The following is a 72,089-nucleotide window of genomic DNA, read 5'->3' as shown; positions in this document are numbered from 1 at the left end:
GAAGACCTAAATAGACATTTCTCCAAAGAAGACATACAGATGGCCAAGAAGCACATGAAAAGTTGCTCAACATCACTAATTATTAGAGAAATGCAAATCAAAACTACAATGAGGTATCATCTCACACCAGTTAGAATGGGCATCATCAGAAAATCTGCAAACAACAAATGCTGGAGAGGGTGTGGAGAAAAGGGAGCCCTCTTGCACTGTTTGTGGGGATGTAAATTGATACAGTCACTCTGGAGAACAGTATGGAAGTTCCTTAAAAAACTAAAAATAGAATCACCATATGACCCAGCAATCCCACTACTTGACATATACCCAGAGAAATCCATAATTCAAAAAGAGAGATGCATCCCAATGTTCATTGCAGCACTATTTACAGTAGACCTTAAAAAACTAAAAATAGAATCACCATATGACCCAGCAATCCCACTACTTGACATATACCCAGAGAAATCCATAATTCAAAAAGAGAGATGCATCCCAATGTTCATTGCAGCACTATTTACAGTAGACAGGACCTGGAAGCAACCTAAATGCCCATCGACAGATGAATGGATAAAGAAGATGTGGTACATACATACAATGGAATATTACTCAGCCATAAAAAGGAATGAAATTGGGTCATTTGTAGAGACGTGGATGGATCTAGAGACTGTCATACAGAGTGAAGTAAATCAGAAAGAGAAAAACAAATATGTCTTATTAACGCATATATGTGGAACCTAGAAAAATGGTACAGATGATCTGTTTTGCAGGGCAGAAACTGAGACACAGATGCAGAGAACAAATGTATGGACACCAAGGGGGGAAGTGGTGGCAGTGGTGGTGTGATGAATTTGGAGATTGGGATTGACATGTATACACTAATATGTATAAAATGGATAACTAATAAGAACCTGCTGTATAAAAAATAAATTAATTAAAATTAAAAAAAAACAAACAAAAAAACATAACAGTCAACAAATTTAGAAAATGATGACATACCTTTTCTGATTCAGATTTTAATAAATGTTTTTATGCATACCTACACAGTTTTATGATGTCAATAAATGTAACCAACTCAGGAAAAAAAAAAACATTCAGGATAAAACCTCCTCAACAAACAAAGAAACAGGAAGGAACTTCTTCAACCTCACACAGGGCATCAATAAAAACCTACAGCTATCAAAAAAGAAAAAAACATGTATCCAGACATTGCCAAATGTCATCTGAGGGGCAAAATCGCCCCAAGTTGAGAACCACTGCCATCGGGTCAGTAGTCAGAGGAAAAGAGTCACTCTTAAAAATCTTGCACCCACAATTTCTTTACATGAGTTTGAAAATGTCTTTCTTCTTCCCTTTTATGTAATGCTGATGCACTGAGAACTCTAAAAGACCATCTATCATGATCACACTCATATCTAAAAAATCCTAGCCAAATTAAGATCATTTGGAAACTGAACCTTGCTGGAGAAAGAAGGCAGTTTGAAGACTGAGTTGCTACAAGCAAATAATTCATCTCTAGATGGATGAATGTATGTATGTATGTATGGATAGATATAGATGTAGATAGAGAGATCTATCTATATAGAGATACAGAGAGATTATGTAGAGATATATCTATATAAATATGTAGCTAGTGAAATAAATGTCAAGCACATAAATCCTACATAATTGCCTCATGTTTATTTATTCAGTATCCTCAAAATGCATAAACAGATACTGTTTGAAAGAGTATTACATAATCAACTGAGGCAGAATGGCTCAGTCCATCATTCACTAACATTTCAGAGTGGAGAATAGAAAATCATGTAGCATTACTGTATACTAAAATCTGTACTGTCCAATATGGTAGCCACTAGCTAGATGGCGCTATTTAGATATAAATTAATTTAAATTAAATACAATTAAAAATTTATTTTTCAGTCATACAAATCACATTTTAAACGCAAAATAACTACATGTGGCTAGTGGCTACCATATTGGGTAGCACAGATATACATCATTTTCATCATCGCAGAAAGTCTTATCGGACATCACTGACCCAGAGGATTCTACACAACTACTTTCATAATCAGCTATTCATCTAACAAACATTTCTTAAACCTCTATGTGTCATACATTGGGTATTCTCGACAATGGGTATACAGTTTTGTATAAAACTGAGTCCTTTCTCAAGACTACATAAAGAGCCAGAAGTGTTTTTGATAACTGCTGTTAAAAGTAGCAGACCCTTTGGAGAGTGTGGTTAGCCAGGCATAGCATGACCACTTTTCAACTCTCCTTCCTCTGGGGGTGCTGGTCCACTAGTAGAGACGGGATCTGTATGAGCTACAGAAGGCCCACCAGGGACCCACAGGTAGAAATTGTTTTTTTCTATCTCCCTCAGACAAAGATCCCAGAACTTCCCCAAGTAATGGTATATTAAAGAATCAACGAGTGTTTCTGGTTGCTTTTTAAATCAACAGGGAATTTCCTGTAACCCCAAAAGCTATGTTAATGACAACCAAACACAAGAGTAGCAAATAGTGGAGGAGTATCAGAGTGACTTAGTCACAAAGGTAAAAAATATCAAATGATAATTTAAGCAAGAAGCCAACCCAAAGAAAACAAGGATTGGATTGTACAATCAGTTAATATTGATTTATTATAGATGAATCTAAGAAATACAGAAACAACAGATCACTGTGACCCACACCTATGTTCATTTAAATGCTGCAAGGCACTAAGAAACTTAGGCCAAAGGTGTTAATATGCTGCCACCTCCTGGTCCATGTTATTTTTATTTTTATTTATTTTTATTTTTTGTGTGTTACGCGAGCCTCTCACTGCTGTGGCCTCTCCCGTTGCGGAGCACAGGCTCCGGACGCACAGGTTCAGCGGCCATGGCTCAAGGGCCCAGCCGCTCCACGGCATGTGGGATCCTCCCAGACCGGGGCACGAACCCGTGTCCCCCACATTGGCAGGGGGACTCTCAACCACTGCGCCACCAGGGAAGCCCCATGTTATTTTTAAAATATATTTTATTGTAATTTCATTTCAGGAGATGAAGTTACATGAGCTGTTTTCTAAACATAGAGTAGTATAAAGAAAACTCTGGCGACCTCTCTCCAATTTCCTCTTAAAATAACCCAAGTTTAAAATGTCATATATCCCTTCATATCGTTCCTTCTGTATAAAAACATAAACAGATATATCTGTTTGCTTATAAAGGGCTTACCCACTTTTTATTTTTCAAAAATGGCATTATTTTTTACACTCACATAGTGTGCATACACACACACACACACACACACACAATCACATGAGTACATCTGGGCTTTTGTTTCTGCCAAAATGGTAAACTAGCATAGGATACTTACTCCCTTCTCCAAATCAATCAAATCAGATAAACTAAGAATAAAGAAGTAAACATGGATTCTAGATCAGGAAATCATAACAAAAGTGAGATACTGGGAGATGGGGCCATCTTGAATGGGAGTATGTAGGAAGGGTGGGTGGCTGAAGCCTAGAATTTAATGAGAGTAAAGTTGAAGGAAAAGCTTTTTAAGTTTTACTCTGTGCCCCAGCACCCTTACTTGCCCTGTATTACCTTGAAGGCTCAGCACATTCCTAGCTGAGTTACTGGCCTGATTGTCAATTGAGGAGGAGAGAATATCTCTTGAGGAGGCATCTGTTGCCTTGTGGGGGAGAGGGCTCTGCAGCATCTTTCACCATGGGAGAAGGGCTAGCTCTTACTAAGGAACAAGGGACTACTTCTACAAACTCTGAGGTTCAAGGAATCTGCAGGACCAATACCAATATCTATCCACCTGTCTCCATTTTACATTTCAAGGTCCCAGATTTTTCTCTACCAGGTCCCAACCTAAGCAGAGCAGATCTGCTTTGACTAAGTATTCAAACTCTGGGAAACTAACTATTAAATCTTTAGTCTACTCTTCCTCTGCAGGAGGTAAGCGTCTCTCTGTAACTGGCTCTCATGCTTAGCCTTTAACTGATTTTAAACAACCCTCATTTCTCCTTATCTCTCTGTGGGGCAACAATACAATTTAGCATTAACCAGCCAATTCCACTATTTTTGTAGGCATTCTTCCTTCTCATCTCTTTTAATTGCCTGAACCATCATCCTGCAACAGGGTCCCCTCCACCAGGAAGTTTTCCCAGATCACCATTGGTGAAGTCTTTAGCAATTCAGTTGTCACCTTATGCTAGGGATTATCTGTGCCCTGCATACCACTCAGAATGTCCTCTTTACCCAATAGGCAGGGAAATGAGTTTGTTGGTCCTCAATTTTCTGAGCTCACTCAATCAGACCCAAAAGTTGGATTTGAGGTACAAGAGATTTATTGGGGAAAATTTCTGTGAAGAAAATGAGATACATGTTGGAGGAGGCAAAGAGACCCCTCAGGATGCAGTTCAAGTCCAACACTTGTACAGGAGAGGAGAAAGGGAGAAGAGTTAGAAACAGTCTCACATGGCAGTGCAGGTCCAAGAAAATTTGGCCAAGCCTATGGGGACTCCTCAAGTTAAAGTCACCCATCAGAGAAGACCCACATTTCCTAGGAATATTCCTGCCTTAACAAGCCTGCTGTGTTGGTCCAAGGCCAGGAGAAGCCTGTGGGAAGCATGGTCTCAGTATGAGTGCTGTGGAGGGCTCAGAGCACAGAAGCTGGGGCCATCTGTCAGTTACATTCTCCTAGATGGAAGATCTCAGAAGAAGCACACTTCCACCATCACCACAACCATGGATCCCTGCCTAAAACTACACACAAAGGTAGACTCCAGAAATGGAGTAGAAACATAAGTGAGAGGGAAAAAAATGACGAATACAAAAAAAAAGGGAGAATGTCTTTATGACCTAGGATAAGGAATAGATTGTTAAAGTTAAACACAGGGAATATTAACTATAAGGCAAAAAAATAAATAAAAAATACATGTGACTGTTCACTGCTTCTGTTAGGTAAATAACAGTATGGATAGAATGTAAGTAGATATTTAAAATATTTAAAACTGAAAAGGTAGTGATAACCTTATCAAAATATACAAAATACTCTTGCAAATCAACAAGGAAAGGAACAACCACATTAGAAATTTGGGAAAATAATACAAAAGGGTAATTTTTAAAAAAGAAGTAAGCATATAAAACAAATGCTCAAAGAATTAGTGTTCAGAGAAATACAATGAAAACAAAAGTAAGGCATCATTTTATACCTAATAAGCAAGTAGAATAATGGCAAAGTGCAAGCAAGGATGTACACCATTCATGACTACGGATGTTATCAGTCAATTTTAGTTAAATTATGTATACACATGTCCTCTGACACCCAAATTCTATAATCTGTCATATCATACACAAAGTGAATTTCAAATTGTTTCCTTCTACATCTTCTTCAGATCAGATTAGCTGGAAAGGTTTTAATTTCCCATATAATTTCAAGTGCAAGCCAGAAATCAAGAACACAGGAAGTTTTCGTTTCATAATAGTTTAGCTATGAGAATAGGAGACTTACAGCAGAAGGAAAAACACACATTCTCAAGTGATGCTGTCAACCTTCACAGTCTTCAGAATTGATGACCCATCTCTACGTAATTGTTGAAGGATGGATAGTGTTTTCTCAGAATAAACTTCCCTAGGTTGTTAGAGTAGGCAGTAAAGGATGACCCTAGCATTCTGTGCAAAACAAATGACACATATTACATCTCTCAGAGGTGCAGGGAGTAGACGGAGAAAGGTTTTATACATTACTCTTAATTTAAGTAGATTCTAATATTTATAACTAATACCTGTAACTAACTGCACTAACTGGCAATATTGATTGAAATAAATACATTAACACATTTTCTTCTTTTTGTTCTACTTAATGCAAAGTATAGACAGTATGATATCTATGCCTATGATATTGCTAGATTATAATCTAAGCCAGGTCCTTTCCTTTCCACAGAACAGGGTAAACAGTCTCCTGAAACCTCTAGGGCAATAGCTTTCATGGGGACCATCTCTCAGGAGATGGAGATTCTAAGTAAGTGGGATTCCAGTTATGCCCTGCTCACCTCAACCAGAACTGCTTCAGTGTGATTTGTTTCATGTATTTAGCTTCAGCATAAAATTCATTTAGAGCAAATAGTTCCACTGCTTTCTCTCCCCCACCCCCAATAACCATTGTAATTCCTTGTTTTAGGATGACATTTGTTATATTTTGTGACTTAGTAGAGTTGGAGTATAGATTCTTATATAATGAGAAGGTGATTTTGAAGAGAATAAATGCAAGTCATAAAAATTCAATGGATGTGGGAGACCCAGGAATGGATGGAGGGGAATTAGAGAACAATATCTTGTTTGGGCATATTGAATTTGAGATATCAGAAACAGATCCACATAGGACTATTCCAGGAGGCAGAACTTTAAGTCAGAAGAATTATAACAAATATTTAAAAAGACTTGTGGGTCAAATGCACACATATGATATTTAAATCTGTCACAGTGGATTAGAAAGCACAGAAGATAAACTTCATGATATGAATTTGGAAATCACTTCTTGGACATGACACCAAAAGAACAGGTGACAAAAGAAAAAACAGATAAACTGGACTCCATCAAAATTTTAAAATTTGTGTATCAGTGAACACTATTGACAGAGTGAAAAGACAACCCACAGAATGAAAGTAAATATTTGAAAATCATATAACTGTAAGGGGTTAGTAGCCAGAAATATATAAAGAACCTCTACAACTCAACAACTAAATTCAAATTCAAAAATGGGCAAAGTACTTAAACAGCTATTTCTCCAAAGAAGATACACAAATGGCAATAGACACGTGATATGTTGCTCAACATCACTAATCATTAGGGAAATGCAAATCAAAACCACAGTGAGATACCACTTCACATCCATCAGGATACGAAAAACAAAAAACAGAAAATAGCAAGTGTTGGCAAAGATGTGAAGAACTTGGAACACTTCTGCACTGTTGGTGGAATATGAAATGATATAACTGTAATGGAAAATGGTATGAAAGTGTCTTAGTCCATTATGGTTGCTATAACAAAAATATCATAGACTGGGTGGCTTACCAATAAACATTTATTTCTCACAGTATGGAGGCTGGGAAGTTCAAGGTCAAAGTGCAGGCAAATCCGTGACTGGTGAAAGCCTGCTTCCTGATTCTTAGATGGCCATCTTCTTGCTGTGATCTGACATGGCAGAAGAGGCAAGAGAGTTCTCTGGGGTCTCTTTTATTAGGGTACTAATCCCATTCATGATGGCTCTACCCTCATGACCTCATCACCTGCCAAAGGCCCTATCTCTTAATACCATCACATTGGGGGTTAGTATTTCTACCTATGAATTTTGAGAAAACACAAATATTCAGTCCATAACAAGTTGTTCCTCAAAAAAAGTGAAACATAGAATTACCATATGACCAATGATTTTAATTCTGGGTACATATCCAAAAGAACTGAAAGCAGGGACAGATATTTGTTTTGGGTATTTTTTGTTTTTCTTTTTTTAAAAAAATCTATTTTATTGAAGTATAACTGATTTACAATGTTGTGTTAATTTCTGCTGTACAGTAATGTGAATCAGTTATACATATATATTCTTTTTCAGATTATTTTCCATTATGGTTTATATCAGGATATTGAATATAGTTCCCTGTACTATACAGTAGGACCTTGCTGTTTATCCATTCTATATATAATAGTTTGCACCTGCTAACCCCAAACTCCCAACCCACCCCTCCTCCACCCCACCTTGGCAACCACAAGTCTCTTCTCTATGTCTGTGAGTCTGTTTTTGTTTCATAGATAAGTTCATTTGTGTTATATTTTAGATTCCACATATAAGTGGTATCATATGGCATTTGTCTTTCTCTTTCTGACTGACTTCACTTAGTATGATAATCTCTAGGTCCATCCATGTTGCTGCAAATGGTGTTATTTCATTATTTTTTATGGCTGAGTAATAGTCCCTGAAGAAAATCTTTATGATAAAAGATGGAGGAAGTTCATTGTGGTGTCCAGATTATTACATATTCTCTAAAACACTGACCCTTCAAGGGTTGGGAGGTTGTTTAGGACTCTTTTCCTTTATTGAGTTTGAAACTGGTAGCTGTACTTTTTTCCCATTACACCTTCTTTTCTCTCTTCTCTTACTCGTTATTACCATTGCTATTACTACAACCAGCAGCCTTCTCCCTTCCTCTCTTCTCATTTCAGCTTATTGAATCAATAGCTATTTATTAAGCACCTAATATGTGGCTGTGAATCTGCTCTAGGCTTGAAGAGCTGACATCCCAGCTGGTTAGATTAGGGTTTAAAGCATGAGACACACCCATGGAGTAAGGAATCACTGATTAGTAAAACAACAACACTTCAGTGTGTGGATTTTGCAAACTGTGTTTTGGATTCAGAGTGAGCAAGTAGATGCCTGGCTCTCTGCTGTGATCCAGAACAGCTGGTTGAATAACTGTGCAGGGGATGAGTTTGGTACCACTGAACTTATAGCTTCTAGAAGAGAATTGATAACAGGAGCAAGGAAAGGATTTGCTTCATTCTGCAGTGAAATCAAGTTGCAATTTAGTATCCTGTCTTCTTTTCTCTTGATTTTGCCATTAAAGCATGTTGTCTTCTTATAATAAATCATTAATGAGGTCACTAAAATAATGGAGGAAAGCAAGGTAAGAAAACCATAAAACCATACTTTGCTAGGACTAATGATGCAATATTGCCAAGAAATTAACGAAGTCTTTTTTCATTCCTTTATAGCAAGGGAAAACAAAAGGAGTGACCAGTTACATAACCTTTCTCATGAAAATTTTCATACAGAAAATGTGCAGAATAGGCAATGTAATACCTCCAGTAGTGATGGAGTAGAGATTTCTCTTATCTAAAATGTAGTAATAGCTCACATATCGGTGTCTAGGGCAATAAACAACTACATCATTAATTTCTACCTTAGAATCATGAATGATTTCACCTTCTATCTCCAAAATGGGACAGATATTTGTATACTCATGTTCATAGCAGCACTATTCTCAATAACCAAAATGTGGAAAAAATTCACCGTTCACAGATGAATAAACAAAATGTCACATGTATGTACATAAAATGGGATATAATTCCACCTTCAAAAAGAAGAAATCCTGACACATGTTACAACATGGATGAACCTTGAGGACATTATGCTAAGTGAAATAAGTCAGTCACAAAAAGACATACTATATGATTATACTTACATGAAGTACCTATAAAGTACTTAGGGTCATCAAATTAATAGAGACAGAACGTAGAATAGTGGTTGCCAGAGGCTGGGGGAAGGGGGAAATGGGGAGTTAGTGTGTAATGTGTACAGAGTTTCAGTTTGGGAAGATGAAAAAGTTCTAGAGATGGATGGTGGTGATGGTTGCAGAGCAATGTGAATGCTCTTAATGGCAAAGAACTGTACATTTAAAAATGGTTAAGATGGTAAATTTTGTGATCTGTATATTTTATCACATTAAAAAAAGAGAGACAGAAAAGGAGGGAACAAAGAGAGAACAAAGAAGATATTCATGTCAAGACTGAGACAGAAATTGGAGTTTTTAAATACAAGCCAAGGAACTCCTGGAGCCACCAGAACTAGAAGAGGCAAGGAAGGGCTCCCTGGCTCCCTTGAGCCTTTGGAGGGAGTGCAGTCCTGATGACACCTTAATTTCAGACTTCTGGTCTCCTGAACTGTGAAAGATTACATTTCTGTGTTTGTGGTAATTTGTTACAGCAGCCTCTGGAACCTAACACAATGATGTAGGAAGCAAGGTCATCAGCTAAGAGTGAGAAGTGAGGGGGTTTGAGAAAAGAGGAGAGGTGAGAAATTGTTGACCAGGAGTGTGGGAAAGGGAACAGCCTACGAACTATAAAATGACTGTCTGCAGCACTAGGAGCCCACTTTAGGATCACGGACAGGAATTTAAAATTAGATCAATCAGTTTGTGTGTTTTTCTAGAGGCCGGTTTATCTGCACAAGGGTACAGGTGAGGAATCATAAAAAGTTGGCTTTATCCAAGGTTATCCTTTCATCAAGAGAGTACAAAGTAAAAGAGAAGTAAAGGAGTTGATGATGTATGTAAGGAAGTAATTTTAATAAATTTTTTTAACTGCTCTAATCTCCAAGTACCCAAAACGTACCCTGGCACATCACAGGAACTGGGAAAATATCTGTTTAATGAAGTACTGAATGCCATGATGTTACCGTGTTAGGCTTCTCTGAAATAACCATCACACAATGGAGTCTGAGCTACTATGTACAATGACTCCTAAGCTATGTGATGCCTTCCATCTGTTCATTTCCAACATGACAACACTTGTTTGTCACCTGGTATCTAAGTCCTATAATTTCCCCTTAGCAGAGAGAGGACAAAAATATCAGTTGAAAAAAAATATCATTCAGAGAAATATCTTACATCTCACTCAGGAAAGGTATATTGCTATGATCTCATGATATAATCCTTATGCATTATAATAGTTTTTAGTATTCATATTTCAGTATTTCATATTCAACCAGTTAGTCCTCTACCTTCCTGTAAACAAAGACCCAGAAACCTAAGAAGCCAGATGACGTCAGGGCCTATAGAAAAGTTCGAAGCAAACTTCTTGCCATGTTCTGCCATGCTGACATTCAGGGTAATCATCTTTTGATCTCAGTACACTTCTCTGTTCAGTTCTTATATATGCCAGTTAGTGTGGGTGACATTACATGTACTGTTACATTCATTCCTACAATAGCCTGGAAAGCTGTTATGAATTTCATGTACAGACGGGGAAGCTAAGATGCAGAAGAGCTAAGCAGCAGCTATGTGGGGATCCAGGATTTAGTCAGGTGTATCTCCCTCCAAGTCCGGGCTCTGTCTACCAGGGCTTCTTCCACCAACAATGGAAGCTGTGATTTATTACCAGATATCGTGCTAGGCAGTTCCACACACATTATGTTGTTTAATTCTAATAAAAGTATTGCACATAAATGGTATCAGCTCATTTCATATAGAAGGAAACTGATGCTCAAAAGATCTAAGTAGCCTGTCCAGGTTCACATAACTTTCCGAGTGTCAGAATTCCATTTTAAGTCAGGCCCCATTTCATGGAAGTGAAGCACTCTGTCAAGAACAAAGGAGGGAAAAGAAGGAAGGGAAAGAAAGGAAAAGAAAAGAAAGGGATGAATGAAACTATGTGTACTGCTTGTATAGTTCAATAGAATATGCTCCATTAAGTGTTTCTCTCTTAAATAGTAAGAAAACATATGCATATAAACTACAGGCCTAATAATAATAATGCTTAATATTTCTGTGGTGCTGCAATTGCACAAAGCACTATTCTAAGCATTTTACATTTATTAACATATTTACATTTCAAAAAACCCTACAAGGTACTCACTAGCATTATTCCTATTTTACAGACATGGAAACTGCTAAGATTTGAACCCTGGCATTCTGATTCTAGAGTCTATGCACTTAAAGCACTATGTGGTACTAAGATTATTTCAATAGTGTTAGAAGCAACTAGAAGCAATGACTGCTGAAAACCTTTATTTAAAGTAGTGTTTCCCTTTAAATGGGTATCACTGGGTTGTAAGATTATAATCAAGGCTAAACACTATGTATATTCATATTTCACGTAGCTGTTAAAAAGAATAAGGTAGGTAGATCTGTGTCTCCAAACACAGAAAGATCTTCTAAATATTAAGTAAAGAAAGAGCGGGTTGCCCAAGGGTGTTTGCATCATGACATTGTTTAATTAACATTCATATATATTTTTCTCGAATATATGTGTGTATATGTCTGTGCCCATAAATGCTTAGTATGTTCCATGAAAAGATGGACCCTAATAACAATGGTTGCTTCTGAGGAGAAGGAAATAAATCATGATTAGGACATGGTCAAACAGAGTTTCAGCCTCATTTCTAATGTTTTAATATTCACAAAGAGTTGGTATTCATGTTGTCTAATTGAAAATATTATGTTTCCCTTATCTTCTCTTTTTATTTTCTTCATTATAATAAATCTCTCTCTCCCTCTCTCCCCCTCTGTGTGTGTGTGTGTGTATACACACACATACACACATATATGTATATAAATATAGATATATATGTATAAATATATATTATATAAATTAAATTACACTTATTACATTAAGTCATTTAGGGAAAAAGTCTGGTTTGATATGAATTTATTTGTATGTACTCTGAGAAATAGGTATTTTTAAAAAGTAAAATGATTATGTATTAATAAACTCACTATACCCCTGATACATGGAGATAGCTGTTGTTCAACAAAAATTTAAGGAGTATTTCCCGAGTCATATTATGAATCTCGGTTTTAAGAATATCTAATTGTTTTCATTGAGAGCTTTTTATGTGAAGGTTTCTTTAAGATATTTGTATACCTGCCAATAATCTTCTTTAAACTCTTAATCCTAGTGCATTCTTAAAGTATTTCTCATTCAAATCCCTGAAACCAGTTCCTTCTCCTTTAACAAAATTAGTCAATACCAAAAAAAGAAATATTGCTTTCTTGTTGGGACTATGCTGTCTCTGGAGCTATTCTATGGGTTGAGGCTTCTCTGTTCAGACTTGTCAAACTAGTTTTATTTCAAGTACTTGTAATTTGTTTCCTTATGTCTTCCAGCCATAGACCTCTAATATATCTAGAGATGTCATATTGTTGATTAGAAAGTCAAGGTGAGTGGGCACAGACCTTTAAGATCATATTCTTCCTCCCACAGATGATGTATCGGTAAGTTCAGTTTTGTTTAGTAATGGCTTGTTTGTTCTACTGTCTGTCAGTGGCTAGATCCCCGGAATGTCGGAGGACTGCCTACATTGGATGTTATGAAGTTTGTGGAATTATTATAGCAGCTGGATTAATTAATCTCTGTAGTTAAAATCAATATTTTTGTATTAAAAATCATTATTAACATTATTTCATGTTACCAAGTTCAACAGTTGGGATTTTAGAGGAAGTTAATGAAAAACTATATTACATTGTTGTTTTGACTGCTTCTGATTTTGGAGGGGGATGGGGGAGAAAGGTGTTAATTTGCTTTAAGAAAAGCCTCCTTTCAGTAATCTGACTAAACTTAGCTTCTGTAATACTTTCCTTCAGCTCCTTTTCCTCATACCTTATAGTCAGTCATTGGGAACTAATGCAGATTGGGAGGTCAAAATCTGCCGAGACACCTGCCTTCATAGATATTTCAGGACTTCTTGGGGGGAGAAAGGAGACAAGATCCTGATTAGGGAAACTGTTTACTCTCTAAAATTTTTCATGTTAAATATTAAAGAGAAAAGAAAACTATAAATTATTTCAAGTTTTTTTTTCAAAGTAAGGTTTGCCACATGCAAAGGAGAGGAAAAAAATAAGACTTCTTGGTATAACCTTTGATACAATTAAAATAGTGATTTTAAACATCAATGACAATAATATTTCAAGATTGCTTAGATGTATGCCATTTTCAAAACATTTTTACACATTTTATTTCATTTAATAGTCAGGACACCCCTGTAAGATCAGCAGAACAGTTACCAACTACCATTTTAAAGTGATGAATCTAAGAGAAACAGATCTTAAGTGGCTTCTCTGTATCGACAGAGCTGTCAAGATCAGAGCACTGCAACCCACAACTCCTTAAATCCAGTCTTCCTGGATTCTTGCAGCCTCTCTAGGTGGCAAGGATTCCATCTGGGGCCTTTCAGAGATGAGAACTTGACACTAGGTCAGCCCCTAAATTAGTGAACTTCACTGGGCTTCCTTCCCCACTAATAAAATGCACATTTGGATCAGTCCTTTAGTAAGCAAATAGTAATTGCCAGAGGGTCTCTGACATCCTTATGCAGGGTCTACAGTGCTTCACACATAATTGGCACTCCACATATTTGTTGAACAAATTAATGAATAAACAAATGTAAATAGCTAGCATTAGTGTTTTGCTTATTAAAATTCATTGAATTTGAAAATGCATATTCCAGGTCTATGGAAATCATGATATTATAGAGCAGTAGTTCCAACCTTTCGTATTTCACATTCCCCAAATTATTCTTTTAAAAAATCAAGTCTCATGATTACGGACACCAAAAGTCTTCTTTTCTAATGCATATTTATGTGTTTAGAGGACTGTTTCCAGCTTAAGGGAAGTAAATTATAGGAGTAATATTGGGGGTCAGTGCAATTGTTCAGGACATCCATGACAAAGAAAGGGGACAGTGAGAAACACTGAATGTTTATGGTTTCTTTAAGATAAACTAATGGAACATTAATCCAGGATTTGGAGGATTTGCAGGAGATGGCCAGGCAGTCTTAAGGACTGAGGCAAAGCAAATGCTTAATAATTACTATGACACCCTATGTCTCACCTACACTAATTTTACAGTACATTCTATAGTCGTGTTGGCCATCCTTACTTCTCCACTAACAAGAAACTCAGTGTGGAAGCTGTGTCAAAATGTACTTCATTCATCTTTGCTGTTTCTGGTCTGTTGAAACTTGGATCTCTTTTCTATGGGTTTTTGACCCTCCTTTCTACCTTTCAGAGATAGTATTTAGTGTTCCAACTTTGCTGTGAATATCCATTTGCATTTGCCTTTAGCAATATCCATATGTCTACTCTTTCCTATAAATTGATTAGTTGGGTGATATATTCACTGAAAATCTCAATTATTTCTCTTATAAAAGATAAAATATCAAATGACTTCTTCATCTGAGATTGCTGTCCTATTCCCAGATGACAGGCATCTCTCTCTTCCTATTGCCATTATTTTCAGCATTGCTTAATAAATGCAAAAATTAGATTTCTCCTTGTCATTATCCTCATTTAGAGAAAATGCTTCTCAAGCACTCATGTTGTACAGTTTAATTTCATTTTGAATACTCACTTAAATCAACTTGTTAATTTGCCAAGTTCATTCTCTAATATACTCAAAAACTATATCTTCAGAGTTAAAACCAAAATAACAAGGTAAAACCTCCATGTTACTTACTGATCACTAAACTTTGTGTAAATTATCAATTAAATGTTACTGTTTTGTTAGTTTTTCGCAAACTCATAGTGCTTGCTGGGTGCCACATATGCATATTATATTACCTCATTTAATTCTCACAACAATTCTATGATTAGGTACTATTATTATCTCCATTTTATAGATGAAAAAGCAACTAGCCCTACATCACAGGCTAATGAGTAGAAGCTGGGATTTGAGGCAGTCTAGAACTCAAGCCTGAGCTTAACTATTAAGATATCCTGTTTTTTTCAAGAGAAAAAAATCAATTTTTCCATTTTAATTTAAAATTTGAGTAAGAGATTCATAATGTTAGTTATGCAGTAAAGCTTTACCTATGTATGTATTCAAATCATTGAAATTTAAAGGCTAGTTTATAGCATCCTCTTCTTTCTTTTGCTTTTCTTCTTTCCAATTGTCTGTCATACAAAGAATAATGTATTTGTAGATAAAATAGGGAGGCTGGCAAATATGTATACAAAATACTTGGAAACCAAGATAATAGAAATTTATGTTCAGATAAGCATATATGAATCTATAGTAGGTGGTAGTTTATTTGTAATTACTGTAATAGCATCTACCATTTATTACCTATTTACAAAATATTCATCATTTTCCATATATTATCTCATTTATTTACAATCCTCATATAAGTTAGCTATCATTATCCCATTTTACAAAAAAAGAAAGCAGCCCTAGATCATAGAGTTATTGAGCTTTAAACCCAAGCTATACACACCATCTTACCCCCAATACATTCATAACTGTGCCTCTGAAACATCTGGGCAACAACAGGAAATTGACCCACTACGGATACAAAAATAATATAAGCAACAACTGAACAGCGTACTACTAAAGGCTTTCACATTCATGATCAGAGTGGCCTGGTTACGAATGGTACTGATAGATTTGAAGTCAGAAAGATAAGGCCTCCCCTTAGCTTTGGAACCTGTGTTGATTTTCCTCTCTGATCCTCAGTTCCTTATTAGTGAATGGTGATAAGACACACCTCACCAAGCTGTGGCAACAAATACATCAGATAGCTCCTATGAAAACTCCTGACCCAGAGTAGGAATTTGATATGTGCTAGAGTCTTTCATATACTCATTTCACTACCTCACATCCTTGGGTAGTATTTATTATCACCATCTTACAGGTGAGAAAATTGAAATTCAGAGAGTTTCATTAACTTCTCAAGATACATGTTAAAGAGTTATATGCGTGGACTGAAGCCCAAGTCCTTTGACTCTAAAAGGTAGGGCAGATCTGCAATACAAATAGGCCTAGAGAAGGTTTTTCCAGGCAGGTAAAAACTTAAAGGAATTAAAAAAAAATCTTTGTATTGGGAAAACTGTGTTTTTCTTTACTATCACACTATTACCACACACAATACTTCTGACATCAGCTGGGTAGGGTTTTCTCCCAAGCAATTCTCCAACACCAGCTGGGAATCTTACAATTCAATTCAATTATGACACTAACCAGAGTTAGTGCAGGCCCCACAGGTTAAGGGCTGAGTCCCATAAGACTGCCCGTGCTGCCACTTCAGATGTCAATCCCAAGTCCCAGTTGTTACCTGTGTTCCTGACTGGTGGGCTATAAAATGGAGCTTCCTACAATCCCCTCGTCCGATTTGAGTAATTTGCTAGAGTGACCACAGAACTCAGGAAACCAGTTTACCTACTAGATTACCAGTTTATTACAAAGGTTATTAAAGGATATGTATAAACAGCCAGATGAGGCAATATATATGGTGAGGTCTAGAAAGGTCCCCAATGCAGGAGATTCTGTCCTCAAAGAGTTGAGATGCTCCCTCCTCCCAGCACGTAGATGTGTACACCAACCCAGAAGCTCTTTCATCATATACGACTGGGATTTTTGTGGAGGCTTCATCACATAGGTATGAATGATTATTAACTCGATCTCCAGCCCCCTTCTCTTCCCAGAGGATAGAAGCGGGTGGTGGAGCTTAAAGTTCCAAGCTTCTAATCATGGCTTCATCTTTCTGGCCCCCAGAAAGACTAGCCCCCATCTTGAAGCCATCTAGGAGCCCATCAAGAGTATCTAACTGGAATAAAAGACACTGCTATCACCCAGGAAACTCCAAGGGCTTTAAGACCTCTATCTCAGGAACTGGGGCCAAAGACCAAATATTAGAACAAAAGATGTTCCAAGTGCTCTTCATCACTTGGGAAATTACAAAGGTTTTAGAAGGAACTCGGGGCAGAGACCAATACATATATTTTCTATTATTTCATAATCTTTAACTCTCATTTTTGTTACCTTAATGGAAATTCATTATTTGTGATATTTTAAATATTTATAGAAAAGAAGTTTACAATACTTAATTATTATCATCCATATGGCACAGATTGAGACAAAAGCATTATATGTTGTATCATGAGTTACATGAGGGTAGAAACCATATTTTATTCATCCTTGCCTCCCTAAGCCCTGCATGATTCCTTAAAACATAATAAAGACTCAATGAAACATTGTGGAAAAGAAAAATAGTTGGGTAAATGGACAGATGGATGAATAGTTGAATGGATACATAAAAGAACAAATTAAAGGACAAAGGAGGAATAAGAAATATTGCAATATATGATTAATTCTCAGTAGTTTGCTAGGACATATTTATGGTATATAAGGCTCTGATCCAGGCATTTGTATACAAACAACTCATTTTGCACACATGCATAGACTCCTAGCCTAGACCTTAACCTCTAACCTGAGACATATTTTACAAACCTTAATAGGTGAGACTGCACTTTGCGTCAAAAACATGCTAGACTAAACCAAACACACACAACTCCATAACATCTGGTGCTGTCTACCTTTTCTAGTAAATTAGAACATCTGTAATAAATTTCTGTTTTGTTACTGAATCTGTTTTTCCCTTATTAATAGTGTACTTGTAAAACAGGATTTCTATTTCATTGTGTCACTCACGGCCACCCAAGGACACATTTTTTGTTGATTAACATTGCATTTAAAATATTTGGGGGATTTCCTAATATACTACCTATCTAAGCTTTCTCTTGCAGGGCCACTCCAAGATGATCCTAAATTCCAAAATGCTACTGATATAAAAATTACCTACCATGAATATTCTAAGGGTGAAATGCCCACTTTCTCAGCATGGCGAATTTCTAACAAGTGTGTAATATTAAGAAGAACAAAAATACTGATAATAGCTCATAGTTATATAGCATTTACAATATGCTGGTCATTTCACATGAACTAATGCACTTAATTTTCATGGAAATCCTGTGAGGTAGGTATTAATTTCATCTCCATTTTACAATTGCGGGAACTAAAACAAAAAAGGGTCAAATATGTTGCCACCTATTACAGAGCTAGCAAGTGGCAGGGCTAGGATTTGAACTCTGGTAGTTCAGCTCAAGAGATTGGGCTCTTATCCTTAATACTATACCACCCCCTGTAGAAGTGAGTTCAATCATGTTGCATTAATTTAAACTAACATGTGACTATGCTCTACCTCTAATGCAAAATCTAAGTTCAACACCATTTAAGAAAGACTATGTGGGACCTCCATGGTGGTCCAGTGGTAGAGAATCTGCCTTCCAATGCAGGGGACGTGGGTTCCATCCTTGGTCAGGGAACTCAGATCCCACATGCCGCGGGGGCAAATAAGCCCGCGTGCCACAACTACTGAACTCGTGCGCCTTAACAAGAGAGCCCACGTGCCGCAAACTACAGAGCCCATGCACTCTGGAGCCCACAAGCCACAACTATAGAGAGAAAGCCCACACGCCACAACTAGAGAGAAGCCCGTGTGCCACAACAAAGAGCCTGTGCCGCAACGAAAAGATCCCACATGCTGCAAAGAGGAGCCCACATGCTGCAATTAAGACTCAACCCAGCCAAAAAAAAAAATAAATATATATATATATAATAAAATAAAATGAAAGACTTTGTGCTAAAGTAGCACAATAAAACTCCCTATTTTGCTTATTTATGAAGGTGAGAGAATTAAATGCCAGTTATTTCTTAGAATAAGGCTAGAGAATGCCTCCTTACTGAACCAGGACAGGGAAACCTAGAAGGGATAAGAATCTGAAATTAATTTAACCCACTAGGGCTGGGTAGATGCTAGAGGAAAGATAGAGCTGCCAGGATTTGGAGTAAATCCAGCCCAGCAGGTCAGATGTGATAAAGAATGAGTAATTGTGTTCCCGTCAGGAACTGTCAGGGGTGGGAGTATCCCTCCAAGAGGAAGAAGTACATCCATGCGGAATCCAGGAGAGGTATTCTCAATCCCCTTTAGGTCATGTTTTCTTCTTCCAGCTCAAAATTCTCAGTTATGCTCCCTTTTTGCCAGTGTGCCTAATTTCCACCCCTGGGACCAGGATGAAGGCATTTCCCTAGATATGTGAAGAAGTTGAGTCTTGTCTTTTCTGGCATCTTCATTTTCTTTTTCTGAGTCCCTTGAATTCAGCTCAGCCTGAAACTCTTCATTATTTTCTACAGAAGATGTTCTTTGGTCTAGACTCACAGTGGTATTTTATTCAATTTTGCCCTTCTCTCTTTGTCCCAACCCTCACTCCATTCATATCTGGGAGTTAAATATAGAAGGAATATCAGAAGTTTTCTTTGTTTCTTCTTTTTTTTTTTTTTAACCTCCTGACAATAAAGCATTCCATGGAGCAGCACACTGGTGTAAATACATCTAGAGCCATCTTTTCAAAACTGTGTTCTGTGGACTATCAGACCCCCATGAGATACCACTAGATAAGGTGATTTTTAATGAGCACATTTGGAAAACTTTTATTTCAGTCCAATTCATTAAATAGTATTCAAGTATTTACCAAGAGTCAGATAATGTATTTGGTACTGGGGTTGTATCAAAACCCCAAAACCAAAGCAGAAATGTGGATATATGCAAAACCATATGCAAAACCAAAGCAGAAATATCTCACCTTTACTCCCTTTTTTTTTTGCGGTACGCGGGCCTCTCACTGCTGTGGCCTCTCCCGTTGCGGAGCACAGGCTCCGGACGCGCAGGCTTAGCGGCCATGGCTCACGGGCCCAGCCGTTCCGTGGCATATGGGATCTTCCCGCACCGGGGCACGAACTCGTGTCCCCTGCATCGGCAGGTGGACTCTCAACCATTGCGCCACCAGGGAAGCCCCTTTACTCCCTTTTAAAACCATTAAAGGCTCTAAGACTTCTAGAAGTGAGAATCCTATTTAACTTTCTTTAACCCATTTTTTTCCAAACCTATTTAAATATGGGAACCCTCCCTTTACCCCACTACCTGGGAACACTTCTTGAGAATGCCTCAATGCTGTATATGACTTACTCACTGTCTTCAAGATATTCCGCACTTTGGGGCAAGAAGATAGGTGTACACATAATATCTAAAGAAATAAAACTTATAGAGAACATATGGCAGCATGGAAAAAGTGTCAAATTAAATAAAAGCCTCCAAAGTTTACAGACAAGCCCAAATATGGTAATTAATTCTCGTACATGCCTGCTTTCACAGCCCTCTTTCCTTCCTCCTCCCTTCTAGATGACCTCTGCTACTGTCTGGAGAGGGATAAGGGAATACTTACTTCTTGAGAGTTCACAAGAATTTAAAGCCAGTAGAAAGGAAGAAGTGAAAGCAAAAACAAATTCAAGACTTGACCACAATGGACGTGGGTGGTCCCTCTGGTCAGTAAACCAACCCTTGCTTTCACTTCATAAAACTCTTCACCTGCCTTTTATGCTTCTTGATATTCCACACATTATTCTTTTGGATTAATAGGAAGTCTGTTCTGTAAAAGGGAAAAAAATCACTCTCAAAAGAAAATATCATACTACAGAAAAAAAGGGCTTCTGAGTCACAGTGGCCAGAGCTAGGTTCTGCCTCTGCTTCTGGCTGCATGAATTGAGCAAGTTTTTCACCTGTAAAATGAAGATAAATCATTCTACTGACAAGAGCATTTAAAGGAAAAAATCAACACATCCTACGAAGTTAGCACTTACTAAATAGTAGCTCTTGTTCTTATCACTTTTAGTACTAAATGGTCATTCTAAAATAGTCACAAGAATATCAGAGCATATTAGGTCACCACAAAAGGTTACTTTTCTGTAACAAATGACTGAGTTCAGCCACTCAAAGGGAATGACAATTTTCACTGGTGGAAGGAGAGTTTGGCACTTTAGTTCTTTAAGAACTTTCCTCCAGGGGTGGGAGCCAGGCTAGGAAAAGAAGAGCAAATTTTCTGCACCGTCTCCCAGGAATTCAGTGCATTTAGCACCTTTGACAGTTTATATTAGGAGTTCAGTAGACTTGTAGGTTGGCCTGGGAAACTAACCAATAATTTCTTTTTAAATCAGATAGTATATCTTAAACACCAGAAAACTCTCTCTATGAAGATTTATGGGAACATAACCTGTCTATAAATTGGCATTTTTATAATAATCACATGTATCTACATTTGTATAATGGTAAAATGTAACTACAAGAAAGCAGAAAAATAATCCTGAAAAGGAAAGATTTGGAGCTTATAGCAAAAATGATAAAGGGCATGTAGTCGACTGTGGAGTGAGCCAAAGTTACTGCCTTCAAGGGAGGTCTTTATAGGAAAAGGAAGATCCATGTGGAATAGGGGGTTCATGATGTCTTCTGCTAACTCAAGTCATCTTTGAACTCACATATATAGAAGTCATCAGCTTAGAGGGTTTTTTTTCTTTTTTAAAATATTTATTTATTCATTAGGCTGTGCCAGGTCTTAGTTGCAGCACATGGAATCTTCGTTGCCACGTGTGGGATCTTTAGTTGTGGCATGCGGGATCTAGTTCCCTGACCAGGGATCAAACCCAGTCCCATTGCATTGGGAGTGCAGAGTCTTAATCACTGGACCACCAGGGAAGTCCCCAGCTTAGAGTTTTGTTACTAAGGAAATGAATATCCCAACTCTGGTCATTAACAATTCATACTGCTCTATATATTCTTCAAGGTGTATATCTTTCGGTCTTCAAGATTGCAGAAGACAAAGTCACAAAATTATTCATATTATCACTATGTTTTTATTGATAACATCTTTGGAAAAATCATGCCATAAATACACCCTTCTAAACACTGAATAATCAAAGTTAATGAAGGTGTAATGGATATGATAAATTGGATTTCACGCAGATTATAGGTTACTACTCTGAATAAATATCTGCTGTACTTGCCCTCTCCTTAAAGGAATGCAAAGTGCTAATTAGGTCATGATCAGGGATTACTTTTAGCTTTTTTCCTACTTTAATTTAGAAGAGTTCACTTTGTATTCCCCCCAAGTTGTTACTTGAATAAAACAGTCGTCTTCTAATTTTATGCTTAAAATAGAATTCCCTTTTAATGAAATAGTTCTGCCCCAACTCCACAAAAATTAGAGATTTTAAATCTCACGTTTTTCTTTGAAAGCTGTAGATTTCTGTCCCTTTTTATGAAAGTCGTAATATTTTCAGTTGTGGAAAACTTCTAAGATCCTCCAAGATTCCCAACCCTTGGGGTATATACTCCTTCACCCAATTATTCAAACACTAACCTAGGTGCTGCTGTGAGGGGATTTTGCAGATATAATGAAGGTCTCAAGTCAGTTGACTTTTAAATGAAGAGATTCTAATTTGTAGGCCTAACCTAATCAGGTGACACCTTAAAATAGAACAAGGCTCTACCTGGAGAAAGAGATTCAGAATGTGAAAGAAATTTGATGGGAGGAGATTCCCCATTGCTGGCTTTGCAGATGGAGTGGGCTACATGGCAAAGAATGTGGGTGACATTTAGGAGCTGAGAGCCCTCTGACTGACAGCCAGCAAGGGAACAGGAACCCCAATTCAGCTTCAAGGAACTGAGCTCTGCCTCAAACCTAAGTGAACCTGGAAGAGGGTCACATACGTCAGATGAGATTGCAGCCTCAACCAACACCTTGATTTCACCCTCCTGAGATCCTGAGCAGAGAACTCAACCATGCCACATACAGAACTGTGAGTGAAGAAGTGACTGTTGTTTTAAGCTGCTAACTTTGTGGTAATTTGTTACACAGCAACAGAAAATTAATATACCAGTGTTTGTTTTATGGGTGCAGGTAAAGCAGGAAAAAAATGCTTGAGCATCTCTACCTACATACAGGCTAGATTCCAAAGGCTTTACTGAGTATATTTCCTTTCAAATCTGTAGTGATATTATGCAAATCATTAGTAGGACCTCTCCAGAATGGGAGGTTGATGATGCATATTTGTTTTCATGCCTTGCTTGTTCATAGTCATGAAAGTTGATACTAAGTTGCAAGTTTATTCATATAGGATTAAGTAGTTACAGCTTTAACCCATGGCTCCTGCAGTGTTTGTAATTTGGTCTTGCGCACGTGTTACATTCCCCAAAAGTTTTCTCAAAAGGAGAAACACTCTGACAGCTGATCACCCCTGTTTGTTGGCCACCATTTCCCACAAGATGTTAACAGCTCCTTGTATTGCATTTTTGGACATGACCTCCATGGCACTTGAAGCAGTGTATCAGTGAGTGTTGAACCACTCTTCTGCCTAGTGTCTCACAGCCTGTAATAGTGTGAGTTTGTGTGCATCTTGGTGGTGGGGATGTGATCTTCCTGCATCTACTTTCTCCATTTGTCCAACTCAGAGGAACTATGTTATCATGGGAAGATAGATTTGAAAGCTTGTAAATCTGCTTGAGGTCTAGCCTTTCTCCTTTGGTCCATTGTTGGTTTTGAATGACTTGAAGACACACTGATAAGATTCTCTAAGAAAATAAATGGTCAAATAAATGAAGAATGAATAAGTGAAGAGATGAATATATAAATAATAAATCTAGTTAAGAATTAAAATACAATCAATGGGGAGGTACTCTGGCACTGAGAAAAAATAGCATACTACAAGTTAGAAGACATGAGTTTGAGATGACTACTAGCTTTATTATACTGGAAAAGGCACTCAATCATCTCTAGGGCTCAACTTCCCCAACTGGAAAATGTGTTACATTGTACTAAATAGTCTTTAAATTATGCTTCACTTCTGAATCTAGGTTTTAAGCCAATTAAGAGGCTAAATAATGTCATATCCCATGAAGCTTCTATTTGTTGTTTTTCTTAACATCTTTATTAGAGTAGAATTGCTTTACAATGGTCTGTCAGTTTCTGCTTTATAACAAAGTGAATCAGTTATACATATACATATATCCCCATATCTCTGCCTTCTTGCATTTCCCTTCATTTCTTTTTCATTTATTTCTGATCTGATCTTGATGATTTCTTCCTTCTGCTAACTTTGGGTTTTTTTTTGTTCTTCTCTCTCAAATTCCTTTAGGTGTAAGATTAGTTTGTTTATTTGAGATGCTTCTTGTTTCTTAAGATAGGCTTGTATAGCTATAAACTTCCCTCTAAGAACTGCTTTTGCTGCATACCATAGGTTTTGGGTCATTGTGTTTTCATTGTCACTTGTTTCTAGGTATTTTTTGATTTCCTCTTTGATTTCTTCAGTGATCTCTTGGTTATTAGGTAGTGTGTTGTTTAGCCTCCATGTGTTTGTATTTCTTACAGATTTTTTCCTGTAATTGATATCTACTCTCATAGCATTGTGGTCAGAAAGGGTAGTTGATACGATTTCAATTTTCTTAAACTTACCAAGGCTTGATTTGTGACCCAAGATGATCTATCCTGGAGAATGTTCCATGAGCACTTGAGAAGAATGTGTATTCTGTTGTTTTTGGATGGAATGACCTATAAATATCAATTAAGTCCATCTTGCTTAATGGATCTTTTAAAGCTTGTGTTTCCTTATTTATTTTCATTATGGATGATCTGTCCATTGGGGAAAGTGGGGTGTTAAAGTCCCCTGGTATGATTGCGTTACTGTTGATTTCCCCTTTCATGTCTGTTAGTATTTGCCTTATGTATTGAGGTGCTCCTATGTTGGGTGCATAAATATTTACAATTGTTATATCTTCTTCTTGGATTGATCCCTTGATCATGCTGTAGTGTCCTTCTTTGTGTCTTGTCATAGTCTTTGTTTTAAAGTCTATTTTGTCTGGTATGAGAATTGCTACTCCAGGTTTCTTTTGATTTCCATTTGCATGGAATATCTTTTTCCATCTCTCACTTTCAGTCTGTATGTGTCCCTAGGTCTGAAGTGGGTCTCTTGTAGACAGCATATATATGAATCATGTTTTTGTATCCATTCAGCCAGTCTATGTCTTTTGGTTGGAGCAATTAATCCATTTACATTTAAGGTAATTATTGATATGTATGTTCCTATTACCATTTTCTTAATTGTTTTGGGTTTATCATTGTAGGTCTTTTCCTTCTCTTGTGCTTCCTGTCTAGAGAAGTTCCTTCAGCATTTGTTGTAAAGCTGGTTTGGTGGTGCTGAATTCTCTTACCTTTTGCTTCTCTGTAAATGTTTTAATTTCTCCGTCAAATCTGAATGAGATCCTTGCTGGGTAGAGTAATCTTGGTTATAGGTTTTTCCCCTTCATCACTTTAAATATGTTCTGCTACTCCCTTTGGGCTTGCAGAGTTTCTGCTGAAAGACCAGCTGTTAACCTTATGGGGATTCCTTTGTGTGTTATTTGTTGTTTTTACCTTGCTGCGTTTACTATTTGGTCTTTGTATTTAATTTTTGATAGTTTGATTAATATGTGTCATGGCATGTTTTTCCTTGGATTTATCCTGTATGGGACTCTGTGTGGTTCCTGGACTTGATTAAGTATTTTCTTTCCCGTATTAGGTGAAGTTTTAAACTATAATCTCCTCAAATATTTTCTCAGTACCTTTCTTTTTCTCTTCTTCTTCTGGGTCCCCTGTAATTTGAATGTTGGCGTGTTTAATGTTGTCCCATAGGTCTTTGGGACTGTCCTAAATTCTTTTCATTATTTTTTCTTTATTATGTTCTGCAGTCATTATTTCCACTATTTTATCTTCCAGGTCATTTATCCGTTCTTCTGCTTCAGTTATTCTGCCACTGATCCCTTCTAGAGAATTTTTAATTTCATTTATTGTGTTGTTCATCACTGTTTGTTTGCTCTTTAGTTCTTCCAGGTTCTTGTTAAAAGTTTCTTGTATTTCCTCCATTCTATTTCCAAGATTTTGGATTATCTTTACTATCATTATTCTGAACCCTTTTTCAGGTAGACTGCCTATTTCCTCTTCATTTGTTAGGTCTGGTGGGTTTTTGCCTTGTTCCTTCATCTGCCATGTGTTTCTCTGTCTTCTCATTTTGCTTAACTTACTGTGTTTGGGGTCTCCTTGTCACAGGCTGCAGGTTCGTAGTTCCCATTGTTTTTGGTGTCTGTCCACAGTGGCTAAGGTTGTTTTAGTGGGTGTGTAGGCTTCCTGGTGGAGGGGACTGGTGCCTGTGTTCTAGTGGATGAGGCTGGATCTTGTCTTTCTGGTGGGTGGGTCCACGTCTGGTGGTGTGTTTTGGGGTGTCTTTTGAGTTATTATGATTTTGGGTAGCCTCTCTGCAAATGGGTGGGTTTGTGTTCCTGTCTTGCTAGTTGTTTGGCATAGGGTGTCCAGCACTGTAGCTTGCTGGTTGTTGAGTGGAGCTGGGTCTTGGCATTGAGATGGAGATCTCTGGGAGATTTTCACCGTTTGATATTACATGGAGCTGGGAGGTCTCTTGGGGACCAGTGTCCTGAACTTGGCTCTCCCACCTCAGTGGCACAGCACTGACTCCTGGCTGGGGCACCAAGAACCTGTCCTCCACAAGGCTCAGAATAAAAGGGGAAGAAAAAAGAAAGAAAGAAGAAGATAAAATAAACTTATTAAAATAAAAAATAATTAAGAAAAATAATTTTTAAGTAATTAAAAAAAAAAAAGGACAGACAGAACCCTAGGATAAATGGTAAAAGCAAAGCTATACAGACAAAATCACACACAGAAGCATACACGTACACTCTGACAAGAAGAGAAAAAGGGGAAAAAATATATATATATCGTTGCTCCCAAAGTCCACCTCCTCAATTTGGGATAATTCGTTGTCTATTCAGGTATTCCACAAATGCCTGCAGGGTACGTCAAGTTGATTGTTGAGATTTAATCCACTGCCCCTGAGGCTACTGGGAGAAATTTCCTTTTCTTTGTTCGCACAGCTCCCGGGGTTCAGCTTTGGATCTGGCCCTGCCTCTGCGTGTAGGTCGCCTGAGGGTGTCTGTTCTTCAGGACAGGATGGGGTTAAAGGAGCAGCTGGTTCTGGGGCTCTGGCTCACTCAGGCACGGGGGAGGGAGAGGCACGGAGTGCGGGGCGAGCCTGCGGTGGCAGATGCCGCTTAACATTGCACCAGCCTGAGGCGCCCCATGTGTTCTCCCGGGTAAGCTGTCCCTGGATCACGGGACCCTGGCATTGGCAGGCTGCACAGGCTCCCGGAAGGGGAGGTGTGGATAGTGACCTGTGCTTGCACACAGGCTTCTTGGTGGCTACAGCATTAGCCTTAGGATCTCATGCATATCTCCTTGGTCCGCGCTGATAGCCGCAGCTCGCCCCTGTCTCTGGAGCTCCTTTAAGCTGCGCTCTTATTCCCCTCTCCTCATGCACCAGGAAACAAAAGGGGCAAGAAAAAGTCCCTTGCCTCTTTGGCAGCTCTAGACTTTTCCCCAGATTCCCTCCCAGCTAGCTGTGGCGTACTAACCCCCTTCAGGCTGTGTTCACACCGCCAACTCCAGTCCTCTCCCTGGGATCCGACCTCAGAAGCCCAAGCCTCAGCTCCAGCCCCGCCCGCCCCGGCGGGTGAGCTGACAAGCCTCTCAGGCTGGTGAGTGCTGGTCAGCACCAGTCCTCTGTGTGGGACTCTGTCCGCTTTGCCCTCCGCACCCCTGTTGCTGCACTCTCCTCTGCGACTTCGAAGCTTCCCCCTCCACCACCTGCAGTCTCCATCCACGAAGGGGCTTCTAGTGTGTGGAAACCTTTCCTCCTTCACAGCTCCCTCCCACTGGTGCAGGTCCCGTCCCTATTCTTTGTCTCTGTTTTTTCTTTTGCCCTACCCAGGTACGTAGGGAGTTTCTTGCCTTTTGGGAGGTCTGAGGCCTTCTGCCAGCATTCAGTAGGTGCTCTGTAGGAGTTGTTCCACGTGTAGATGTATTTCTGATGTATTTGTGGGGAGGAATGTGGTCTCCGAGTCTTAATCTTCCGCCATCTTGAAGCTCCTCCTGTTTGTTGTTTTTGTTCTGGAACCTTAGGTCTTGTCCATCCAAAACTGCCTTTCGACAGCCAGTTGTCTAGATTCTTTTAAATCAGTCAATGTGCATTGTCAGTATTTTCCATACACAACAAAATTCAGGTCTCTCAAGTTTCACTAGTGGTAAGTTGTTACACAGCAAGCAACAGAAGATTAATACACCAGTGTTTGTTTTATGGGTGCAGGTAAAGCAGGAAAAGAATGCTTGAGCATCTCTAACTACAAACAGGCTAGATTCCAAAGGGTTTACTAAGTATATTTCCTTTCAAATCTGAAGTGATATTATGCAAATCACTAATAGGACCTCTCCAGAATGGGAGGTTGAGGATGCATATTTGCTTTCATGCATTGCTTGTTCACATTCATAAAAGTTGATATTATGTTGAAAGTTTATTCATATAGGATTAAGTAGTTTATTGGCTAAATGTATTACTTATGCCAAAACTATTACCTTCTTAACTATTTAGGTCCAAACAGTTTATATCTTTCGTGCTGGCATTTATGTATAAAAGTATTTTATATTAAAAAAATTCCTGTAAATCAATCAATATTTATTAAAAGTCTACTTAGAGTAAATCAATGCACTAAATATTGTGAAACATGAAAAATACCTCTGCCCCCAAAGAATTAGCTTTTCAATACACACACAAAAAGATAAATTCTAATGAAAGAGATAAATTAAGTTGACTACAATGGCAAGTTGCAGAGAAGGAGCACTAGAAAATGCGTTAGATGACCTGGGTCCTTTTAAGTCTCCTGGCTCTAATAAATAAGGCATCTTCTCTCTCAGCCTCTGTTGTTTCATATGTAAGGTCGGTATAATACCTGCCTGATTCTCGTGGATTTATAAAATTCCTACTCTGTACCAGGCACCTTATTAGGTCTTAATGATTAAAAGATGAACATGACTAGTTTAACCCATTGAGTTCACTGTTACGTATAGGTTAATATACTTGAAAATAAACAGTTACTACAATGTGATTATCGCTATTGTTGAGCATAACTAGAGGAAGAGCAAAGAGTTACCTTTTTTCTCCTAAACTGTGGAAATTTCCTCTAATCCAGAGGTGATGCAATATAAAGTATATAGCATCACTTTTGAAGTATTTTTGCCAAACTAATTTAAATCTAATCAAATCTTTAGATCTAAATTTAAGCTTATAAGAAATGAGGGGGATAGAACAAGTTAAATGAGATCACAAGAAAGCATTCAGACAAGTCCAGAAGGTGGACATTCTAAAGAAAAACTGGCTTGATCTCTTCAACAAGTCAATGCCATTAAAAACTAAAAAGCAAGCTGGACTCTTTTATATTAAAAAAGACTTAAAAGACATAACAACCAAGGTACTATGAGGTCCTTGATTTGTACAATCCATCTGTAAATAGGGACAATAAAGGAAATCTGAAGATGGATTTTGTTTAGAAGATAAAAAGATTAGAGAAATACTGTTAATTTTTTAAGAGTGTTATGGTATTGTGGTTATATTGTAAGTATCCTAATTGCTTATAATAATGATTTGGTAAAAACTCATGAAGTCCTATTTTACATTAAAATACAGCAGAAAATAATGAATGAAGCCATTATAGCAAAAATGTTAACTGACAAAATGATGTGATGAATATAGGGGTGTTCTACTATACCATTCTTTCTAAATTTCTGTGTCTGAAAAATTTCATAATAGTTAAAAATGAAAGATAAAGAATAAATGAGACAATATATTTGAAATCACTTTGTAAACTTTAAAAGGATAAAAGAGATTTTTTTTTTAAAGAAATTGTTGGAGAAAGAAGGAATGGTTTTTTTTCAAGCATATGTGCTACTTTGGACCACACTGCTAAGAGAAGTCAGGAATGGCCACCACAGAGATCCACCCAGTGCCTCTAGAAATAGAAACCAGGAGCAATAGCATGGATTCCCAGATACTGATCTTTTTAATACCTCCCTTCATGCCGAGATGACCTTGACCAAAATTGAAGACAAATGTCTTCTTGCTGGGAAAGGTGGGCTAAAGCAACATGCACTTATCCAAGAAGAAGCAGAAAACCTGTAACCATTACAACGTGAGAATAACTGGTGAGTTTTCCTTTTTGCAGATCGGTAGGATTTGGCACCCAAAGCAGAGGTTTGAAACCATGGATGATTGCCCTTATTGTGTTATTACTGACAGTGGTAACTGTGGCCACTGGTCTTCTGGCTTACTTCTTAGTCTCTGGTAGGTAAAATTATGGATTTTGCTCAGTTTGATTTCAGTTTTCTGTAAAGCTTCATTTGAATAATGTAAATTTATCTCCATCCAAAAATAATGTACTTTCACTAGTAAATGTCCACATTTTGAATTTTTTAATTTATTCAGTCATTTCATCAACAAAAAACTACTGAATGTTTAGTATGTCCAAGTACTTTTCAGGACACTCAAGAAACAGCATTAAGCAAAGCAGATAAATTTCCCATCTCCTTGGAGCTCACAGTCTAGTATTCTTTTCAGAATCTATACAAAAGACCAAAACAGTAATTGTCTAAAATTTACTAGTAATCACAATAAACTCTAATCATTCATGTATATGCAAGTGAAAAATTATGATGAATTAGTTATTAAAATTGGCTCTTTTACTCAGCATTTTCTGCCCACTAACATTTCTAGGGAAAAAGAAAAGCACGTGTCCAATGAAATAATGAATTTTAAAATTATTGGTAAAGTATAAATATGATACAGTATTATTACTTTTTTTTTTTTTTTTTTTTTGCGGTACGCGGGTCTCTCACTGCTGTGGCCTCTCCCGTTGCGGAGCACAGGCTCCTGACGCGCAGGCTCAGAGGCCATGGCTCACGGGCCTAGCCGCTCCGCAGCATGTGGGATCTTCCCGGACCGGGGCACGAACCTGTGTCCCCTGCATCGGCAGGCAGACTCTCAACCACTGCACCACCAGGGAAGCCCCTATCACTTATTTTTAGAGAAAAAATTTTACTCTTTCCAAAACAATATCGAGAGATTATTTTTCTATTGCCTGATATATTTATAATCCCACAAAAATTCATTGCAGAATTCTCTTTTTATATTGCATCACTCTGCAGAGTGCAAACCATTTACATTTTTGACAAATGCCCACAATGTCAATCTCACACAGATGTATGTGATAAGACAACTAGTTCAGGGGACTTACTTGAATGGACTTATCTGTTGTCTCTTTCCTCAGACTTGATGGGGGAGTCAAGATTCTTTTAGGAGCTTTAAAGGGCTTAAGAACATAGTTCTTGGGCCCATATAACTACCCCATCTGTAGTTTACACCAATGGCAAAAGATTCTCAGGTCAGCTAATTTAATGTATAGAAGCCCCTTTTCTATGAGTAGAGGGTTCAATTACAAATGGACTATATAGATTAGTAATCGGGGGACCAAAAAAGCACTATAGAGTCCAGAGATGTCCCTAGGAGACAGACCATCCTGAGGTCCTCTTTCTTTCCTAGATCCACAGCTTCCCAAGGAGAGATATGCTTCTGTGGTTGCTCCATTTTCTATCTTTAACTCTTTGTAGATTTCTTGCCCCACAAGGGCCATACTCCTAAGATTACCTCACTCCTCCACTGCTCTGTTTTTTATAACCTTTCCTGAGAGACGAGCAGAAATCTGAATGATTCATCCCTTTTACACACTGTTCTCACCTCCCACCTCAGGCAGTTTTTTCCCTGCCTTTCTTTTCACACCTTTCTTAGTGTGCCTGGCTCTTCCATTAAAAACCAAAATTTACAAGAACACTTATTTACCTCTACTTCCAGTAGAGTACAAGGTGGTATACATTTCACCGCAGCAAGAAGCAATACAGTAATTAAATATTCCAGCTCTAGAGCCACACTTGTCTGGGTTTAAACTTGGAGAGGCCACTAACTAGCTGTATAGCACAGAGCAAGTTACTTAATGCCTCCTGCCTCACTTTCTTCATCTGTAAAATGAAGGTGATGCCAGTCTTAGAGAGCTTAGTGAGAGTCAAATGAATTAATACATATAAAGTGCCCAGAACAGAGCTTGGCACATAGTAGGCACTGAATAAATACCAGCTACTATTAACATATAACATTAGTCATTATCTTTATTATATTTATTATTAAACTAAAGTCTCAGAGATATATTCAAGGCTTCATATTAGCCCCATTATAGTTGGGCCTTAGATCCCAAAATCTACCCTCAAACCACTTAATTTCCTACTTTTTCTTTTCATCACAGGCCAGAAAATGGAGTATTATCATGGCATCTTTAAAATTTCAGATCTACGAGTCAAAAGTAATTCTGGACAGAGCAGCCCATACCAGCTTAAGGACTTACAGGAGATGAGTGAAAACTTGGTAAGTCAGATAAAATTGTTTCTATCATAAAATATTGCAGGAGGAAGGGATTTTGTGAATCATTTTCCCCACTATTTCTTAAAACATGATTTTCAGACAATTTGCATCAGAATCATCTTGCAGATTCCCAGGTCCCACTCCAGATCTTCTGAATCAGTGTCTGATGGGGTGGGTGCGTAGCGAGAGGGGAGTAAGGGAATCTGCATTCTAGCAGATTGGTGATTCTGATAAACCACTTTTTAAACCACCTCATTTAAAAGTGAGAGAACGGAAGCCAAGGTATCCCAGCCCTTCGCTCCCCCATTCCACCACGATACTACCCAATTGAAAAGCTTAAACATACCAGAAGTGGTTATTTGTAAAACCACATGCTTTTTTTGTTAGACCACATTTTAAGACTTAAAATATTTTTTAAATACATGAAAAAAGGAAAGAGGATTATAAATGTTCATTTTATCTCAAAAACACACTAATTAAGATAAAATACCCAGACCTATTGTGCAATATTCAAATGAACTGCTAACGATTAAAACTGAAATACAAGACTGTCCCCACCCCCACCTCCCCTAAAAAGTAAACTCAGTTGCATGACAGCTCTGCTCACGATGTGTGTGAACCCTCACTCAAAAACTAAGGTCAAGTTAACTGCCTTGACAAAGAAGCACAGAGCATAAAATTATCTTAAAAGGGTGGAAATGTCAGGTGTTGGTTTGTTTTAGTCAAAGAATCATTTTTTACTCAAAACATTTCCTTTCTTTCTCAAACCATTTTCATTTTTTCATGCCACTATTTGATCTTTGTCCACATGCATACCCAGTTGCAACATATTCACAGCCACATCACAAATGGAGTTTTTAATCTATATTTTCAATTCTCATTAAATTATGCAATTTTTTTTATTTTTCAGTCTCATCCCCCCAGATCAATAATTACATTTATAGATTGATATATATCCTCCATTCTTTTATATTCAGAGCACCTTAGAAAATAGCATTTGTGATCATTTCTTGAGGAATGCCAGAAAAAACTTGGATACATACCCTAGTACCTTTTATTCCTCTGACCCTGAGTGACTCCACATAACCTCCTCAATGTAAAAATATTAATAATTATTTATTAATTTAAAAATTAATCTTAGTTAAAAAGATATACAATTTCTTTGAATGTTGAAAAAATATTTATAATTTAACAGGAAAGTTTAAAATTTGTTTTCTTTATGTTTTACAGCCAATATTGTTGGCATTGTTTTAGGCTAACTAAGACATTGTTTCTACTGAAGTAAATGGACAGGAATGAAGTAGGTCTTTTTAAAAAAAGTGAAAGAATTCACTTATAGAGGTATGTGTTTGAAGGTGAACTTTGAAGCTTCACTAAAGCACACGTTTTTAGGTGTGAAAGAACCTCAGGTACAAAGGCTGAGTTACGTGATGAAACATTATCATCATAAAGACCTACAAGGCCTTTCTCTAGTTGTCATTATTTATTTCTTCTCTTTTATTTTCATACCACACTCTCATTCTCCTCCACCTGCAGACAACCATACTGTATTTCACATGTATTCTTTTATTAGTATTCATTCTTGCAAAAATGCATTTTCTTGTTTTGTGCAGAGCACATGGTTTTGATTTATTCTGTGTTATAAATCCCTTGTTTTAGTTAGTTTGGGCTGCTATAAAAATGTACCATAGTTTGAGTGGCTTATAAACAACAGAAATTTATTTCTCATAGTAATGGAGGCTGGAAGTCTGAAACCATGACACTAACATGGTCAGGTTCTGGCAAGAACCCTCTTTCTTGTTGCAGACTTCAGACTTCTTGGTGTATCCTTACATGGTGCAGAGCAGGGAGCTAAAGAGCTCTCTAGGGTCTCTTTTCTAAAGTACTAATCCCATTCATGACCTAGTCACCTCCCAAAGGCTGCACCTCTTCATATATGGCCTTCATTATGTTAAAGCAGGTTCCCTCAATGCCCACTTTCTGGAGGGTTTGTAACATAAATCAGCGTTGGATTTTGTCAAAAGCTTTTTCTGCATCTATTGAGATGATCATATGGTTTTTATTCTTCAGTTTGTTAATGTGGTGTATCACACTGACTGATTTGCAGATACTGAAAAATTCTTGCATCCCTGGGAAAAATCCCACTTGATCCTGGGGTATGACTCCTTCAATGTATTGTTGGATTCGGTTTGCTAGTATTTTGTTGAGGATCTTTGCATCTACATTCATCAGTGATATTGACCTGTAATTTTCTTTTTTTGTGGTATCTTTGTCTGGTTTTGGTATCAGGGTGATGCTGGCCTCACAGAATGACTTTGGGAGTGTTCCTTCCTCTGCAATTTTTTTGGAAGAGTTTCAGAAGGATAGGTGTTAACTCTTCTATAAATGTTTGATAGAATTTGCCTGTGAAGCCATCTAGTCCTGGACTTTTGTTTGCTGGAAGTTTTTTAATCAGTTTCAATTTCAGTACTGGTGATTGGTCTGTTCATATGTTCTATTTCTTCCTGGTTCAGTCTTGGGAGATTGTACCTTTCTAAGAATTTGTCCATTTTTTCTAGGTGTTTATTTTATCGGTATATAGTTGCTTGTAGTAGTCTCTTAAGATCTTTTGTATTTCTGTGGTGTCCATTTTATAATAACTTTCTCCTTTTCCAGTTCTAATTTTATCGATTTGAGCCCTCTCCCTCTTTTTCTTGATGAGTCTAGCTGAAGGTTTATCAATTTTGTTTATCTTTTCAAAGAACTAGTTTTTAGTTTCATTGATCTTTTCTGTTTTCTTCATCTCTATTTCATTTATTTCTGCTCTGACTTTTATGATTTCTAGATAGGAACAGTTTGTTGGTAGTAAACATTGCACTTATCCATTCCATCTTTTATTAATTTGGACCATATTGCCCTTCATAAAACAAAAATCCATAATTTTTAAGTAATCATATTTATCAGTTTTCTCAGCCTTATGGTTGTGTTTTTAAAGATTTTTTTTAAAACTTATTTCCTCTTTTAAGTTATAAAATTATTTTACTGTATTTTCTTCTATTAAACTATTAAACTTCTACCTTCTACAGAAGGTTTTTAATGCATCTGAAGTCCACCTTTGAATGTGATATTAAGTAGGAACCCAGGTAGTGATCCAGTTTTCCCAATGTAACTAACTAAACAATCTGTCTCACCAATATATGGTATGATTATTCAGCTTATGACACTTCTTAGACCCTGAGTCTTACAGAAAAAAAACGATGATCCTCATCTCTTCAAACTGCTTCCCATCTCCTTGGAGAGATGATAGTAACACACATGAAACTGAACAGCATGACATGATATGGTTAAGGACTAAACTGTATGTTGAGGACTATAAGTGCAGAAGAACTTCAAAGAAAAGGAAGATCAACTAGGGTTCACGTGGTCAGGAAAGGCTGTGTATTATTTTAGCCCTGTTTAAGTGAGACAATGTCCCTTTCCCTCCAATCCCCACCAATTTACCTTCAGGAGAATTACAGGAAGTGTTCATGCCTCATCCTGAGCCACTCCTTTTTATTGTTGCTAAATCCCAATGAGTGAAACCAGATTCTTCTCTCTGACCTATGTGTGTGCTAATTAGACAGCCAAGAAATACAGGTTGTAGATCCTGTTCTTCCTCATAATTGGGGATTCACTGATTTGAATGGAAATGGAGATGCAGATATAAAATGAGTTCAGGTTCAGATACTGCTAAAACCCATTCAAGTTCCTTGAGATAGCAGCACAGACATATCTCATCTTTCATACCATTCTTCAGAGAATACTCCAGTAACCAGACACCATGATATTCCTAAATAGGTAGGTCATTTTTATTATTATTATAAGTTTGAGTAGGATCACTGACTGAGCGAGCACTTCATTTGAAGAAATATATTTCAGAAATATTTTTAAAGTATAGGATCATTACAAATGTGAAAGTTAAAAACTTGTAACACTATAGCAATAACACTAGTTAACATATACTGAATGCCAAGCACTCAATTAGCTTAGCACATTAAGCACTGTATCTGTATTATTTTAGTTAATCCTCAAAAACAAACTTATTAGGTAAGTATAATTATTATCACAATTTTACAAATTGAAAAATCAAGGTACACAAAAGTTAATTTACCCAAGATCATTCAGCTAGTAAATGATATAGTTAGGGTTTTAGGTTACATTTTCTTAATACATTTTCGTCATCCATAAGAACCATCTGTGTGATTTTACTTACCATCTACCATCCCACAAAACACCAGAAATCAAGTAATTATACCTGGTACATTATTCTCTTTCAGTTACAGTTGACCCTTGAACAACATGGGTTTGAACTGTGCAGGTTCACTTACATGCAGTCTTTTCAATAAATACGTGCTATAAATAAATAAATAAATATGTGCTACAGTACTACATGATTGGTGGTTGGTTGAATTTACAGATGCAGAACCAGGGATACAGGGGGCTAACTATGAAGTTATATGCAGATTTCTGACCCAACCCCCCACATGGTTCAATGGTCATTGAATACTGTATAGTATTAGCATGTGCCAGTGACCACCATCTGAATTAACAATGGCATCAGTTATGAATTTTCTTAGTGTTGTCTCCAAAAAAACTCACTTCTCCTGTGCCCAAAGCAGTCCTAAATTTTATCTTCTTTGTGCCCAGGAACACCAGAAACAGTGCCTGAAATGATCCTCAAACTATCCTTTGGACTATGTGTCTAGAGTTGTAGAGACAAAGAACTTGGAAACAGAAGTGATGTAAGGAGATAATGTAGTTTAGGAACACTCTCTAAAGGAACTTGAAGACACCAATGAGAGACTTGGCTCTCTGAAGCAGGAAGCTCTTCTCTTGAGAAAAGGCAACTGGGTCAAGGTAAACAACTTAGCAAAGGTATTAGACTACCTAAAGTTTGGAGTTGCATAATGTAAGAGAAGTAAGAGGCCCAATGCCTGGTGTAGGCCTATGGTCCTATGCTCAGAGAAGAAATGAATTTGAAAGCTTATTTGAAAGCTTAGAAAAGAAAGTAAGCAGCAATTATTTAAAAAAACAAAAAAAAAAAAACCTTTGTGTTCAGAGGTTAGAAAAATTGGGTGTAGAATGTGACTGAGTTCTTACTTGGGAGCTCAAACTCACATTCACTTCATAACTGAAGATTAGGTATGACTAAAAGAGGAAAATGTGTATCACAACCTCTGCCTTCAATGTGTTAAATTTGAATACTGAAAGAAAAAGCTAACTGTTGTATATTTCATGTCTAATCTTCAATATAACACTGCAAAGGAGGCATTGTTATTCACACTTTATAGATAGATAAGAGAACTAAGCCTCTGAAGATAAGGTCCACAGTTGGTAAATCAAGGAGGGGAGATTTGAAGCCATATAGGTTAACTCCAACAGGTGCCATCTCCACTAAATTATTCTATTTATCAGGAAGGGACTAAGCTATAATAGGAAGTTCAGTTCTACATCAGTTTTTCTCCCATTTAATTTTTAAATCCATAAAGATTATAAATTTATATGCTCTGTCAGACCACTTTTACTTAGCCAACACATTGGGATTACATTACTAATTATATAAAGATGTCTTCATTCTTAGTTTCTTCATTTCCTTGTATCAATTTTTTCAGCTTTATTAAAATATAATTGACATATAACATTGTGTAATTTTAAGGTGTAAAATGTGATGATATGATACATTTATGTTGCAAAATGATTATCACTATAACACCTCCATCATGTCACATAATTACCATTTTTTGTGTGTGGTGAGAACACAAGATCTACTCTCTTAGCAACTTTCAAGTATATAACATGGTGTCATTAAGTATGATCATTACAATGTACATGGGATACCATAACTTATTAATTTGTAACCAGAAGTTTGTACTCTTTGATCAATATTTCTCCATTTTTCCCATCCCCTAGCCTTAGTAAGTACCATTCTACTATCTGTTTCTATGAATTCTGCTTTTTAGATTCCACATAAAACTGGAATAAAGTATTTATCTTTGTCTGACTTATTTCAGTTAGTGTAATGCCCTCAAAATCCATCCATGTTGGCAGAATTTCATTCTTTCTCCTGGCTGAGGAATATACAGCTGACCTTTGAACACTATGGGCTTGAATTGCAAGGGTCCACTTATATGCAGATTTTTTTTCATTAGTAAATACTGTAGGATTATATGATTTGACCCATGGTTGGTTGAATCCACAGATGCAGAACCATGAATACAGAGAACCATATGGGAACTGTGGATACAGAGGGATGTTATGCTATATGGGGATTTTCAACAGCACAGGGGGCAGCACCTCTAACCACGACATTGTTCAAGGGTCAACTGTATATATATGTATATACATATTCTTTATCCATTTATTTTTTGACAGACACTTAGGTTGTTTCCGTATCTTGCCTATTGTGGATAATACTGTGATGAACATGAGAGTGCAGATATCTCTCTTGAGATCCTGTTTTAATTTCCTTTGGATCTATACCCAGAAGTGGGATTGCTGGCTCAGATGGTAGTTTTAGTTTTTTGAGGACCGCCCCCCATGCTTTCTTCACAGTGGCTATGCCAATTTACATTCCCACCAACCGTGCACAAGGGCTCCTTTCACCAAAGTCTTGAAGTTTCATTGTTAAGATCTTTCACCTCCTTAGCTAAATTTATCCCAAAGTATTTTATTGTTTTTGATGCTATTATGAATCACGTTGTTTTATTTCTTCTTCAGATATATTGTTGTTATTGTATAGAAACACAACTAATTTCTATACACTATGAATGTTGATTCTATATGTTTGATTTCTCTTGATATGTATGCAACTTTACTGAATTCATTGGTCAGTTCTAACAGTGTTTTGGTGGCATATTTAAGATTTTCTATATATAAAATTATATCATCTGCAAATAAAGGCAATTTTACTTCTTCCTGTCTGATTTTAATGCCTTTTATTCTTTTTCTTGCCTGATTGCTCTAGCTAGAACTCCCAGTAACATGGTGAATAGGAGTGGTGAGAGTGGGCACCCTTCTTATCTTGTTCCTGATCTTAGAGGGAAAGATTTCAATCTTTTACTGTTGAGTTTTGGTGTAAGCTGTGCATTTGTCATATATGGAGTTTATTATGCTGAGGTATGTTCCTTCTACACGTGATTTGTTGAGTCTTTTTATCATAAAAGAACCTTGTATTCTGTCAAATGCTTTTTCTGCATCTATTGAGATGGTCATATGATTTTTAGCTTTCATCCTATTGATGTGTTGTGTCACATTTATTGATTTGCATATGTTGAACCATCCTTGCATCCCAGAGATAAATCTCACTTGATCATGGTATATGATCCTTTTAATGTGCTGTTGAATTTAGTTTGCTAATACACTGTTGAGAATTTTTGCTTCAGGAATATTGGTCTGAAGTTTTATTTTCTTGTAGTGTCCTTATCTGGCTTTGGTATAAAGGTAATGCTGGCCTCACAAAATAAGTTTGGGTGTGTTCCTTCTTCTTTGATTGTTTTGGAAGAGTTTGAGAAGGACTGGCATTAATTCTTATTTAACTGTTTGGTAACATTCACCAGTGAAACCATCTGGTCCTGGGCTTTTCCTTTTGAGGAGGGTTTTGATTACTGATTTAATCTCCTTATTCATTATTGGTCTCAGATTTTCTGTTTCTTCATGTTTCAGTCTTGGTAGGTTGTATTTTTCTAGGAATTTATCCATTTCTTCTAGATTATCCAATTTGTTGGTTTATAATTGTTCATAGTAGTTTCTTATGATCCCTTGTATTTTTGTGTTATAATGTCTACTCTTGCATTTCTGATTCTGTTTGAGTCCTATTTTTTCTTTTAGATAGTCTCACTAAAGTTTTGTCAATTTTGTTAATCTTTTCAAAAACACAGCTCTTAGTTTTGTTGATCTTTTCTATTGTTTTTCTGATCTTTATTTCATTTATTTCTTTTCTTATCTTTGTTATCTCTTTCCTTCTGCTAGCCTTGGTCTTAGTTTGTTCTTTTTCTAGTTCCTTGAGGGGTAAAGAGATCAAAAGACCAATAAGCCTCAAAATCCTGTGAGCACCATCAGTGCTCAGGTTGGCCATATTCTACATAGGCTTAGGATAATGATTCACAGCTGACTTCTTAAATCTTGGGTTTTGCCAAAAATCTGGATTTTAAATAGATAGAATAACAACTTTAAAGGATTGCAATAAGAACTATCAAGATTATGGTCTTTATTTTTAGAGGGCAAAGAATATAGGCTGCCTTTGGAGAGGGGTAACAATTACATGTTGCTTGTACATATCAATGGGTAGGAGCTCTTAATCCATAGGAATCAAATTACTGAAAATGTCAACAAGGAGAAAAAATTTCCCTCAAATACTTCATGTGCAGTTTTCTTTTTTCTCTAGAAGCACTGATCTCAATCTGATGTAAATCTCATTAAAAGCACTAATAAAATCTTCCTGATAAATGCAAGGCTTTCTGATAAATAAATTTTCACTTCCTTTTATTAATTCATTCAAAAAAGCATGCTGAATTCTTACATATTGTAGAGTATGAAAAGAAGAATGATTGTCCCTATACATAAAAGGTTTGCAGTTTAGTAGAGGAGATAATATATTTTCATAAATAACTATATTAAGGAGTAGAAGATATAAGAGGAATAAGAACAATTAGGACAGGAAGAGGAAAGATTACTCTGAGGTTCAAGGAATAAACCCAAAGTAGGTCTTATCTGAAATAGACTGTGAAGGAGAGTTGTGATTCAGAAAAGCAGAGCCAGCAGAATCAGAGAGGGGACTACAGACCAAAGGAATAGCCTGAGAAGGGCAAGTACAGAGGGAAACAGGACATGCCTGAAAACAGCACTACCAAGCATGAAAGGTAATGGTGGTGTTGATGGGGGTTGTGGGTGTGGGGATGAATGACAGATGGTGAGGCCCTTGAACATATGACTCTGTGACCAGAGACTCAAATGCAATTGTGCTCTAATCTCTATTTCTACCTTGAGTTCAGCCCTGGAGTAAAGCAACTTCAATTAAACCTTATTTAAGGTTAAAGGTGTGTTTTTTAAAAGCATCTCTTATACCATCCTTTGTGTGCCACTCTTATTATAACTAGGAGAAAGCAACAGGATCTGAATTTTTTTCTTGGCATGTTTTGGCTCTAAACTTTTAGTTATCAGGCACTCATCTGGTAAGATGTTGGTAGAAACTGCCTTCATATTCCATTGGCCAGTCTTCAGTGGCATATCTCTCTGAAGTTAGTGGTCTCAGCTCTGAAACACCCCTATGTGAGTACAAAGACTGCTGTGAGAGGAGCAAGCTGGGAAGCATCTAAACTGAAAGGCGGGCTACATGTGTGAACAGAGGTAGTCTGGGAATGAGAGCTAAATTGCTGGGCCCGTCTGTTTGTTTGAATTGAAGGCCTCTCCCTAACTCTTCCATTAAACACCCAACTAACCTGCAGTTGCCCTCTTAGAACTTAGTGCAACTTCCAGCATTTCAAAATCATCAAATATAAAGAGGTACTACCTTGAAAAAAGGTCTTTTGTTCAATATGAGGGACTAACTCCAACTACAAAACTCTACAAATGGCTCCAAATGGGAGCAAGATAGATTTATAAATCACTAACTCTATTTAAAGATATGTAAATAATAAACTTAGAACAAGCTGGCACACAGCTTTAAAAGTGTCCTTTGAAACTTCTGAGAATTTAGAATTAGAATGCCAAAGTGCTGGCAGAATGTTTCTGATGAAATAGGCCTTAATCTGCCAGGGAAACATTTTTGGGTGGGGTCTCTAGAAAACTAGTTCTTACATAAACTCCATTCAGCAATAAAGTTTACGTTCATGTTTTCTCTGATTTCCCTGTTTCAAATTCCTTTAGTGTAGGAACCCTGTTAGCTAGTCTCTGTGCCCCAGCATTTTTTAGGATAACATAAAGATCCTGAGCTTCACCCCAGACCCAACCAATGAGGCTTTATAGGGACACGGTCCTGGAATTTGAATTATAGAGAAGAGACTTCTATATTTCTGTGATTACCAAAGTTACTTCTACCTAGATTCTTCTTATGTTATTCTTTAAGCTCCTATCTTCCCAGACACCTGAACTATTCAAAGATGGAATGGATGCTGGGGCTAGATATTCTTCTCAGCAGGTATTTTGCCAGATGAATGATGCCATCCAGAGTCAAAAACTTAATCCAGTACCTTCACCAACAAGTCACAAACAGCCAAGGGATCTATTGCGGGTAGAATTTCAGAGGATAATTACAAACCAAACTTCTTTAGATACCCAAACACTATTTACTTTTTTTTCCTTTTAATACTGGTCATTTTTCTCCCCTTTGTTTTGGTTAGGCTTTTCTTTTCTTTTGGATTTCCCCCAGATACTGAGTAACAGGACTGGCTGTGTATGTCGGAAGAGAAATGATTAAAACAATTAGTGGTCTTGCAAAAACATATCTTACAAAATAATTTCATTTCTAACATATAAACCCCACATTTCTTCAGCCCATTTAAGCTTCTCTTATTTAAGTACAAGTAAGTGTATATTCTGGATACAAGCAATTTCTCTATTTTCTAAATACTGTCTTTGATCTAAAGTTTAAAAATATATTACCAAATATATGTTTAAAAGTTTTATACTTTAAGTCAATCGACTGTTTATGTTATAACTTATTGTTGTATGTTCTATGAAAGAAATTGAAGTAAAATGTACATCACATTTAACAAGGAGGTTGTGTGATTGATAAGAGATGGACCTAGAGACAGAAGACCTAGATTTAAGTCCCAGTTTACTAATCCACATGATGCTAGGGAAATTCACATGATGTCTCCGAGTGTCAGTTTCCTCTTCAAATGAAATAAGAATCAAAATAATTCTTATTTCATACAGTTATTATAAGGAGTAAGGGGGATATATATTTTGTTTCCCAATTAAGCTTTTTACGAATGCCTGATACTACTAAGGAAGTCACAACTTGTTCCTTGATCTCTGAAAGAGTCTTCTTTTTTATTTCCATTCTTTGGGTTTTTCAAAATGAGAGGTGGTTTTCTTGTCTCTTTCTTAAGGATTTAGGACATAATTTTTGTCCTAAATAGATGAGCACATTTGGCTCATCTACTATCAAATATGAAATGCAGTGCCTGCATTCAGATGACACTGTTGCCACCAGGTGGTCACTGGGGGATACTGCAAGCAAAAATCTAGGTGTGATAAGTCACAGCATCATAATGTCTTGGCAGGCAATTAAAATTCTGTGCAAATGGACCCCAAACAGTAGTTTTTGTTCTCCTCCCCTGTTGACATAAACTGAGGAACACAACTTTGACCTAAACCTGTAAAACCACCTTACTCTTTCTTCCTTCCTGACCTACCCTAGGGCTCAGAATCAACAACAATTAGAAAATTGTTAGCTCTTTCCTAAATCTCTAATGCCTCTTCCCTGTACTTACAGCCAAAGACCTGCAGAGAAATCTGAGACCTGTGATGCCAGAATGGGGGCTAACCTGATCCACCGGCAGTCTACTACCAAAATATACCCAGCATTTTATATGTGTTTAATCCTTACAACCCTATGAGTAGCATAGCAATATCTTTGCTTTAGAGGTTAGGATACTGAGGCTCAGCTTGGTTCAGCAACTTTTCCAAGGTCACCCAGTTCAAGAGCAGCAGGATAAGCAGGCTTCAAACCCAGCACTGAGCCACGGTTCTCTCCACCACTTCTCAAGGCCTCCCTCCATGTCCCATCTCTGCTCTGCAACTTTCTGCTTCACCTTCTGTGGAGTTTTAGGAAGATAACCTTTACCCCAGATACCTATGTCAGCACATTAGAGTCACCTGGGGAGATTTTTACAAATACAAATGCCTAGGTTCCATCCAGACGATTTATAACCAAAATTCTGGGAGAGGGGCCCCAGCGCCCCAGCATCTTAAGTCATTTTTTTTTTTTAATTCTGCAAATGATTCTGTTGCACAGTTGGAATTGAGAACCACTGGTTTAAATCATGATATTACTCATGTTAAAACATTTTTCTATCGCTTTAACATTTAATCAGGGGTATATTCTTCTTATAAAATATCTTATTAACACATAGTTTCTCTCTTATTGTAATAACAGGTGGATGATATATTTATAGATTCGGCCTTGAACAAGCATTATATCAAGAACCAAGTAGTCAAACTGACGTATGTATGTTTGGGCAAAGGTGGATTCACATCCTGGAGTGACAAAGGGCAAAAGAGATAGGAACCCTCATATACTGTTGCCTCTATGAGCTTGGCTTTTGGCTAGGATTTCTTATAAATATTATTTCGACAACAGTCTCGAGATACAGGGCCGACCACCAGTTTGTAAACACAAAAACTAAGACTCTGGGAGGTTAAGTGTTATGTTCAAAATTCCACAAGTGACAGAACCAGGATTCAAATCCCATCAACTGATTATAAGGCCTGGGACTACCAAAAACCATAGCTTTGGGAAAACCCAGCAGCATGTCACTGAATGCACCAAGCTGTATTCTTTCAATACACATGTCATTTCAAAAGTATTAAGAAGGCAAAGTTGACTACAAAATGGGATCATAAGTCTTACCTGTAATGAAGCCCTAGTTAGAGGAGCCATGCCCAAACAAAAAGATGTTCCTGTTTTAATGAATTTCTGCTTGTTGTGGTGGAGAGGGAAGACTCCTGTCATTTGCAGAAATTGCTCAGAGGTTTCAATTGTGTTATTTGGAAAGCTCAAAGCAGAACATATACGTAACAGAAACAAACATATGGGCCTATGTGACTCATCTTCTTAAAGAAAATGAATATAGTCAGACAGATCTATTTGAAGGAAATAATAATCGGTTTTCTCAATAGGCTAATGCTTTATTGGCAGACTTACCCCAAGTTCCTTATACCTTTATCGAGTAACTAGTGACCTCCAGAAGGATTTTACAATATATATTGGATAAATTTTATAATATTTAGGAGATAAAAAGCATGTATTTGCCGAAACTTTCTAGATATCATGCCCTCTGTTTTTAAATTCTGACTTGCCATAGCATCCTAGCAAAATTATCATAGTCTTAAGAACTCCTTTGAATTTGTAGCCACTATCATTTTGTAAGCTTTTGTGTGGGTCCAGGGAAATCCCACTTGGTAAACAATGTTTTCCCTCTGATTTAAAAAGAGGGAAAATTACTAGATTGTATATTTACCAATTTGACATAAAATTCTGTTTATTTATATCTTCACATTCCAAAGCCTAAATGAACCACAATATATAAAATGCCTTTAAACTGATATGATTCCCTCTTTTTTTAAATCGAAGAATTCAGGAAAATAGGGCTTCAGTGCTTTTTAAAGCTTGGATCTTTTGAAATGTAAAAATAAAAGACATGACAGATCAACACATAGGTTTCCATTTTTCTTAAAGCCCTTTAATTGTTTGGTTTTCCTACTTTAAGAGTATGGAAAAATTCAACCCCACAAGTGAAGGGGCTTGAACTTGTGTATATGAAAAAAGTTCAAGGAACTGGACATGTGTAATCTGGAGAAGACTCAGACACCAAGAATATCACTGTCTTCAAATATTTTATGTGGAAGAGGGAACTGATGTTTTATGTATGGACCTAAGCCTATGGAATGTAAGCTTTAGGGAGACATATTTCAACTCCAAGTGAAGAGCTCTCTTAAAATCAGAGCTGACCAAAGAGAAATACCCTCTTTAGAGAAGTAAATCTTTTTAATTACTGTGCTGGGGTTAGATGACCACTTATCATGGCAGCTGTAGAGCTGATGAAGGTATCATACGAGGGACTGGCCAAAGACACCATTAAAGTTTTTTCCAATCCTCAGGGTTTATAATTTTGATGATAAAATTTTGGTGTCTAACTCAAATGCTATAGCAAGCCTTCAAATTAATGGGGAAAATTCACTCAGAACATAATGAAAACTTGAAGAGGGAACATATGAAATGATCTTGAGTCAGAAAGTGACATATATGAGTTATCAATGTGAGATGATTAGTTCTTGACACTTTCAACAACTGAGGCATAATTCAGGAGAAGACAATACAGAAAAGAGAGTTAGATAATACTGGATGTATTTTTTGAACAAGTACCTTTCTTTTGTGTGTCACAGTCCAGAGGAAGATGGTGTGACAGTAGATGTCATTATGGTGTTCCAGTTCCCCTCTGCTGAGTCAAGGGCAGTGAGAAAAAGGAAAATCCATAGCATGTTATATAAGAAGATAAGTAACACCAGAGCTTTGTCAATAAATGCCTCGTCAGTTGAAGTTAATGGTAAGTAGGTACCTTTCTATGTGATGTGAAGTTCTCTATTAAGTCCATTTTTTGTCTAATCATAAACTTATTTACCATTATTTCTATTCCAAATAATGGCTAGAATTCAGATGGAAAAAATTTCAAGTTAAAAAAGTGACTTTTAAAGGTTTTATTATTCTCTGATGAAAGCATGTCTGAAGTTAGTTGTCAAGTGATTTTTTCTGTAGTAATTGACTGGCACTCAACCAGAAATAAAATCAAACCTTTACCACTAACATAGTCAATCTGAGCCAGCCACTTCCTCCATGACTAAGCAGGTGAAAATACCAAGTGTTTAGCAAAAACTGTTTTTCTGTTTCTAAAACATAAACTCATTTGTTGCCTTTTAAAAATATGAATAGTTTCTGTAAACAGTGAAATTATGGAGTTTATGTTAACGTTTTTTCCTATGAGCATTTGAGAAAATGGTAAATCAATTTTGGAGCCACTAAAGCCTTCTTATAAGTAATGCTTTAAAAATCACTAAACTAGAAAAGAAATCATAGGAACGAGAAGTAATCTTTATCAAGGCCCTTCTCTATATCCTTTACATGCAGCATCTAATTTCTATATTCTTATGAATTAGGCAAATTCACCTTTATAGATGTGAAAGAGGGGCAAAAAAGGCTAAGGACTCCAATAATTAAATGGAGCAAACATTCGGGACTTCCGTGGTGGTGCAGTGGTTAAGAATCCACCTGCCAATGCAAGGGACATGGGTTCGAGCCCTCATCCGGGAAGGTCCCACGTGCCGCAGAGCAACTAAGCCTGTGCACCACAACTACTGAGCCTGTTCTCTAGAGCTCTCGAGCCACAACTACTGAGCCCACATGCCACAACTACTGAAGCCCGTGCACCTAGAACCCGTGTTCAGCAAGAGAAGCCACTGCAATGAGAAGCCCGTGCACCACAACGAAGAGTAACCCCCACTCGCTGCAAATAGAGAAAGCCCGTGTGCAGCAACAAAGACCCAGTGCAGCCAAAAATAAATAACTATTTTTAAAAAAGGAGCAAACATTCAAATCTAGATTACTAATTTCTTGAGAGGCTTGTGAAAAAAGGGTGTGGTCAAACGCATTTCAGAAATTCAGTCTATGATATTCACCTCTTGGAAATTCATCCCTTATATTAGCATACTAAAGACTCTGAGGAGACCAGCTAGACAGAAACCTGTTCAACCCTGTACATTAAGCTGCTTCCACAAGCATCTATTTCTGGAAGACAACTGCAGATTTCCCGTACAAATTCCAGGGGACACCAGACTTATGAGTCACAGAAGAGATTCAGAGTAAGTGTGATTAATATCAGATGTGAAACAGAAGGCCCTGCCCTTGCAAGGGTCTGGTTGACCCTTTAAGAGGAAACCTGGCCAGGAAGTGAAAATCTGCAGGAATGGGATGGGCAGGAGTTTGCTGATGAGACAAAGAGTCAGCTAGTCAGGGAATAAACCTGGGGACCTCTCCCAACCCAGGAGGGAAGAACCTGTCAAGGGCTTAATCCACCTTCTTTGTTTTCTTGCTTGTGGGGAAACAAATGAATCGAGGTTGTGAAATAGTAGAAGCTCTGATAAATTACATGATGTGTTCTATGTAATTTCCAACAACCAGTTAATCTGCCAGGAACTTAAAAGCCTGAACTATCTGAAACCAGAAATGAAGTATGAAATGGTCATCAGTTGTCTGGGCTCTTTGTTCCTTATAGGTTCAGTTTGTGACCTGCAGCTTATTTTAATGACTATAGTAGATTAAAGGGCAGGATGTGCTGATGGAGAACCTGATTTGAGAGTTACCTAATTCTAACTCCACTGAGTCACTGCAGGAACACCCAGGTAATTGGCCCATGCCTTTGCCTCCATCTTCTCATCTATAAACTTGCAATGATAATGTTTGTTATTCCTGAAGTCACAGAAATACCATGAAGATACACAAGAAAATAGAATATGGAACATATAGGCCATTACCTCTTAGAAAGCTAGCAAATTGTGCAGATGCGTTGGAAACCTGAAAGCATTAATGTGAGTAACTGGTTGTAGAAAAAGCTATAACTTTGAAGTTTTCCAAATTTCCAAATATAAAAAGAGCAGTGTTTACTAGTACTTAGGAAAGGCCCATTTAGTAGAAAGCTCAGTAGAATCCTCAAGGCAATTCTTACAGACAAAAACATTGCTCTCCAGCAAAACTTAATTTGGGGGACTTCAAATGAATGGAGAACTGCAGAAATTCTAGACCAAGTCTAGAAACAACCCTGCAGCCCAAGATTTATCCATAATTTGTCAAGAATCTGTGTTTTGGCTTGACAAATAAGTGTGTGGTGTGGGTCTTTCACGTGATGTAATGTGTCAGAGCAAAATTAAAATCAGCTCCTTTGAATTGCAAACACCATGGCTGTGGAAGAGCGGCTCACCGCCTACATGTTGTTGATGTGGGTTCCAGTTATCATCATGTTACTTGTAGCATGTACTGACCTGAATATGATTACTCCCAACTCAGAAGTGTGTTAGAGGGTCACTTTCAAAACTAAGGTGTTAATGTTTCTTTTCACTTCTAGACGTGGAAAGTAAAAGCATTTGGTCAAAACTGGAAATGTGAAACAGCTAGTTACTTGTGTATGGGTAGTTTAGTTCCAGGTGTAATCATTCTCTTTCCTTAAAAATTCAATTACACTCCCAACTATTACACTCACCCTGGTATCATTCCTGGAAAGGGGTGATTTGCATCTTGCTCAAACTAAGCTCAAGAAGTTTTAACTGAAGAAGTCTAACATTATACTATTTTCCATTTTAATTTATTACTAACATGTGGCATATTAAAATACCTCTTTTTATTTCACTTCCCTTTATTGCACTTCAGAGATGTTGTGTTTTTATAAATTGAAGGTTTGTGGCAACGCTGTAGTGTCAGATAATTTTTAGCATGTTTTAGCAATGAAGTATTTTAAAATTATATATATATATAGTTTTTTCAAGACGTAATGCTATTGCACACTTAATGGACTACAGTATAGTGTAAAAGTAAACTTTTATATGCACTGGGAAATCAAAAACTTTGTGACTTGCTTTATTGCAATATTCACCTTATTGCAGTGGTCTGGAACCGAACCCACAATATCTCCAAGGTATGCCTACATTTAAAAACATAAAATAAGAAATTTACTACCTTAAAACTATATTTGACTGAAAATTGAGTTCCTTTCATAAGTAAGTACTGAGAATCTGACCTGAGAAATTGATTCTTCACCATATAATGATTTAGGTATGCCTTTAAGGATATCCCTGAATTGGATATTCTCAAGAGCTCCCACTTTGTAGAGTTCATTATCACTAGTTTCCCAAGTGAAATTTATAGAAGGTAAGTAGAAAGAAACATTCTTATTGTGTATAATGAGAAATTAGATACAAAGAATATGAGTCTGAGAAACATGGCATTGGTAGAAATAAGTAAAACCAATCTACCCTCATTCTACTCATTAAGCCCTTTTATTTTGAAAAACATCACAGTTTTCATGCAACTGTCCGTCAGCTTAAGTTTAAATGTTTGTATTTCCTTTATCAGATTCCTAACTTTGTTGGAAGTGACAGAATTTAATCTTAGATTCTGTCCAATAATTGGCCTTTACCAATATCCAGCCGGTGTTTGATAAGAATATACAGTAGTTTATACCTCAGAAAAAAATAATTTTAATAATTTAGGAACTGTGTTTTAGAAGTATTTTAAATATAGTTTATGTGGTAGTTTTCAAAGTTTTTTTTTTTTTTCCATTCCCAAACCCTTTGACCAAAGAAAGGCTTATGCGAAATCTTAAATAAAGAGAAGAGATAGGGCTTCCCTGGTGGCGCAGTGGTTGAGTCTGCCTGCCGATGCAGAGGACACGGGTTCGTGCCCCGGTCCGGGAGGATCCCACATGCCACGGAGCGGCTGGGCCCGTGAGCCATGGCCGCTGGGCCTGCGCGTCTGGAACCTGTGCTCCGTAACGGGAGAGTCCACAGCAGTAAGAGGCCCGCGTACCGGTAACAAAAAAAAAAAGAGAAGAGATAAAAGAAGACCTGTTCTGGTTGAGCCTGGGTTTGAACCTGAAGACCCCATCTAGTTTCTCCCTCTTTCCCCTCTTTCTCTGTTTCCTTAAATAAAATCCAAAGAAGCTTTATCCTGCACCATTAGAAAACCACTGTTCTGTATTAATACAAATGATTTGTGAGTTTTAATCATCCAATATTTGTGCCTTAATTACCTACTGCTTGTATTACCCACCTAATCAGCGGTTGCCTATAAACCTCTACAAAAACTGTACACATATTCTGTTATATCAGATAACCACTTTCCTCACTGATCCATATGCTCAAGTTTCTAGAATCCATATGCAGTCAGTATCCTCTGATAATTTCTGGTCATTGAGACCAACCAGAAGAATATCAAATTATCATTCTTTGCTCTATTTTGTTTTTCAGCAATGAGCTCATCGACAGGGAAGCTAACTGTCCAAGCATGTAAGTCTAGTTAGCTTATAAAAACAAGTTCAATTTCCATATCAGGGAGGATAATATCTTCAAATATTACCTCATAATCTCCCACCCATGTCCCACATTTTCTTTGGGAGAGAATAACAATTGAGTAAGAGATGAAAATACTTTTTTTCCCTAAGACCAATCTTTTTGTAATGTTCAAGAAAAACATTTTACATGGTGGGAATTTGGGGGCAGTTTGAAGAAATTATATATTTCTGGTTTGGAATAAATAAACTTGCCTTGCTAATTTTTTGAATGCTATGAAATATGAAATATGCTTTCTACTGAGAAATAAAATGAGAAAGTGATAAATGGGAAAGAGATAGACCCCATAATTTGTGACTGACCTATAAAATTTACTTATTATACCCATCTTGATGGTTGACAGCAGCTCCACTCACTCACTTTATATCACTGTGACCTAAATTTTGAAAGATTTTATAATAGCAGTGATGAATTTTAGGAAAGTTGTTCTTTCATTTTCATCTGTGTCTTGCAAACACACTATACATTTTATTCATTCATTCAATAAATAATTTTTTAACATCTACCAAGTGCCAGAGAGTGAATACAAGTGTCAATAAGACATGATTCCTCCTCTAAAGTTAGGAGTTTGAAGGTAGGGGAAGACATAAATAAATCAGGAAATATTAAAACAGTGTGATAAACGCTATGACAGAGACAGAGCACAGTGCTATGAGAGTCAATCAGAGCCAGCTAACCTGGTCTTGTGGGGTCAGAAAGTGATCCTTGAGGTGAAAGGAAGGATGGAAAATCAAGTGACAAGTGAAATGAGTGTCTCGGGCAGGGGGAGCAGAATGTAAAAATGTCTTCAGAAAAGCAAGAACATGGTCATTTCTTGTCACTGAAAAATGTCAGTGTGGCTGTAATATAGAATAGGGTGGGCATGGGAAAGGGGTGTGATTAATAATGATCAAGGACCAGAACCATGCTGAAACATTTCGACTTTGTTTGGAGGGCAATGAGAAGTCACTGAAGGGTTTTACACACATCAGAAAGGTCACTCAGTTTTCAGTGTGGAGAATGGACTGGAAGAGCAAAGCTGGAGGCAGGGAGATGAACAGGGAAGCTATTGCAGTCCTTCAGATGAGAAAAACGGTAGTCTAAACTAGCGATGGCAGAGTGAAGGGGATTTCTAAAATGACTGGCCACAGAAGGAGTGTAATCAGTACCAGTAAAGTGAATTTCCTTTTTGATACCTAATTTGTTGGAACAAGAATTGAACCTACCATGTTTTCTTTATGAGCACCATGCTTTAAACAGGCTTAATTCTTAGCAGGAACCCTAAGCATCAAACTAATCTCTGATCTGATGCACATAATAAAGTACATATTTATTCCTACCAATAGTGAATGTGATGTTTATGTGGAAACATAGAACCCTCCATCCCAAAGAGTAAGAGACTGGTCATGATACATTAACCCGTGCCCACTTTAGGAACTAGTCACTCAGAAAACTGTATGGGGGTAGGAGTTCCAAGGAATTAGCAATTACTTCTCTGACTAGTTCTTTTGGTGAAGGCTTCATGTCAGAGTAACATGGTGGGAACATCTAAAACTGGGAAACAATAATCTTAGTAGGAGCTCCCAGAACATCTGGATAATTGACACTGCAGGTCCTCAGGACATACACTTTTTGGTGTGTCAACACTTTACAGCCTTACATAGCTTTAGTAGGCAATATATATCCACATCTATAAAGGGAGGGTGTAAGCAAAACATCAACTATCAGGAAATACAGAGGATGGATATTAATATTGTACATGTTTATATAATGACATGCAAATATTGCACTGCAGTACTCTACTAGTTTCTCTGTATCAGGGATTATAGAGATGTTTCTTACAACCTAATGATCTCATCTCTTTCAGGTTGTGGTAAACGAGCTGTTCCATTAATAGTGAACAGAATAACATCCGGAGAGATTGTGGGCAAGTCTTCCTGGCCTTGGCAAGCTTCCCTTCAGCATAATAACATACATCAATGTGGGGCCACTTTGATTAGTAATACGTGGCTTGTTACCGCAGCGCACTGCTTTAGGATGTAAGTGATTGACGTTAACTTACTACTACTGCTTAAAAAAAAACCTCTGAGTTTTATCATCTTCTGAGTAATAATCAATGTCCCCAAATATTACTGAGGTAAAATGAGAAAAACTTCTTTCAGTTTCTTTTCTAAAATTGTGTTACACTTACACTTATTTGGAAAGTCAGTAGGGGTAGTAGTCATTATCCTAGTATCAGGTCCTTAAGGTTTTAAATAAAGAAACTGTGGCTGAACAGAGTGTGGAGAAAAGGGAACCCTCCTACACTGTTGGTGGGAATGTAAATTGGTGCAGCCACTATGGAAAACAGTATGGAGATTCCTTAAAAAACTAAAAATAGAGCTACCATATGATCCAGCAATCCCACTCCTGGGCATATATCCAGAGAAAACTTTATTCAGAAAGATACATGCAACCCAATGTTCATAGAAGCACTATTTACAGTAGACAAGACATGGAAACAACCTAAATGTCCACCAACAGGTGAATGGATAAAGAAGATGTGGTATATATGTACAATGGACTATTACTCAACCATAAAAAAGAATGAAATAATGTCATATGCAGCAACATGGATGGACCTAGAGATTATCATACTAAGTGAAGTAAGTCAGACAGTGAAAGACAAGTATCATATCACTAACATGTGGAATCTAAAAAAAAGATACAAATGAACTTATTTACAAAACAGAAATAGACTCACAGACATAGAAAACAAACTTATGGTTACCAAAGGGGAAAGGGAGGAGGGATAAACTAGGAATTTGGTATTAACAGATACACACTACTATATGTAAAATAGATAAACAACAAGAACCTATGTATAGCACAGGGAACTATAATCAATATCTTGTAATTAATGCTAATGGAAAAGAATCTGAAAAAGAATATATATATATATATATATATGTATATATATATATATAAAATGAATCACTTTGCTGTATACCTGCAATGTTATAAATCAACTATACTTCAATTTTTTAAAAAAAAGAAATAATTAGGTTGAGAAACAAGTGTCTATATCAGCAGGACCTGTCTCTTTGCTTATCCCTCTTGGATGATGTTAGTTCAATTAATTAGTTAAGGAACATTAATCTCATTATTAATAATACATTTTGGTGGAAGATGGTGTCCTATAAAGAACAGAGAGAGACAAGCAGACATGTGATACTAGGCATATAATTTAAACCATCTAGGCCCTATTTTCCTTAAGTATAAAACAAAGCCTTTACTAGAGGACCTTTCATTACTAGATGACCTTCCCAGTCCCTGTATGTGCCATGATCTACCAGCTGCTCAAGCCCATAAGCTAGAAGTCACCCATACTTGGTCATCTCTCAAAGGACTTATGACAACTTTGCCTCATTCACTCTTGCCCTCTAACAATCTACTCTCTAGAAAGAAACAATGTGATTTTTTTTTTAACATGAGACTACATTATGCTTGGCTTAAGATCATCCAGTGAATTGCCATATCACTTGAATAAAATCTAAGCACTTTATTCATGACCTATAAGACACTCTAAAATCTGGCCCCCGCCTACCTCGCCGATCTCATCCCCCACCATAATTCCCTTGTGTCCTGAACTGCAGCCTGTCTGGTCTAAGCCCTTGAGATGTTTGCCTGAAAACTTGTCACTCCACCTTCTCACAGCTGACTCCTCATCAACCGTGTCTCAACCCAAATGCCATGATCTCAAGAGACTTATCTAACTACCCCCTTGTACTCTATTCCATTGCCCTATTTTATTCATAGACCTTATCACTGTGGGAAATTATTTATCTATTCATTAATTTGTTTTGCTCTTTTTCCTTCACTGAAATCAAGTACACCCACCAGCAGGGACCTTTCTATCTTGTTTGCCACTTTATCCCCGGCACTTCAAATAAGGTTCAACATGTAGATGTTTAATAAATATTTGCTGAAGAAATAAATGAATAATATTTTATGTGCTTTACAGTTCTAAAATTCAATAATTCTATACTGAATTTCAGCTCAAAGATGCCGTTTGTATACATTTTATCTTTCAAAACAGTAGCAAAAGACTATATTGTCAAAGAAAACTATCATCACAACCAAGTGTTTTAGGGTGGAATTTTCTCCTTTATTAGCCTGCATGCAATTATTGTAATGCAGTTCATATATTCTGTTCATTTCTAATCCTTTCCAGTAAATCAAATCCACATCAATGGACTGTTAGCTTTGGAACAACAATCAACCCTCCATTAATGAAAAGAAGTATCGAAAGAATTATTGTCCATGAGAGATATCACTTCCCAGCAAAAGAATACGACATTGCTGTTGTGCAATTATCATCCAGCGTCACCTTCACTGATGAGATCCGAAGAGTTTGTTTGCCAGAAGCCTCTGTGTCCTTCCAACCAAATTCAACTGTCTATGTCACAGGATTTGGAGCACTTTTTCATGGTGGTGGGTATCCCAAAATGAATGATGGAGCACTAAGCCATACTTATGGCAGTGTGATTTAATGTCCATCAATATTATTCTGTCAGACTTTTCCACACAGTTTGGTTGGATTAGTTAGGGTAAAAGAATGGAAATCACACATAGTATGCTCTCTGATGATAATGGAATCAAGCTAGATACCAGTAACAGATAACAGGAAAATCTCTAAATGCTTAAAAATTAAGCAATACACTTCTAAAGAATTCATAGGTCAAAGAGAAAATCTTGAAGAAAATTGTAAGTATACATAGAATAAAATGAAAATGAAAAAATATCAATACATGAAGGATGTATCTAAAACAGTAAAGAGAGAGGGAAACATAGCAAATGCATACATTAGAAAACAAGAAAGGTCTCAATAACATAAATTCTCATTTCAAGAAACTAGAAGAGCAAAATAAACCTAAAATAAACAGGAAGAAGGAAATAATGAAGGTAAGAGTGAAAATGAATTCTATCAAAAGCAAAAAATAGAGAAAATTAATGAAATAAAAAGCTGATTCTTTGAAAAAAATCAATACTTTCTGAGAAATGTCATTAAGCATTCCCACAATAGTTGAGAAACAGTTCAGGGATGTATAGGACTTATAGGCTATACTTTTTGTTTGTTTCCTATGGGTTTTTTTTTTAATTTAATTAATTTTTATTGGTGTATAGTTGATCTACAGTGTTGTGTTAGACTATACTTTTTATAACTTTTTGCCAACTAGTTTTATGAAAAATTTATGAATTTACACTGTCACCTACAATATGCATTTCAACCCTTCCCGGCACTGGACATGAATTTTTTTTTTTTTTTTTTCTTTGCGGTACACAGGCCTCTCACTGTTGTGGCCTCTTCCGTTGCGGAGCACAGGCTCCGGACACACAGGCTCAGCGGCCATGGCTCACAGGCCTAGCCACTCCGCAGCATGTGCGATCTTCCTGGACCGGGGCACGAACCCGTGTCCCCTGCATCGGCAGGCGTACTCTCAACCAACCACTGCGCCACCAGGGAAGCCGGACATGAATTATTTTTAATTGATAATGTAGTAGGCAAAAAAAATTACACCAATTATATTCAAAGAACAGAATAATTTGAGCATTTTAGCAAACACACCTGTCCAGAAATAAATCCCGTATTGGCATTCTACAGAAATTAGTATCTATATTAGTTTTCTACTGCTGTGTAACGAATTACCACAAATTTAACAACTTAAAAGAGCACACATTTATTATCTCACAGTTTCCATGAGTCAGAAGTTCAGACATAGCTTAGTTGGGTTCTCTTCTCAGGGTCTCACAAAACAGCAATCAAAGTGCTGGCTGGGGTTGTGGTCTCATCTACGGCTCTGAGTTCTCTTCCAAGCTGGTTGTTGATGGAACTCAGTTTCTTGCAGCTGCAGAGCTCATGGCATCTTGCTTCTCCAACACCATTAGCAAAAACTCTCTGAACTTAGGGAAGGCCTAAGCCCTTTTTAAAAGGGCTCACAGGATTAGGTCAGGCCCACCTTGGAAAATCTCCCTTTTTATGAACTCACTGTCAGACTGACTACATCTTAATTAATCTGCAAAATTCCCTCTCCTGTGCCACAGAACATAACCTAATCTTGAGAATGACATCCATAATATTCACAGATCCCACCCATACCTCAGAGAAAGGAGATCACATAGGAATCTTGGGGATCATAGTTGAATTCTGTGTACTACAGGGTCAGTTTCCCAATCAACGTATGGTTGATATAAAGAAACCCTGAATGCTTGTGATATTATTGTTTTCCATCATAAATAGTTGTCTTCTGCATTAATACCGGTTTCTATAACTCAGGATATAGTTTATGATCTGGAGTCCCCAAATTGTAAGAGGTAATGAAATCATTGCCTTTAAATGTCATTATGTATGTGAAAGTTCTTCATAAAATGTAAAGGATAAAGTAAATGTATATAGTTATTTTATCAAGCCAGGGGAGCAAACGAGGCCTGAAAAGTTTCTGGGAACATACAAATACAAACTTTATTTTTTTAAAAATGCCGTCCTGGGCTTCCCTGGTGGTGCAGTGGCTGGGAGTCCGCCTGCCGATGCGGGGGACACGTGTTCGTGCCCTGGTCCGGGAGGATCCCGTGTGCCGCGGAGTGGCTGGGCCCGTAAGCCATGGCCGCTGGGCCTGCGCATCCGGAGCCTGTGCTCCGTGACGGGAGAGGCCGTGGCAGTGAGAGGCCCGCGTACCGCAAAAAAAAATAATAATAATAAAATAAAATAAATAAATAAATAAAATTTAAAATGCCGTCCTAAATACATTAACTGATTGTTTTTTAAGGTACAAAGGTTCCAGGAAAAGAAACAAAATGTTTTTCTTGCTAGTATAGGTATTTATAAAAATGAGATAAGGACGATTATCATTTACATATACCAGATATTAAACAGAATTTTTTTTCTTTAGGAACTGCTTACATTAACCTCATTCTGTATCAACAATTTTAGTATGAAAAAAAATCGGGAAAAGGTCCACACTTCATTCTAGCTAAGATGTTTACTGTAAACACCAAAATTACTTTGTTCTTCCTTAAGGTGAATCCCAAAATGATCTTCATGAAGCCAGACTGAAAATCATAAGTGATGATGTGTGCAAGCAGCCACATATGTATGGCAGACATATAAAATTTGGAATGTTTTGTGCTGGCTATCTGGAAGGAATTTATGATGCCTGTATGGTAGGTGGAGAGAGATTATTTTGATATCATGAACTCAAAAAATGTATCTGGCTCAAAATGCTCTTTATTTTAGTAAAATACAGAGATCTTGTCTGTTCAAAAATTTATAAATGCAAATCTCAAACACAAACATATCTTTAAATGTTTTATTAAGCAAAACAAAATAAGCAAAGAGTTTCTTTGATGCTATCAACCAACCAATAAAATTAAATTTTCTTAATACCAGAAATCCACAGGTTCATAAAGCAGAGTCTCTTTCCTTAAAGAGCTCACATTTAGAAAGGAAACAATCATGAACAATGAGCTATGATGTAATGTTATAAATTATATAACAGAGAACAAAAATTTTTATTGAAGTATAGTTGATTTACAATATTGTGTTAGTTTCAAGTGTGGAGAACAAACATTTTTAGCTTGAAGGAACATTTCTGGAACAAGTATTAGAGAGATGATACTTCAATGAGGCCTGAAGGATAAAGAGCACTTACCCTATAGAATAAGAGGGGAATATTATAGAAAAGAGAAAAAGCATAGCTAAAATTCTGAAGGTGTGAAATTATAATTCATATTTGAGGCAACTCCAAGTACTCTGTTGGGTCTCAGCCTAAGGAGGATGAGAGGTGAGAAGCTGTTAATGCTGAGAAGGCGGATTAGGCCATGGTGTGAATATCTAGTCCCCTTTCCAGTGGCCTACTCTGTTGTCCAGCATCTATCCTGCATGTATATTTTTGGACAAAGGAGTAAAGTGTGTTTCTTCCTGGAGGCACTTGCTTTATAATGTGAGATTCTTGAAAACTCCAAGGAGGTGATTCCACATGCTAAACTGATGGGAATTGTATTGTTATCAGGTGGCAGAAAGCCCTGCGCAGAGTCCCACCAATTACACAACATAGACAACCTCTGTCAGAAAAATAGCAGGGAGTTTTGCAAGCATACACGCTGGGCAAGAGCAGAACCTAGCCCCAGTTGCTGAGAATGTGGAGGAGGCATCTAGAATTCAGGGACTCCAAAGAGAGGTTCATGCCATGACAGGCAAGTGGGAGGTGGTGACAGGAACACACTGAAAATGAGAATCTAGACGAACAGGAAGATCAGTGATAAGCCTCTGGAAAGATTGGTGGTCATAAAGAGCTTTCACTGGACTGGGGAGCAGAGGTAAGATTCCTGCCCCATGACTGTTCAGTGCATAATAAGGCAAAGCTCTAGTCATAGAAAAATTGGGGAAGTTATCGAGGAAGTGACTCAGGCACAGGGGTCTAAGCAGGAATACAGGGATTGCTACTGGGGTACATTGGGAGGTGATAAAACAGAAGCCCAGGCACCTTACTTGAAGTCAGAAAAAACTAACATCAGATTGACTTTCTGTGTTGTGTACTTGAAATCTGCTAAGAGTAGACCTTAAGCATTCTTACTACACACATACACCCACACACACACAAAGTATTGTGAGATGATGGGTATGTTAATTAACCTGATTGTGGTAATCATTTCACAAAGTATATATGTCAAATTATCACGATGTACACTTTAAATATATATGTTTATTTGTGAATTATTCATCTATAAAGTTGAAAAACTAAAATGTGGAAATTGAATTTTATAACTTTTGAAACCCATGTTTCAACAAATTATCCTAGAATTGGTAATCTATACATATACTGTCTAATAATAAAATATGTGGTTCATCAAACTATCTTAAGTAATAAGTTTTACATTTAGCTAATTTTCTTTCTCTTTTTTCTTTTTTTATTTTCAGGGTGATTCTGGGGGACCTTTAGTTGGAAAGGATCTTAAAGATACCTGGTATCTCATTGGAATTGTGAGCTGGGGAGATAACTGTGGGCAAAAGAACAAACCTGGAGTCTACACAAAAGTGGCTTATTACCGAAACTGGATTACTTCAAGAACAGGCCTCTAATTCACTATACAAGTTAAACATTGAGAGCTGTATGCAGGTCATACATGTATGAGAATCCATATATTCTGTGGTTGTAGTACAATGAAGTGAGATTAAATGATATGATTTATTTCAGAATCACTTTAATCAATCAAAATCCCATAGCCAATTTGTAAAGGATTTAAATTTATAAGGTAGTGGGTCAGTTTAGCCTGGCTTGAAAAATACAGCAGAGATACTGAGCTCTTTAAATCAGCAAGCTAGAGTATAAAAGAGGAGCAATGCAAATTTTTGAGGATAATCTGTATGATTTTTACAGTGTCTTTTTCCCTTAAGTGAGAAACTTTTTGAACTCTGAGTTTAGGAAACCCTTACATAATTTTCTATCATTTCTCTAGAGGTCACAAATACTTTTTTCTAGTGCTTACAGGTTTTCCAAAGAAATTTTCCATACTTTCAATTTATAAATCCATTGGAGGGATCCTAATTTTTTAAAAAGTTATATCTAGGAAACAAAGTATGGTGATAAATCAAGCCAGAGATCTTATAACCTTTGTCTGCTGCAAAATCTCCCTAATTTTTCAGTGATTGTTTAACATACATACACACACACACACACACAGATTATCCCTACCTTCAGATATACCCAGAAAAAGCCTGCTTAATGAATATATACGGTAATTAGCTAATCAAAGATGTATTTTTGTTACAAAAATTGGGGGGAAGGTGATAGTAACTTCATGAGCAGTCCGAAAAAAATGGCACAAAAATTGGATATTTTATAGATGCGTTTACATGTTTGGACCACCAGGAGGCAGCTTTGTACATTATTGTTGTACGCTTAAATGCCTAGAAAAAATGAGAATTTTTTAATATGTTGAAGAATTAATGAGCATTATCCTTCCACACAGAAAGAAAAAGTTTATTCCTGTGTATTGCTGCAGCCAATTATCTCCTAAGGCTTGCAGCAACAGCCTGACTAATGCAACCATGAAACAATAGTTTTTGTTTTAATTTAATAAATATAAATTTTGAGGACCAACCATACAGAACACATGAACAAAGTGATTAAATGAACCCCCTAAGTGTCTCATGAAGACATTAGGTGAGTCAGGCTCATGTATTCCATGATACAATTACATGAAGATTTTGTGGAAACTGTTTGTGTGACAATGCTGACTAAACATCAGGGTTTATAGGTGGGGCGTGGTTTACTCATGCAGTCCAGATATAAGCCAAACTGTTAGAAAATTGAGTGATTTTATAACAATCTCCCCCATGTGCTATTAATAAGGCATAAAAATAATCCTAAATGCAACGAAGACCCAACGCAGCCAAAAATAAAGTAAATAAATTTTTTAAAAATCCTAAAATAATCTAAAAGAGATTTAAAATTTATTCACCATAAAAATTGATCCATAACTTAGACTCACAGAATTTTAAAGCTTAGGAAAGACTACACGTCACGTGGGCCAGTACACTTAGGGTTCAAAGAACTGAAGCCAGGAAAAGTAAATAACTTTGTGAAGCTGTAGGTAATGTGTATCCCCAGTGGGCCTAGAACCTAGGTACAAATTTCACAGGCCCTTTTCTTACAAAGTATCTTTATGATTGTCCATATTTATTGAATCATCAGCTGTATAAAAACTTCGGTGAGTTCTATTGAATCTGTTTTAAATTGAATTTTAAACGGTGTGATTCACTTAGGCGGCTGGCTGCCAATTCTCTGAACTCACTTCAAGATAAAGCTGCTTTTTCTTATATAAAAATATATATAGGCATATAAATTATTCGATATTATGGTGGCAAGATATAATTCTGATTTCTAGTGTTAAGGTTCAAGAAATGATCTTAGAGTTATAACTTTATATTTCTAAACTGTTTTGTGAAGCACTTAATCCTGGGTCACGTGTAAACAAACACTGATATATTATTTAAAATCTAATAATAAAGTTGGTGATCAGAGCATTCTACAAATAATATCATTGAATCTGTATTAGGCCAATAGCATGAACCTTTCTTTCAACTTCTGTTAAAAATTACATTTCTTTTAAATAACTAGTTTGGGTTACTCTGAAGCAGAATTTCTCAACTTTGGCACTGTTGACCCTCTGGTCTGGATAGTTCTTTGTTTTAAGAGGCTACTCCATGCATTGTAGAATTTTAGCAGCACCCCTGACCTCTGCCTTCTAGATGCCTGAAATACACTCCTTCCCTCCAAATTATGATAACCAAAAATGTCTCCAGACATTGGCAAATGTCTCCTAAGGGGTGAACTTGTTCCCTTTTGAGAACTACTGTTCCAAAGACATTTGATTATTTTCAGAAATGCCAGCGATATCTCAAAATTATGACACTGAGCATTCAAAAACTATAGTCTCCTGGTCAAACTGTATGTTCACTATCATGTTCCTAAAAGAAACAGCAGAATAAGCGACTGATGATTTAGTCAGTGGCTATTTCAAATACAGAGTGATCTTCCCACACACAATGTGCCTAGTGTTTCTCTCATACTCCTGCCTACAGTATATTCATAGAGAACCATCAACCACTACTATGAAGATAGCTTTTCTATGAATATACCCTCTAGTAGAGTTTCTCTATCTTGACCACAATCCACAGCAAGAAATATATTTTACATCACAGCTCCATAAATATGTAACAAAATACTATGTATGAAAAAATGAAACAGAAGTTTCATAAAACAATACCTACCTTATTAAATACAATAAAATCTAATATTTCTATTCTATTCTATTTCATATTTTTAAATGCTTGCCCCACCAACTAAACTGATTTCACAATCTAACAAGTCAGTTAGATTGTGAACCTGCAGTTCCTATAACACATTCTGGAATGATCATTCACTATTATTAACGCCATATTGTTATTATCTCATCTCTTCCCACTGCGTTCCCCACCTTCAACCTCTCTCTACTGCATTTAGCAAATTGTAGCTAGATTATAATGCTATTCAATAATGCTATTCTCACGCACTCAAATCTTCACTGATTTCCCCTTTGCCTGACAAATAGAGTCTAAATTCACGTCACCATAGCTTGTAAGGTCCTTTACAATCTGCCAACAACGAATAAAATTTTTGTTTCACTTGTACTCAGTGCTCTTATAACACTGAATGTTACTCTTTATTTCCTGAACATATATATAGTGGGGCATGCAATGTTCTCTTCCCTCTATAAGATCTAGCTCAAATATCACTTCTACTGAGAATACCTTTTTTATCCCAGACAACATTACTCTTTTTGAATGTTTTTGTTCTTCCCCTAGAGCATTCCTCATACTTTACTCTGTATTACAGCTTATATGTAAATTTATTATCTCTGCAAACATTTTAAGTTCCATTAAAGACTGCTTTGCTCATTTTTGTATTCCCTACAGTATTTAGGACAATATGCTGTATATATTGTGTTTAATGAAGGAATAAATTAATAGAGGTTAATTATGATTTCTATGAAGGAAAGACACCTCAGTTCTCAGTTGTTAACTGCTTCCCCCAGGTCACCTTCTTTTACACTGCTTTACAATCTGTGCTGGTCCTGCTTTGCACATTCTTGAATGTTTCTAAAGATCTCCTGCTCTCTGCCTACACCAGAAGCAATCAAATTACAGTAAGGCAAGTCCCTGACATTTCAGGACCTCCTCTAAATCAAAAACTTTTCCCTATATCCCTTAAATGAGCACATTCCAAACCCATAGGGATATTTGGAAATAAGGCCAACAAGCAAATCTCCCATTTCCTTTTTTTTGGTTTTATTTGATCTACAAGGACTGCCCCTTTCCTCCTTTTTCTTTCATGGACCTCACAAAAGAGGTCGGGGTACTTCCAAAAAGCCTTGTTAGATATCCATGGTTATTTTTTTCTGATCAAAGCCCTTCTTTGTTGAATTTGCCTAATGGGAAACAATAGAGATAAAACTAAAAATCATATACAATATCTATTTTTGAAAGCTCACAGAAATAAAAGGATTAGAATTTCATGAAAAACATGACATTTGGTTCAACAATTTTAATTATCCATAAGCCTGTCCTTTCATATCCATTAGTAATCAAGATTTAACTGATTAACTTTTTAAAACTGATTTTGTTGTTTTCCAAGTTCAGGAGACTCCTCCCACACCTGAAGTCACTAAATTAAATAAACGGAAAAAAATCCCAAATGTCACACTGAAATCTAAATACATACTAATGAAAATGATCAGGGGCTCATGGGCTAAAAGAGGAGAGACAGTAAGAGTGTCAAGACTGCATAAGTACATGCCTGGGACATCTAAGCTTGAATAAAGATGCTACCTTTTAGGCTCAGTAACTTATCCATGAACTGTGGTATTTTGAGCTAAAGTTGGAAATTCTGAGGTCCTGATTTAGAGAGAAGCCAAATCGAAAGACATCTTATAGATTTTTAATCTGAAGATTAAAGCCAGTGGGGAGAGAAATCTAAATACAAATCCACTTAGAAACAAGGAAAGTCTGAAAGAGAATAAGTTCAAAGGAAAGTCTGGAAATTCAAAACCTAATTATTAGACCAACTAATGGAAAAATGAAGCTGATTTTACTAGAGTAATAATATTATTTGCAAAAATAATGATGGATGAGTTAAAGAGGCTATCTCAGGTTTATCCATTGAAAAACCCAAAGGTGCTTGCTACATTTCTAAGGTTGGTGCTACAACAGCACCTTCCTCCAGCCTGTACACTTTTCAGTAGACAAAAATAGCAGTCAGCTGGGAACCTCTTAACATACTTGGGTTTTCTGCCTCAGGTTAATGTTGTTGGGATATGTAGGCATAAGCTATAGTGGGGTCTTAGTTAATTGGCATAGGGGAGAGCTGAGGAAGAAAGGAGGGATGTCAACGAATGAGGCAACTGAAGCTGAAAGTTATGAGATTAATATTATTAGTTACTAACACCTCAAAGCAGTCCCACAGAACTTTAAATCTTAACACAGGCTAGAAGGACATCAAAGAGTATATTCTACATAATAGTCTTCCCTAAGTTTAAAAAGTCAGCATCCCTAAAGATGCTACATAAATGCCAAAACATTTGCACCTGATCTTGATACCATGGAGACTATGGTGGTGTCACTTCCTTATGGCCTGTACATTCCTCAAGTGCTAAAAAGCTACCAGGGGAATGCAAAATGGTACAGCCACTTTGGAAGAAAGTTTGGCAGTTTCTTACAAAACTGAACATACTCTTACATACAATCCAGCAATTGTGCTCCTTGGTACTTAACCAAAATGAGTTGAAAATCTATGTCCATACAAAAACATGCACAAGAATATTTATAGCAGTTTTATTCATAGTTACAAAAATTTGGAAGTAACCAAGACAACCTTCAATAGGTAAACAGATAAACTGTGTTACAAGCAGACAGTGTAATATTACTCAATGATAAAAAGAAATGAGCTATAAAGCCATGAAAAGACGTGGAGGAAGCTTAAATGCGTGTTACTAAGTAAAAGAAGCCAATCCGAAAAGGTTACACACTGTATGATTCCAACTAGATGACATTCTGAAAAAAGAAAAACTATGGAAACAGTAAAAATATCAGTGGTTTTCAGGGATTGAGGGGAGGGAGGGATAAATAAGTAGAGCATGGAGGACTTTTAGGGTAGTAAAACTATTCAGTATAATACTCTAATGGTTGTCAAAACTCATAGATTATCAAAACCAAGAGTTAATGTTAATACAAACTTTGGACTTTGGGTAATAATGATGTGTCACTGTAGGTCCATTGATTGTAAAAAATGTACCACTCTGGTTCAGGATGTTGATAGTGGGGAAGCTGTGCACATCAGGGGGTAGTTGGTATATGTACTTTCTGTTCAATTTTGCCGTGAACCTAAAATTTCTCTAAATATAAACTCTGTTTCTCTATTTTTTAACAAAAGCTGCTAGAGCCTCAGAGGCCCTTGAGGATGTGGTAAAATATAAAGGAATATTGAGTTCTGACTCACAAGGAGTTAGTATAAGGGAATTCTTCTGTAGCTGAATTGTGTTGTTTGCAGGAAACATACAACAGGAGAGTTTTCTAATTACCAAGCTGAAAGTCTTTTTATCAATCAGTATAGGCAAAAAAAAAGAGGAACTAAACGTATTTTTCTTAAATGAATAGCTGAAAATTATATTTAAAAATTCTGTGGAAACTGATAGTGATGGTGAGGATAGAGGTCCAGTATAGGGATTAACAACTTCATGAGTGTAGTGAAGACCTTCAATGTTAGTGAGGGAAAATCAAAGATTAAAATGCAGGCTTTCAGGAGTTAGAAAAAAAAGGAAAGAAACAAATGAACAGCAGTTCCTCAAATTAACCTAAACTGTGTTTAGCCTTGAAATAGGTGTTATGGGTTTAGGCATATAGATGATATTATGTCACATACAGGGCCCCTGAAAATTCCTACATAACCTGTTGAATACTTTGTATGGGCTGCAATGATCAACTGTGGTAACAACATGGTACAGAAAAAACACTAAGCTGAGCATGTCTCTGACTGAGTTATGTGGTCACAGCCCTCATAGAGAGGACCACCTATGTACCCTGTGCCTCCCAGGGCCATCTCAGGAGGTTCTGCCATTCAGTGAGGCACTATTATCCACATGATTCTCCTGCTATCCTTTAAGGGATCATGTGCTTTAGTTGGAACCTGGGAACTAGATGTCTTCAAAATTCTCAAGATTTCCCGAAGAAAAATTTCCCTTACCAATCTCTGTTAACCTGGCTTCCAGGATTAGAGGAGCCATCTGGCAGGTTTGCTTTATCTACTTCAGCGAAAGCAACTCACCAAAAATGACAGTGACAGTAACCATGGTAGAACAAACCATGAAAGTCTAGAGACATGATGCTGGCCCCCCTCAAAGGGATAGTTCTAAATCTTGAAAGTGTGCTTGATATTGAATAAATAAGGTATTTTACCTTTGTGGGAATGCTCTCCTGGAGAATCATATATTCCAGACAAACCTCCTTCCCATGTAAAGTTTTGTTATTGTTTTGTTTTAAGTGACCATGGCAGAAAAGTATGAAATGAATCACTGGGGGGACCTTAAATATTTTTGCCCAACCTTGAAGATTCCCACTTATAAAACTGTCATCAGTTATCTGGCTGGGATCATGTCTGGATAGAGAGAACATTCAGGGTTCCTGTCAGTGCTCTTCTTGAAACTGTACTAAAAGTGGTAACATAATCTGGCTCCATGATACACTACACAATGGTGGTCCAGCAGAAACCTTTAGCTAGGGCTTCAACACTCTTCCTGCTTTCCCTGGATGGACAACTGGGAAGTAGGATGGAGACCATTCTAGGTCAGAAGTCATGCCACAGCTGACCACAGCACTGTTTCCTCTCTCTCATGGTGTCTGAGGCAAAGGACAGTATTCTTGGTGCAAAAGCACAAACTTTACTTCTGGATTTCCATGAAAACCACTCTAAATACAGCCTAGCCTTCACATTGCCTTTCATTGGGCCATTTTAAGAACCTAACCATCAAATAGAAGATAATTACACCATCTCCTATTTGATCCACATTCCTCATTTCCTTCTCAGTTAGATGCCTCTGAAAAAAATAATCAGATCAACAGACTCCAGCACAAGACAAATAAAGCAAACATTAAAAAAAAAGACACAGACTGAATTCCAAGGTGAGCTGGTAGCTTCTCCCTGTTCCATGACTACAGACTATTCCTAATCATCAAAACTATCATAGTATTAAATGTTCTTGTTCAAAAGCCTGGGAAAACAAATAAGGGTAAATCAGTGGAAATGCACCAGTATTACTAAAAAAAACAACTCAAGTTCTTTCTCTTCGAACAGTAAGTGAGAATTGTTATCTTTGTGTCAAAATGATGTCATTATGCACTTTCACGGTTCCAAATGACCTCAAACCCTGTTCATGTACCTCCCTACAATCACATATTTCACAGATTGGTGAAAGAGTTCAACACTAATAGAAAACCTGGCCATTGATGCTCATTTGAATCAACTGGATTATTAAATATAGGTTTAAAAAATCTTTCAAAATGTTTGTAAAAGATTACACTACCAAATCATACAATTGCTGCATGGAAGTAAACAATATGAAGTTAAAAAGAATTTATTTAAAGAAAAAGAAAAAGAATTTATTTGAATTTCAGCTCCATAGCCTACCAGCTGAGTGACTATGGGTGTGTTATTTGAACTCTATGATGGTTAGTTTCACATGTCATCCTGACTGGGCCACAGTGCCCAGATATGTATCAATAGTTAAACATTATTTTGGATGTTTCTGTGAGGGTGTTCTGGGTGATATTAACACTTTTCCAGCTTTATAGAAATATAATTGAAAAAACTGTATGTATTTAAAGTATACAACATGATAACTTGATTGTATATATACATTGTGAAATTATTACATTAAGTTAATTAACACATCCATCATCTAACATGTATTTTTTTTTGAGTGAAAATGCTTAAGATTTACTCTCTCAAAAAATTTCAAGTATACAATACAGTATAATTAACTATAGTCACTATGCTAAACATTAGGTTGCCAGGAGTTGGGGGCAGGGGAAATGGGGAGATGTTGGGTGAAAGGGTACAAACTTTTAGCTATGAGATGAATAACCTCCAGGATCTAATACACAGCATAGTGATTATAGTCAATACTGTATTATATACCTGAAAGTTGCTCTGAGAGTAGAGCTTTAATGTACCCAAAACAACAACAGCAATGAAATGGTAATTATGGAAGGTGAAGGATGTATTAACTAACCTGACTGTGGTAAATATTTTGCAATGTATATATGTATGAAATCATCACATTATATACATTAAACTTACACAGTGTGATATATCAATTATATCTCAATAAAGCTGAGGGGAAAATCAATAGATTGTCTTGAAGTTAGCACTAAACAAACAGAAAAAGAAATGGAAAATTAACCTATTCAAAATGACAACAAAAACAAATCCAACAAAACAAACTCAAGAAATCTGCTTTGACCATTCCCAGGGACAAAGCAGGAAAAACCCAAGTTCTATGAAAGGTCTGGGTAGGGAGAGATTCAAAATGGCGGAAGAGTAAGATGAGATCCCCTTCCTCCCCACAAATACATCAGAAATACATCTACATGTGGAACAACTCCTACAGAACACCTACTGAATGTTGGCAAAAGACCTCAGACCTCCCAAACGTCAAGAAACTCCCCACGTACCTGGCTAGGGCAAAAGAAAAAAGAAAAAACAGAAACAAAAGAATAGGGACGGGACCTGCACCAGTGGGAGGGAGCTGTGAAGGAGGAAAGGTTTCCACACACTAGGAAGCCCCGTCGCGGGCGGAGACTGCGGGTGGCGAAGCGGGGAAGCTTCACAGCCATGGAGGAGAGCGCAGCCACAGGCGTGCGGAGGGCAAAGCGGAGAGATTCCCGCACAGAGGATCGGTGCCGACCAGCACTCACCAGCCCGAGACGCTTGTCTGCTCACCCGCCAGGACAGGTGGGGGCTGGGAGCTGAGGCTCGGGCTTCGGAGGTTGGATCCCAGGGAGAGGACTGGGGTTGGCTGTGTGAACATAGCCTGAAGGGGGCTAGTGCGCCAGAGCTAGCCGGGAGGGAGTCCGGGAAAAAGTCTGGAGCTGCCGAAGATGCAAGAGACTTTTTCTTCCCTCTTTGTTTCCTGGTGCACAAGGGGAGGGGATTAAGAGCGCTGCTTAAATGAGATCCAGAGACGGGTGTGAGCCGCGGCTATTAGCGCGGACCCGAGACGGCCATGAGATGCTAAGGCTGCTGCTGCCGCCACCAAGAAGCCTGTGCAGCCTGCCACTGCCAGGGTCCCGTGATCCAGGGACAACTTCCCCGGGAGAATGCACAGCGTGCCTCAGGCTGGTGCAACGTCACGCCGGCCTCTGCCGCCGCAGGCTCGCCCTGCGTTCCGTACCCCTCCTCCCCCCAGCCTGAGTGAGCCAGAGCCCCCGAATCTGCTGCTCCTTTAACCCCATCCTGTCTGAGCAGAAAACAGATGCCCTCGGGTGACCTACAGGCAGAGGCGGGTCCAAATCCAAAGCTGAACCCCAGGAGCTGTGGGAACAAAGAAGAGAAAGGGAAATTTCTCCCAGCAGCCTCAGGAACAGCAGATTAAAACTCCACAATCAACTTGATGTACCCTGCATCTGTGGAATACCTGAATAGACAACAAATCACCCTAAACTGAGGAGGTGGACTTTGGGAGCAATGATATACGTATTTTTTTCCCAATTTTCTCTTTCTGTGAGTGTGTATGTGTATGCTTCTGTGTGTGATTTTGTCTGTATAGCTTTGCTTTTACCATTTGTCCTAGGGTTCTGTCTGTCCGTTTTTGTTTTTTGGGTTTTTTTTAGTATGGTTTTTAGCACTTGTTATCATTGGTGGATTTATTTTCTGGTTTGGTGGCTCTCTTCTTTCTTTCTTTTTTTTTTTTTTTTTTTTTTTATGCGTTACGCGGGCCTCTCACTGCTGTGGCCTCTCCCGCTGCGGAGGACAGGCTCCGGACGCGCAGGCTCAGCGGCCATGGCTCACGGGCCCAGCCGCTCCGCGGCACGTGGGATCCTCCCAGACCGGGGCACGAACCCGTGTCCCCCGCATCGGCAGGCGGACTCCCAACCACTGCGCCACCAGGGAAGCCCCCTCTTTCTTTTTTTTATAATAACTTTAAAAACTTTTTTTTCATAATTATTTTTAATTTTAATAATTTTTTATTTTATTTTATGTTATTTTATTTAATTTTCTTGTTTCTTTCTTTTTTATTTTTCTCCCTTTTATTCTAAGCCGTGTGCATGACAGACTCTTGGTGCTCCAGCCAGGCATCAGAGCTGTGCCTCTGAGGTGGGAGAGCCAAGTTCAGGACACTGGTCCACAAGAGACCTCCGAGCTCCACATAATATCAAACAGCGAAAATCTCCCAGAGATCTCCATCCCAACGCCAAGACCCAGCTCCACTCAATGACCAGCAAGCTCCAGTGCTGGACACCCTATGCCAAACAACTAGCAAGACAGGAACACAAACTCACCCATTAGCAGAGAGGCTACCTAAAATCATAATAAGTCAACAGACACCCCAAAACACACCACCAGACATGGACCTGCCCACTAGAGAGACAAGATCCAGCCTCATCCACCAGAACACAGGCACTAGTCCCCTCCATGTGGAAGCCTACACAACCCACTGAACCAACCTTAGCCGCTGGGGGTAGACACCCCAAAAAACAGGAACTACAAACTTGCAGCCTGCGAAAAGGAGACCCCAAACACAGTAAGTTAAGCAAAATGAGAAGACAGAGAAACACACAGCAGATGAAGGAGCAAGATAAAAACCCACCAGACCTAACAAATGAAGAGTAAATAGGCAGTCTACCTGAAAAAGAATTCAGAATAATGACAGTAAAGATGATCCAAAATCTTGAAAATAGAATGGAGAATACAAAAGAAGTGTTTAACAAGGACCTAGAAGAACTGAAGAGCAAATAAACAGTGATGAATAACACAATAAATGTAATTAAAAATTCTCTAGAAGGGATCAAGAGCAAAATAACTGAGGCAGAAGAACGGATAAGTGATCTGGAAGATAAAATAGTAGAAATAACTACCGTGGAGCAGA

At 37.4% G+C, this 72,089-nt stretch overlaps 1 protein-coding gene across 1 annotated transcript; it reads left to right on the top strand.

Annotated features, from left to right (window-relative positions):
• The first annotated feature begins 30,337 nt into the window (after positions 1-30,337).
• On the top strand, positions 30,338-60,332 carry TMPRSS11A (transmembrane serine protease 11A). Its single transcript, XM_032633214.1, has 9 exons — positions 30,338-30,413; positions 32,422-32,540; positions 44,656-44,723; positions 46,665-46,825; positions 51,291-51,329; positions 53,239-53,410; positions 55,585-55,844; positions 58,429-58,575; positions 60,328-60,332. The coding sequence occupies exons 1-9, from the start codon at positions 30,338-30,340 to the stop codon at positions 60,330-60,332; spliced, it is 1,047 nt and encodes a 348-aa protein (XP_032489105.1).
• Positions 60,333-72,089: the final 11,757 nt, after the last annotated feature.

The sequence above is a fragment of the Phocoena sinus genome, chromosome 5 (assembly GCF_008692025.1).
Source record: "Phocoena sinus isolate mPhoSin1 chromosome 5, mPhoSin1.pri, whole genome shotgun sequence".
In the NCBI taxonomy this organism is placed as follows: Eukaryota; Metazoa; Chordata; class Mammalia; order Artiodactyla; family Phocoenidae; genus Phocoena; species Phocoena sinus.
The sequence above is the reverse complement of the archived record's forward strand: the minus strand, read 5'-3'. Positions and strand labels throughout refer to the sequence as shown.

What these genes read in the sequence shown, in the direction of transcription:
- TMPRSS11A (XM_032633214.1), top strand. Translation starts at nt 30,338, where the DNA reads ATGATTGCCCTTATTGTGTTATTACTGACAGTGGTAACTGTGGCCACT. An exon ending in GGCTTACTTCTTAGTCTCTG is followed by an intron (nt 30,414 to 32,421) that starts GTAGGTAAAATT and finishes TTTTCATCACAG; the next exon opens with GCCAGAAAATGGAGTATTAT. An exon ending in AGGAGATGAGTGAAAACTTG is followed by an intron (nt 32,541 to 44,655) that starts GTAAGTCAGATA and finishes TTGTAATAACAG; the next exon opens with GTGGATGATATATTTATAGA.